The 60,652-nt window shown below is 46.3% G+C and overlaps 2 protein-coding genes across 8 annotated transcripts; both read right to left on the bottom strand.

The window, feature by feature from the left end:
* Window positions 1-10,844: 10,844 nt before the first annotated feature.
* SEC11A (SEC11 homolog A, signal peptidase complex subunit) lies at window positions 10,845-19,593 on the bottom strand. 3 transcript variants are annotated; one of them, XM_080626606.1, is made up of 6 exons: window positions 19,212-19,593; window positions 17,882-17,991; window positions 15,836-15,985; window positions 11,993-12,112; window positions 11,395-11,452; window positions 10,845-11,233 (listed from the first exon to the last, which is right to left on the bottom strand). In XM_080626606.1, exons 2-6 carry the CDS (start codon window positions 17,962-17,964, stop codon window positions 11,183-11,185), a joined length of 462 nt encoding a protein of 153 aa, XP_080482732.1. In that variant the 5' UTR covers window positions 17,965-17,991; window positions 19,212-19,593; the 3' UTR covers window positions 10,845-11,182. The 3 variants fall into 3 exon arrangements, 2 of the variants coding, with proteins under 2 accessions (XP_080482732.1, XP_080482731.1); XM_080626605.1 differs by lacking the exon at window positions 19,212-19,593 and adding an exon at window positions 18,090-18,194; XR_013957761.1 differs by lacking the exons at window positions 10,845-11,233; window positions 19,212-19,593 and adding exons at window positions 12,606-12,754; window positions 18,090-18,194 and having other exon boundaries at window positions 11,435-11,452.
* Window positions 19,594-19,729: 136 nt separating this feature from the next.
* Window positions 19,730-59,812, bottom strand: ZNF592 (zinc finger protein 592). Of its 5 annotated transcripts, none has more exons than XM_080626600.1 (10): window positions 59,714-59,812; window positions 58,645-58,756; window positions 53,365-55,688; window positions 36,749-36,927; window positions 31,924-32,100; window positions 29,917-30,076; window positions 26,760-27,038; window positions 25,239-25,351; window positions 21,586-21,721; window positions 19,730-20,263 (listed from the first exon to the last, which is right to left on the bottom strand). In XM_080626600.1, the coding sequence occupies exons 3-10, from the start codon at window positions 55,678-55,680 to the stop codon at window positions 19,745-19,747; spliced, it is 3,879 nt and encodes a 1,292-aa protein (XP_080482726.1). In that variant the 5' UTR covers window positions 55,681-55,688; window positions 58,645-58,756; window positions 59,714-59,812; the 3' UTR covers window positions 19,730-19,744. The 5 variants fall into 5 exon arrangements, with proteins under 5 accessions (XP_080482726.1, XP_080482728.1, XP_080482727.1 ...); XM_080626602.1 differs by lacking the exon at window positions 59,714-59,812 and adding an exon at window positions 59,435-59,636; XM_080626601.1 differs by lacking the exon at window positions 59,714-59,812 and adding an exon at window positions 59,284-59,419.
* Window positions 59,813-60,652: the final 840 nt, after the last annotated feature.

The following is a 60,652-nucleotide window of genomic DNA, read 5'->3' as shown; positions in this document are numbered from 1 at the left end:
CTACCTGGCTGGTTGGCATGTGCTCCCTTACTGTCTGGGGGGTGTGCCATGACGATAGGCATGGCTGACCAGGAGATACTGCTTTCTAGTTGGTCTGCCACCCACGAGGGAGGTGGTTGCCTCTGCTCACCTTGTGTCTACGTGTGCTGGAGGGCCTGGGATGCAACGTGGAATCTCACTTCACTTTCTCACCACACTCCTCCCCTGAACATGTTCAGCAGGAGTACTGCTGAGCAGGGCAGTGCTGGGCCAAGTCTTTGCTCACCTCCTAAGGAGATGGCCATTTTGGGTGCTCCCCATGTACTGCATGGGGGGTGTGAATACGATGCATGACCACGGATGTTGCATTTGCAGCACCGCAGCCCTGACCCTCCTGCTTGCATCATGTTCATCTCCTCCATCAAGTCAGCTGAGAGAGAAGCCCTGAGGCCCTATGTCCTGGTGGTGCTAGGTGGCTCTGAGCACTGCCTGGGCTCCGATGTCCCCTGTTAATGCTCACAAGCCTTGTGGGACAGTTTCACTAGTGTCTGGTTGGGCTGCCTGGGATGATGCCCATGATTCCACCTGGATCTGATGTTGAGCTAGACACGCAACCAGAACTGACATGGAATTGGTCTCTTTTTCAGCGGGCAGCTGCAGGCTGCACACATTCCTGTGCACAGGGGGTGAGAGGAGAACACAAAGGCTGATGTCTGGAGGCCCAGGGCCCAGTCTCTGCAGAAGGCTGGTGTATTTGCAGGCTGCTGCTGCGGCCAGTGCTCCAGCTGCATGCATGCCACACGCACACACATACATGTACACACACACTTCTCTGTTTTCTCATGCAGACCGTGGTCCCCCCTCCAATGTTCTGCACTGTCACTATGTACTGATAAAACATGACTTGAAATGGACTGACATGATCTCAAACTTTTTTTCCTAACCTTTTAAATTCACTTATGGTGCAAAAGTTTTGGGCATCTGGAGTGTCTGGAGAAGCCTTGGGATGTTGTCAGGGCAGGAGGAGGAGGATGTGAGGCCCATGAAGGAGGAGCCTGGTACTGCCCAGCACCAGCATAGAAGAGTGATTTCTCCTCAGGCTGGGGAAGGGGCGTTATCTGGGAAGCTGAGCTGCATTCCTCCACTGGTGCTTTGCAGCTCCTGCCTCCACTGCTCATGCAAACAACTTGTCCACTGCTTTTCTCCTCGAAATGCCAGGGCTTCACTCGGGTGGCTGCACAGGGCTGTGTCAGGCTGGGTCTGTCCTGGTGCTTGCTGTAGCCATTGCGTCCCTGCACACCAGCAGCCAGAAGCAGAAAAAAGTGAGACAATGGGTTACCTGTAGGATTATGGAGGATGGAGCCAGGGATAAAGTGATACCAATTACAGACAGGAGAGAGAAAAGAGCTCCGGGCAATTACAGCACCTACCAAAGCGTGAGAGGGGTTAAGTCCGGCTCCTGCAGGGCAGCACAGTGCTCCTTGGAGATTAACTGGTTGGGAGCAGGCAGGGACAGGGGACAGTGGCAATCAGCACAGCATTTCAAATAGGGAGAAGGCTTTTGTGCTGATCTGATTTTAATTAGATACACAACCAAACCAACACACGGCTTCCCTCTTGTTCAACTGGCAGCTGCAGGCTGCATGCCTTACCTCCGTCAGGATGGGAGAGGAGGAACAGCTATTTCTGATCCCTGTGGTACTGATGAGAGACTTCAAGGCACGTTTGGAAGAGGCTGAGAAGAGGAAATCAGGGGGCTCCTGAAAGGACACTAGATCAATTGCTGAGTATGGAGGCTTGGCCAGACAGGGCATGTGTGGGAAATCCAAGCCCATAACCCTGATTTCAAGCCTGGGAAGAGCTGCTCAGGGACTTGGTAGAGGCTGGAAGTGGGAGCACAATTCAGGGCAGCCAGTGAGGCTTCTATGCTAAAATACAACTTGTGAAAGGGACTGTGTAACAGCATTGGTGCTAAAGGAAACTGCCTGGCTGTAATGCAGGCAGGGCTTTGAGAACATTTATTGCATCCTCTGCAGAAGCCTCGTTACAAACCAGCCCCAGAAACGGACAGATCCTGAGCAGGAGGCTCAGCACAGTTCACCCTCTTCAGTGGTGTCATTATAGCTGAGCGAGTTTACCAGTGAACATGTCGTGGTGCCGAGCAGCCCCTGGGCACACATGGATGAGTGCGATCCATCCAGACAGTGTTTTCCTGCACCTGGGAATAAGGACGACATCTCAGTCATACGGGACTGGAGTGGGCTGATTGCACAGTGTCCAAATTCCTCCCTTCCTGGGAAAGCAAGAGAGCTGTCCCCTCCCTTGTCACCCTGAGTCTGAGCAAATGCAGCCTGAGAGGTGGTGGCAACACAAGTGGCCTTACTTACAGACAGAGAGCAGGTTTCCTCTGGATGTTTTAGTCTGTAAGAGGTGATGTTGTTCCTAATCTGGGAGAAGTAACTGGCACCCTTGACCCACCTGAGAGAATCACCACAACCTCAACTCCAACTCCCGGTCACCAGCCTTGTGATAGATTTTCTGCCTCTGCTTTCTCCTCAGTGCCTGCATCCTCATCAGCCACACCATGAGGGGACAGCCCTTGGTGGCAGAGGAGGCTGGAGCCTGCTGAGCTGACAGCTCTGGTCTGGAGCCCACTGAGCAATCAGCATCCAGAGCAGGAACTGTCACTGCAGAGCTCCCCCTCTGCTTGCTCTCTACAGCTCAGCAGTGGCTCACTTCCGCAACTGTTCCCAGCCACCAAAGGAATTTCCCAGCTTATCTATCAAAGCAGGCATTACAAATTCTATTGCAGAAATTGATTTTGCTGCAAAGGTCACCACTCCGTGTTCCGCAAGTGGTGCAGGAGGTCAGCCTGTTGGCCACCAGCTTCCTGTGAGGGCCTCATGATGGAGCCAGGGAAGGACAGGGATGACTCAGAAAACACCAGGCTTGTGAAAAATGGGCATGCCCTTGTGGCAGAGCATACTCCACAGAGCTGACCATCCCCTCTTCCAGTAGGATTAACCTTTTAGAGCTGGGTGAGAGCAGGCTGCAGCCAACTCTGCAGCTCTGCACAGATCCATACCCTGCAGGAACAGTCCCTTCTCACTCTAAGCAGCCTCAAAGCTCCAGGGATCCTCAATTTGTGCCATTAGTTTTCCCAGATGCCTCCAGCTGGAGGAAGCAGTGATTGGTTTGCTCTGTTTTCCCCTAGTAATTCTTGCATGCGATTTATTTTCTCGATGGCTACTGACCACTGAACTGACATTTTCATAGCACAATCTGTTCCAGCCCCAACGTTCCAGATGGTAACACTTAACTCAGAACCCGTTGTTTTATAAATAGGGTTAAAATTGTTTTTCCCCCTGTGCACCATTTTATATTTATGTACATTTGAATTTCATCTTTTTTATTGCCCGCTCTCTTTCCACAGCTGGCCTTCATCCACACAACCCTTTGTATCAGCAGCAAACTTCGGTATTTGCCTGCATTTGCTGATTATTGTTGAGTATGCTGAAGGCAGCCCCTGCACAGCTCCCTAGTGGTTTCTGCTGCACAGCTTTTTGCCTCCTACATTTTGTTCCTTAACTTTTAGCAAATGATTTCTCCCTGTAAGGGCCTCACATCCTATTCCACGGCTGCTTCCCTTCTTTAAGAGCCTTTGCTGAGAGACCTTGCCAAATACCTCTGGAAATTCAGGTGGATAATCCCAGTAGGCTCACCTTGCCCACACACCTCCTAACTCCTTCAACAAGCTTCAAGTCTACTCTTTAAAGCAGTCCTACTCCTTTCCAGTTCGCAGATCTAGTTTATAGCCCACAAATCCCTGCATCTCCACCTCAACTACCATTCTATCCCTTGGTGCTATGGTGGGCTTGACAGAATGGGTGCTCACCATGGCAAACAGCTCAACACTCTCAGGTGTGAGTCTCTTCAGAGCATGATTCCTCCACTACTGGTGTCCAGGAGCTGATGGCAGCATAGGACACATTGGGTGTCCTATTCCTAGTCAAAGTGTAACTCTTGTCCATGTAGGGCTAATATGAGTAGTAACAGATCTGTGAAACAGGCACTATTAGCAAATCCTCCAAATGTACCTAAAGATGAAGAAAGATTTCACCAGGCAAAGAAAGAACTTTCCGTAACTATGCAAAATAAACACATCTAAAACCTTGATAATGCTGAGCTAATAATGGACAAACAGAACAGACCAAGGTGGAGATACTGTCTTAAAGCAAGGTCCATATTGTTTCTTCTCTGTTCAGTTATGCTTTGACACCTTGGCATTGACTAAAGCATCTTCCAGAGACCCAGAGAGGTGACCAGTAAAGCCTTGGAGAGACTGAGCTGTATTGCTCCAGAAACACAGCTCAGGCACTCCCAGGCCCTGCAGCTACCCACTTGGGCAGGCAAATGCATGCTCAAAACTGATAGTTCTAATAAGAAACAAATACAAAGAGCAAAGCCTCAACCCCCCCCATTTGTCCCTTTACAGAGCTCCTGCTGCTAATAAACCTCTTCAGAGTGGTTAAGTTGTTCAGCCTCTTCACTGCTTCTCCAAAGCCAGGTCAAATTTAAAGTCCCGCCATATGCCTGTGGGTCTGTTTTGATGCATTTGTCTCTTGTTTACAAAGATTAAATCCCTCTGTTACATTCATTCGTCCACAGGCAACAACTGTTGTTTATAAAAGATAAAATTTGAAATCTCACACATCTTGTTTTCGACTCTTTGTCAGTGTTCATCTAAGCTGTAAATGAGCTGTGGTTTTCCCTGAGGTTTCCCACTCACTCCGCACCCACTGGACATTGTACAAATAACTTCTGCAAGAAGACTTAGCGAACAAAATCTTTCCTTGCAGGCAAATCCAGACCCAGCTCAGAAGGATCCCAGCCAGAGTTACATGGCAGAAATCTGACATCCCACTTTGAGTGTATTGAGCTGCAGAGACATTAAATTGAAGTTCATATTCTCCACATAATTTTTACTTCTGTCTCTCTGGAAATTGAAACCTTCGCAAGGTTATTTTCTACAGGGGAAGGAGAGACTGGGAAAGAAAGGTGGTACCAATCTGCTCAGCAGTGAGAGCTCCACAAAGTGGTTTTAAATTAGCAGACAGAAGGAGCAAAAGAAGCTGAGAAGTTAGGAGCTGGGCAGAGAGAGCAGGAGGCAGAGAGTCTGCTGCATCCTGGATAACAAAGGGGGCATTTCTACTCCATCCCTATTTAGACTGTTCTTGAACACATATCATAGAATCCCAGAGCAGCTTGGGTTGGAAGAGACCTTAAAGCTCATCCAGTTCCAGCCCCCTGCCACGGGCAGGGACACATTCCACTGGAGCAGCTTGCTCCAAGCCCCTGTGTCCAACCTGGCCTTGAACACTGCCAGGGATGGGGCAGCCACAGCTTCTCTGGGCACCCTGTGCCAGCGCCTCAGCACCCTCACAGGGAAGAGCTTCTGCCTAAGAGCTCATCTCAGTCTCCCCTCTGGCAGGTTCAAGCCATTCCCCTTGGCCTGTCCTTACAGGCCCTTGCCAAAGCCCCTCTCCAGGTTTCCTAGAGCCCCTTTAGGCACTGGAGCTGCTCTAAGGTCTCCCCTTAAGGAGCCTTTTCTTCTCCTGGCTGAACCAGCCCAGCTATCTGTCGTGGTTTAAGCCCAGCCAGTAACTCAGAGCCATGCAGCCACCTGCTCACTCCCCTCATTCTTCCTCCCCCTGCTCCTGGAGGGATGCGGAGGAAAATCATCAAAAGAATGTAACTCCCACGGGTTGAGATAAGAACAGTCCAGTAACTAAGGTATAACACAAACCACTGCTGCTACCACCAATAAGAATAAAGATAAGGGAAATAACAAGGGAAGAGGACACAACCGCTCACCACCTGCCGACCAATACCCAGCCGGACTGAGCAGTGACCTAGCCCTTCCGGGTAACTGCCCCCAGTTTATATAGTGGGCATGACGTGCTGCGGTATGGAATACTGCTTTGGCTAGTTTGGGTCAGGTGTCCTGTCTCTGCTTCCTCTTGGCTTCCCCTCCTCCCTGCAGACCATGAGGCTCAGAAAGTCCTCGGTCAGATTAAACATTACTGAGCAGCAACTAAAAACATCAGTGTTATCAGCGCTGTTCCCAGGCTGAAAGTCAAAAACACAGCACTGCACCAGCTACTAAGAAGGAGAAAAATGACTGCTGCTGCTGAACCCAGCCCAGCTCTCTCAGCCTGGCTCCAGAGCAGAGCTGCTCCAGCCCTCGCAGCAGCTCTGTGGCCTCCCCAGGACTCACTCCAGCAGCTCCATGTCCCTCTTTTGTTGTTGCCCCAGAACTGAATCAGGGCTGCAGGAAGTTCTCCCCAGAGCACAGCAGAGGGGGAAAATCCCCTCCCTTGACCTGCTGCTCATGCTCTGGGGATACAGCCCAGCACATGGCGGCTTCTGGGCTCAAGTGAGCACTGCTGGGTACAGATACTCTCTGTGGAGATATTTGTTTTCCCTCAAAGTTTAGCTCTAGTCGATCAAGCATTCAGAGGACCTGCTAGAATTGTGTATGAATTGCCCCATGAGCAGGAACAGATTTAACCCATGCTGTGCTCAACCAGCAAGACCCAGCACGTTGGCAGGCCCTGCTCCACAGGGAAGCAGGACTGTGTCTGAAGGAGCTGGTGTTTTTTTACAGAAGCTGAGGGGTAAGTAGGGATGAACACACAACAGCAGAAAAGCTGCTGCCATGAAGAGGAGCTCCTTATGGCTGGGCAGACTACCAACCAGCAGTGAAGACACCAACTATGGCTAAGCAGATCCAACAAGCCAGGTTTGCCAGGAACCCACTGTGCCCCTTCTGAATCCAACATACATCAGGCTGGCAGAACTATCTCTGCAGGGACCTGCAGATTCCTGATGCATGGGCAAGCAGCAACACCTGGGTGCAGATGACAAAGGGATGGAGGCATTGCAAGGGAGGGGAGAAGTTTAAAGAGGCAGGAAGCTATTCAAGTGGCTCAAAACACAGTGTAGGTGCTATTCTCCCAGCAGCCATTGATGAGATGGTCACATCAGTCATCTATTATGCATCAACTACCACCAGAAGCTGCTGACATTGACAGGAACTGCGAGGGCTGTGCCTTTGTGGCATCACCCAGGTGCATCTTGTAGCCTGAGGACTGGAACCAGGACACTCCTCATCTGATTCAGCTGCTGAGTCACTGACATCATGTGGGTCTTCAGCCTGGGATGCATAAACCTCTGCTTTGCATTCCCCCTGCTCCAGCAAAGGAGCCACCACAAGTGATGTACTTTGGCTAAGTCTCCTCTCCTCCTGCCCAGTGAGCTGAGCCCAGTCTAGGAGCTACGTTTGCATTCCTGCCTTTCTCCAGCAGGAAGTGGTCTTCTAACCATGCATGGACAAGACTTCACCTTGCAGAGTCTCCTTGAAAAAATAAGTTTGTCCTGTTCAGATTTTAGGGGCAGGAAAACCACCATGAGATTACATGGTCTCGTTGAAGAAAACATGCAACTGATCATCTTACAAACCCAAGCCCTAGAAACCCAGGTAAGCAACGTGCAGTGCCAGTCCTGGATGAAACAGTGTAATGCTTATTATTATTTAACTGACAACCATGTGTTCAAGCATCATAAATATACAAAGACAGCCTTTGTCCCAAGGAGCTTCAACTTTCAGCACATTGCTCCTCACAGCTCACCTCCCATCCACCACACTCTTCCTCATGCATTTGGCTTTGATATGAGTCACCCAACCAAATTCTAGCAACACTCAGATTGCTTTGCTGTGTGAAACAGCTCCTGCTCGTGCAGGCATCTGTGTCCTAAGCTGCGGATGTAACTGAACAGTAATTAAGCAATGAAACTGCCAACCAGAAAACCTGTTGTTTAGCTGTAACCACAACAGAGACAGCCGCAATCTTGGCCCTGGCAGAATTTTATCTTTTTTTTTTTTTTTCCTTTATAAAGCAGCTCTTTCAACACACACATACTTTACAAACAAATCTCATTCCTGTTGTGACACAAAGATCTCCATCCATCTCCAAAGCCTTAAGTCTCAAAGGCTTTGCTGGAGCTGGCCAGGCAGATTCACTTTAACAAGAAAATCCAAAAAGAATAAAACTGAAACAAAACCCAGAGATACATCAAGTTGTAAGAGCAAACCCCTGGCTCTGCAGGAGCACAGCACAGCTTGCCAAACACTTCAGCATTAGCGCCCAGCTGAACCAGATCCCACATGCTCTGTAGCTTTTCTGCTCAGCAAAGCAGAATAAGTCTGGTGGGGACAGAACCAGCAGCAACTCTTTGTCATCCTGCCTCCGTGTCCTTGGTTCCAGCTTGTGCAGGCTCATCCCTAGCACCCTCTCTTCCCACTATGGCAGAAAAGGCGTTACAGGGATGTGGTTTGGGATGCGGGAGGCAATGTGGGAGCTGGTGGGTGTTTGAGCTGTGAGTGGATTAACTGCTTATTTATCCTCACTTTAATTAGAGCCAACACCTCAGTTCACGGCTGCTGCTAACACAGAAGCACGTTCTCAGCTACACTGAGCTGAAAATAGGCTGAACATGGGCCACAGATTAATTCTCAAATCTCACACCACAGCCCCTGATTTAGGGCAGTTGTTTCTGTTCTTAAAGTGCCTGCAAACCCAGAAGAGAGCAACCGGCTGAAGCGGGGCTGTAGCTGGCTTCATCCCACCCTTAAGTCCAAGCAAGAGGCTTTTAAGCGCTTCCTGCTCAGTTCCTTCACAAAGCACCATGCAAAAGCAGGGCTGGGCAAGGTACCTTCCTTCAAATGCCCAGGCATAGGTGTGCACCCACACTGCAATGAGCATGGCCGCTCAGCCGCACTGCCCATAGCCAGTGACACTGCAGAGTAACCCTGCTGCGAGCAGGACAGGGACGTTACCATTTCCTAACATCTCAAAATGACCATTTTTTTCCTCTCCTCTCAGAGCTGGGGATTCAGCAGCTGCTCTGGAGAGAGGTTTATGGAGCTGATCCTTGCTGTGTAATCATAAATCCATTATATTTTAGACTTTTTTTGTTAAATTAACTCATTGACAGTAGCACAACTGCTTCTGCACGCTCTGATCTTTGCTAAAAGGTGTGAAAGTGAGAGGACCTGGAGAACAGCAACAGCAGCACTCACATTTTCACTGGGAGGTGTTGATTAGCAGACTTCAGAAGAGCTCAACTCAGTTCTCTATGTGAGCCCCTGTTAAAAACCAAGTTATGCACAAAAGCAGTTTAAGCTAAAGGCAAAGTAGGGAACAGAGACTTGACCTCAGTGTGACCTGCAAAGGCAGAAATGCTGCTCTAAGTCCTCAGGAAGGTGCTCCACAGTGAGAACAGCTCTCAAGAGTGGTTTTTTGTTCCCTCAGAGCTGCCCAGGTTTGGCTTTTAAAGACAAAATATTCCATCTGTGACCCAAGCATTTTGGAGAAACTGTATCCAAATTCTCTTCCCAAGAGTGCCAGCACTAGGAGAGAAGGATTTTATTACCATTTTTTATTACTGAGTTATGATTATACAAAGAGTCACAGGCCCAAAGCTAAGTGCTAGGGGCTGGACCTGTTCATTCATATACTCTCTGCAGTGTCCCAAACATAAGATGATTTTTTGCTTCCTGCTACTCAGGTTACAAACTAACTGGTTAAACTGACTCATCTTGGGATACTACAAGTCAGCCCAGATCCTGAACATCGAGCAAAACGGTCCCACGGACATAACTAATGGCACAATTCACCTCCATAGGAGGGACAGGCCTGACAAGCCTAATGGGGCACACATGCAAGAAACATAAATAGACCATAAACACCTGGCTGGGTTTTGTCCCTGCTTTTACCCTAGCTGTATGCGCGGCAGCAGTGATCATGATGATAATCCCTGTTGCTGTGGATTCTTGGAGCAGTCATGAAGAGGGAATGGAAGATGCAGTGAAATGCACCTGAAGTAACAGCAGCTGTCCTAGCAAGACAACCAGAAAGTAAACTGCAGGAAAGAGGCCAGGCAGCCTCAGAGGGAGGTTGTGCTCCCACTGCCTGCTCTTGTGAAGATCTGCCCTGGCAAAGGGGAAGCAAAATGGTTTCATGAGTCAGTGAAACACCACAGACACGAGTTATAATGGTCAATCACTCAGTGCAAGTGGCACAAGTTTAGACTGAAGCTGTTAACTGCAGACTCTCTTCCTTGGGCTTTGCTGTGACACCACATCTACACAAGCAAGATCACCATCCTGAATAAGTAGCCTAGAAAAAAGCTGTTGCACGTGGTGACAAGTGACTTCCTTCAGACCTCAGGGCAATGGGGGCACAGCCTTTCTGTGCCTGTCAGGTGAGCTCCTGAGGTGGCCAGCTGCAGGGACCATTAATGACCTCAAACATTTTTCCAAACCTAAGAAAATTTTATTATTGCATCCTATTAAATTGTCCCTGACAACAGCTATGGCTACTTCCCATCTCAATTCTTCTGTTACCTAGTGCTGCAATGCCAGCTTATGCATGAAGTAATCCTTTGCCATCTTCTGCTCAAAACACCTTGCAGCCTTCAAGCGATTATTTCAGTGTGATTTACAGAAACATAGAAATATCAATGGATCTATAGCTCAGGACTGCTTACTCTCCATAAAGAAATGAGGAGCTGCTATTGCTCTGTAAAGACAGGACAAGTTAGTTCACGAGGCTCTAGGAGTCAGCCTGCAACGGCAAAGCCCAGGTACCTCCCAGGGCAAGGAGGCTGCACTCAGCAGAGCAGTAATGAGGAATGTGGCAGGGATCATACTGGGCAAGATCCAGAATCTTTATTCCAGTTCTGAATTGGAAAGAACACCACCTCCACAGCCAGTGTTTGACAGTTCAGTCAGCACAGGGAGAGGTCATGCTTGCCCAGTGGAGGCACAGCCTTAGAAGCAGTCCTATAGGCACTTTGAGAGGAAGCTCAGCTTCAAAGTACAAACACTGACCAGTTTGGCTTCAATTTTTAATATAAAAATTCACTAAAAATGCTAAAATGTGACAAACCATTGGAAATACTGTGACAAACATTTCCCCTTATGCAGTAAAAAACAAAACAAACCCAAGAAGCTCTGAAATTCTTGGATGGATTTCTTCTTCCTCCTGGCACATCAGACCACCATCTACTTCAAACGTTCACCTTTCATTGTTCTAAAAAAAATCCATTCCACCTTCACCTCGTACTTCAGTTCAAGAGGCTACTCTCGATGGACCAGCACAAACAGACCCAGGAAAAAAAGGACTGCGTACTGTAAGAGAAAGGAGACACAAGAACGCACACTCACATCTAAAGATGCAGCAACAGCAGCAAACACACAGGGCAAATGGTTCTGCCTGTGCTTGTAAAGTTCTCATGAAGTAATTTTAGCTGGGGTGGGAGAAGCAGGCAAAAAATGAAAAGAGCTCTTACCTTAAATTTTGGATAATCGTTCATTAAGATAGTCACTATTCCAATATAGGGCACAAATCTACAAGAATAAAGGTTTTATTAAAACAAATACTATTCAAAGCTGCATATTGGAGAAGCACTGCCCTGGTACTTCAACAAATGAAGAGCCACTTAAGCATACTGAGGGCTATGGTCAACAGGCTTAACAGGCTTGGGACTTCTTCCTCCCAAGTAGGGAAGCCATGGCAGTGGGAGCCGAGTGACAATCAGCCCCAGAGTATGTTTTAGCCTCTGCCCTGTTCAGCTCCCACCTGCCTGCAAAGACTGTGCCTTGCAGACTGATATTGATGGGAATTCCAATCACGCCTGAGCATCGACCTTGCATCGGTGTCCACCCAGGATCAAAACCTCAGGATGCAGCTCAGGGCTTGATACCTTCGCTTAAGCCCAGCCAAAAACTGAACTACCTTTGTTTTTTAACTTCCCACAGTACCTTTTGAAATGCTTTCAGGCAGGTCACATAAACCCAGCAGAGAGAGTTCAAGAGGAAGAGGGGGACTAACAGATGGCACCGAGGGAGGGCAGTGTAAAAAGCAGCATCTTTTTCAACTTCACTTACCCTCTTGCTCGTCCTACTACATCCTTTTTCTCCAACCAGTGCTGCCCTCGTTTGTACAACCCTCTGTCATCAACAGCATTATTGTCTCCCTTTGTCAGAAATTTGATGTCACCATTTTGCCTAGCAAAGGAAAGGCAGCCAGGTAAGTCAGAGAATAACTCATTAAAAGCTGTTCTAGAGCAAGCGCATAGAGACTAACACGAAGGTTTTAGAAGCAATCATGTCCTACACGTCAAGCAAGATGAAAAAGGGAAACTCTGTCAAATGCAGTGGAAAGCAGACAGTTTGGAGAAACACTGCCAATGAAAGAATGAATTCTGGCCCCAGACGAGCTTTCTAGCAGAGCTGAAGAACAGAACCAGCAGGATGAGACATTTCTAGCAAAGGTGCAGCTACCGCCTCTTTGCTTTTGACCTCTCTCATGTTGATGCTTCTCTTGCTTCATATACAAATGTTGGGTGCTGGGCTCTGTACTACCACCCAAAATGAGATTTGGGGTTAAAGCACACAGTTCTACACAGTGGTGGTCAGAAGCAAGCCGAAATTTGGAAATTATTAGGAAAGGGGGATAAAACAAAGCAAACAATACCATTATGATACTGCATGAACTCACAATGTGCCTACATCTTGAATGCTCTGTGCAGTTCTGAACCCCCTACATCCTTTTTTGAAATGGAGAGAAGAACTGGCAAAGGCTCAGAAATGGATAACAAGGTCTGGACCCACTTCCATACAAGAAGCAACAGACCAGGACTCTTCAGCCTGGAAAAGACAGAACTGATGGGAGATATGACGGTAGTCCAATACGAATGACACAAACAACAATAAAACAGCTTTTCACCGCCTCTTCCAATACCAGACTGAGAGAGCATCAAATGAAACTCAGAGATAACAGGTTAAAACAAGCCAGAGAAGGTGCTATGCAGAACAACAGTGCAAACATCTCACTGGAAGGGTATTTTGGATGCCAAAAAATTGTATCAATTCAAAAAGTGACCAGATACTCCATGTGAAAAAGTGAAGGGGGCCATTAATAGCCAACTGTGACTTTGTGCCTGAAATCATAAAGTGCTAAAGCAGGGAAATTATCACTAAACACTCTCTTTAGTCTTTAATTCATCCTGAGATTAACTAGTTAACTTGCCAAAACCAGGATCCTGGAGCAGATGAACCTTTGCTTTGACCTGGAAACAGCTGCTGTTATGCTCTAGCTCTACACACCACATCGTGCATCCTTCCCAGTCATTTCCATTCACTTTGCTGGGCAGTCAGCTCTGCTGTCTTCCAAGCAGCAGCCTGTGCCACTGCTCGGGGTTCAGTGACCACTGTCATCTCCCTGTGGCATGTGGAGGCAGATGCTGAGCAGGAGCATTCTCCATGCTTGACTCTCTCAGCTTACTCACAGAAATGACAGATCAAATGCAACACAGGAAAGCATGCAGAAGGTCTTCAGAGCTCCTGCTGTTTTCGTCATGCCTGAATAGCAGCATGTGTTACTTACTCAACAGGAGAAGCTTGAAAGGAGAAAAAGGCAGGGAAAGAACAGATCTCTCTTCAAAGCACATTTGTCTCCCTGTGTAGGGACAACTAACTCTAGAACTTAAGAGATACAGTCTGGAAAAAGAAGATACCCAAATACAGAGAGAAAACACTTATCTCTGCAGACTGATGGTGTATGAGCACACCATCTTACTGAGCAGATTCAATGGTCTATCATGAACAAGCACAAGAAGCCCACAGCACAGTTGCTCTGTCTGAAAGGTGAATAAAATCTGCTTTGGCTGTCCTGCACCAAAACCACCAAGGAAGTTTTGACCACAGACTGTGTTCAGTGATAAAGAATGAACTCAATTTCAGTCTGAGCAAAGAAAAAAAGACCAGCAAGGAAAAAACATTTTCTCCCTGAAACAATACTGATGTGAACTGGAGCCCAAACTGCCAGAAGATCACAGAGAACAGGGTTTCTGTTTTCCCTCAACCTCACATTCTCATCAGCTTTTGCAGAGACTTTTCAGTTTTCATATTCAGTCCATGACTACAGGAAGAAATGGGGAACTGAATCCTTTCAGAGGATACTCCCAAACTCTAAACTGGCACCAGAAAAATATTCTTTAAATAATTAAAAAAGCAACTGATACCCGAGCCCTGCCTCCAGCTCTCCTGGCTTCTGCCTGGATTAAGGTCACTGTAGGGATTTTTCAGTTTATCTTTCCTAACATAAAGTTCAGGTTTGTATTTGGTTGTTTTATTTAAATGAAATCTAAAATACTGGAGAATGGTTTTACTTCACAGAATCAAGGACTGGCACTATAGGCCTGTTACTTAAAATAGAAAAAGCCCTGGATACCTTTATGGTGCTGAGATAGAGCCAAGCAAAAAGTGTAGGGTGGGTAATATCTGGAGATGAACTGACACATAGAATGCAAACTTCTGCTTCTCCTTCCTAGACAGTGGCTGAGAGTGCAGAAAGAAGACCTTGAACTTTGTTGCCGCCTCAATAATCAGCCCAAGCAGCACTGGAGCTCAGCTGAGCCTTTAGCATGCAGCGGGGGAGGAGGAAAGCAGCATTTCACGTAAGAGTTCCCAAGACATCTCAAAAAGTGGATGTGCAACATTAGATTACAGATTTACCAACTATACTGACCTCATTTTTTAATTACTGGTATCAAAGTGGTACTTTAAAAACTGACATTGTTAAAAGATTTGGGTACAGAATAAATCTGAACAGCAAAGACTGCTGTGTCTACTGGGAGAGGTGCCACCCTCTCATAGCCAGCATTTCAGCTGGACTATTTGTGTGCGTGAACCTGGCTGACCTTGTTGCTGGGCCAGACAAATATCTGGGTGTCTCAACAGCTGTGGCTGCCATGAATGCTTGGTGGAAGGGATCCTTCTCTATCCCCTCAACCTCTCTTGACTGGAGCAGTCATCAAATGCCACCTTTACACATGATTCAAGCGATTCCCTTAACCTAGGAACATATCTCTGAGTGCTGGTATAGCTCCCATTCATGCATCTTCCAGCAGGCATTTACTCTGTGGAAACAGATGCTGGCACCCCATCCAACTGCTGCCCTCTCCGAGCTGGCTTGAAGAACCAGGGATTCAGTGCAAGATTTAGTTTTCGCTCAAATGCCTCACGGAGAAGGCTCATTTTCCCCCCAGACTGGCCTGGACCAGTCATAGCATCCAGCAAAACAGAAAGGCTTGTGGCTGCTGAGGAAGCCTTGCTTGAAAATTACTCTCTGTTCAGCAATCAAACCAGAGTGACTGTGCTTCATTCCTTCAGACATGCAACCTGACAGATGTTCAGAGAATGAACAGGACATGGACAGCCCAATGCATAGAGACTGCAAGTGTAACACCGCCAGACTTCCTACAGAGAAGAAAAGCAACACCCTCCCTCTGCATGACAACAGAAGCCAGGGAGGGTTCTGCTTTCTTCCACAAAGACAAACTTTAAAGTAATGCACACTACACACAAAATACCCTTCTTCCATCAGTTCTACCTCCACAAACAAGAACTTCACACACGTAAGTGCAGCCGTGCCTACAGGTGACAATACGTAGTACCTTGGGATGGAAATGATGGCACAGGAGGCATTAAGTGACATGGGGAGTCCAGGTTACTCGCACAGACTCCCCACCTTGTGCATTCTGCTGGATTACCTTTACAAGTAAACCAAGGAAGGCAGATTTTGTCTGTCTGAAAATTCTGTGCTGCTTCCTGCAGCACCTGCATACCAGTTACTGACATCACACCCATTCATTTAACCAAGGAGACAAGGAAAAACATAATTTAGCTTAACATCCTGCAGTACAGCCCCCCAGATTCTTAACATACTTCTCATGAATTTTCAGGACACGATGGACTATAGGAATTTCCCTTCCTTCTATCCTAAAGACCACGATTTCTCCCACTCTGATTGGATCTTCAATTCGATTTGTGAGGAACAGGAGATCTCCTCTGTGAAATGCAGGCTCCATGCTGCCACTGAAAAAGAGAAAAGGAGCAATTGAACAATATTTAACACTCAGAATCAGGTTTTGGAGATTACAGTCCTTTAAGAAAAATCTCACAAGAACCTCAACAAAGCTCCTAAGAAAACCACCCTGGAGACCAGGCACTGTTGAACCTCTACGACAACCAGATTTTAAATCCCTATCCTACCAGCAGTTTAGATTTGCTGGGAAAAGAGCACTGCCAGCAGCCAGTGTTAATATTACACCAAACAGGAAAACTCTTCTGCTTTCTTCATAACAGCAAAGCTGATGACAAGCAGCAGCTTCTTGACTTCTGAGCTCTTCACTGGTAGAACTTCCACAGCGGTGGGAAGCTTCTTTTCATAGAATCAGCGAGGTTGGAAAAGACCCTTAACATCATCAAGTCCAATCTTTTTATTTCATTTGGTTTCATTTTTTTGCAGGCAGGTAGATCCTCCTCACTAACAAAGCTCTGAACACACAGGCTCTGTATTCCCATCTGGAACAGACAGAAGGGTGTGCTAAAAATTTGCTACCGTGATTCATGGCTTTGCTTCCCAATCTCATTTCAGGCACTGCTATTCATTTATTTTAGTCCTGTCTTCTAAATGGCAGTTGTTACAAAATACTTAACCTTCTTCATTCCAAATAAATAATGCAGTCCAAAACAAAACGATGAACTTTAAGTACCACGTATATTCATGGTTTATCTTGAGGCAGCACAGAAGCTGCTACTCGGAACAGAAGATCACACTGCTGAAGAAGCAACGTGACCTAACAGCCCCTGTCTTACTGGAGGAACAGCATGAAGTATCTCCCCTGTACTTACAGACCCTTTGGCAGGGAGTTTTGTTAAACAGCATGTGATGATTAACACCAACACAGAAACACACAGAGAGGGCAACGCAGCCACAGAACAGGCCCTGTGCAATAGCTACACCAGCAGCCGACAGCTGCCCAAGGAATCTGTCCCAGGCAGTAGGAGGGTGGGAGTAACACCGGTGGTACTGACTGCACTGCACTTCTGTGAGGGCAACATGCAATACCTAAAACATATCCAGTCACAGAGCAATAACCCTTATATAAAAAAGTACAGCTAAAGCTCCCCTTTCTCTGGCCACGCTATAGCTTACCAGAAAACTGGGGAAAACCAAGCCACTGCGAAAGATGAGTTAGTGAGTATTTTGAAGGATGAACTGTATCACGTAATAACACTCCCCAGGCATTTCAGGAAAACAGCAAATCCTTTTAATTGTAAAACTTTATTCCCTGGTGTCTCAAATCAACTCCCTTTTCACTCACCAAGACCCATTTGAGACTTCACCTACCCATGCGGCAACACCAGCCAGCACCACGGAGGTACCACTGCACTGCGGTGTTCTGCTAGCACAACTTCTGCTATGGGAAGTGCAGTTGCCCTTGATGAGAGGATAGGGTCTGCCACAAACATTGCGTTTATACAGGGATAACCCCCCCCCCCAGCTTCTCTGCTTCAAGGCCTTCCTTTTTCATGGCTCTTTCACCTGCACCAACGAGCATTTCTCCACGAGGTTTGACATGATCCAGAGCTTCGCTCTTGCTGCATTTCTTTGAAGTCCTTCCTCCCCTTCACCCATCCTCAGGACCACCCCTCTAGGGTACAACCCAGCAGCTGACAGACGCAGAAGGAAAAGATGCTGGTTCCACTGCAGGCTGCCGGCCGTGCTTACCTGCTTCCTCTTCCCTCGCCTGCTGCTCTGCGCTACACGGCAGTGCGAGCTCTCTGTGAGACAGGGGCGGGACGGGAGCCTCCCGCCGCCCCATCCCTCAGGAAAACCCCCTCGGTCGCGCTCAGCGCCGCCCGCCTGCGGCTCTCCGGCCCTCACCCCCCCTCTCCGGAGCGATACCACCGAACCCACCCGTTTACCTCAGCACCACCACGATGGGGCTCTCGCTGCCCGTCACCACCATCAGCCCCTTCCATATCATGAGGGCGGACGACACGATCATGCCGAAGTTCAGCACCTGGTAGTAGAGCTGGAGATCGGGGGGATCGGTCAGGCCCCGCGCCCGGGCAGGGCAGGGCAGACCCAATCCAGCCCCCGCCCGGCGCCCCGCCCCTCCCCGGTCCGGACCTGCCGCTTGTTCATGCGCCGGACATCGTCCAGAAAGTCCAGCGACAGCATCGCTGGCACCGAGCGCGGCGGCACCAGCCCGCCCGGCCCCGCTTCCGCGCTCGCTTCCGCCCGCCTCGCCGCCGCTTCCGGTCCCGCCCCGGATGGGGAAGAACGACGCCAGGCAGCGACCCTTGGATGCTTTTATTTGCGATATTTCGAAGTAAACATCATAGCAAGGCACGGACGCCGCTGCGGGTTAAATAGATACGTGGTGGCTTGGGGGTGCCCCCTGCTATCCTTAGTTCTACGTAGGCTACCTGGTAAAACATCCCCTAGGCTAACGTACACCGTATCAAAAAATACAAAGAGTCCAAACTGTTCGTATCAAAACACGTCGAGACGAGCGGGTGAGCGATCCGAATGCAATAAGATAAATAGTTCTTAAATTATTTAAACATCGTCATAGTAAACAATAATGAGCGGGGTTCTGGCTCAATGTAATTAAAAAAATAACGGCATAGGAGATAGTTCTACTACACAAAGCGCGTGTGATGGGGGAACAGCTGAGGGGGGAGAGTCAATATGACTGTGCGAAAGGAAACGTCTACCAAGTGGCAGTAATGCTGCGCCATGTCGGGAGAAGAGCTACGCATGGAGCACCGGCAGCCCCGGCTGCAGGCTGTGACCCCCGTCTGCCGCCACAGCTCCGCCCAAGCTGCAGGGAGCACCGGCACCGGGCGATGCTGTCAGCAGCGCTGGGGTGGTTTCGCTCCAACTGATGCCATGGACAGGGATGGGATGGGGGCGGGGGGGTGTTTTCCCCTTCTGGGATGGTGCCAGCCTGCCACCCTGCGCTGGCCAAGCTCCCCTCTGGGACAAGCTGCCAGGCACCAGGCCTTGCTGCTCCCGCCCCGGGGACAGCTTCGAGCAGCACAACTCCACTGACACGTGGCCAACGCATCCCAAGGGGACCAGGCCCTTCCTTAACACAACACGTGGCTTTGAGCTGTGCTCACCCGAGAGGATGTGGGCTACAGAATTCTCTTTCAGGATGATTCAGGTCTGAGACATTTCATTAAACTGCATTTTGGAAAATCAGGTTGTTATTCTGGCAATTAAAGAAAAAACAGCACAACTTACAGCTTGAACCCGTCCCGTGTAACACAGAAGATCCCGGATCAGCCAGCATGGTCCTGACAAGCGTGTTTTGCTGAGACGCCGTTACGAGTTAAAATGAGTAAAACAAAGGCAGGATGGGAAGAGAAAAAATAAGCCATAAATAGGAGAAAGAAAGCGATAGGGAAGGCAAGGCTCGGGCTCCGGGCAGAGGCTGAGGCAGTGCACACTTGGAGGAGAGCTCATCTTAAGGAAACTGCAGCTGCAGAAAGTGCTCCTTGATCCTCAGGAGTTGGGACAAACTCCAGCAAGGATTCTTGCCCTGCTTTCCCTTTTCACCTCTCTGCTCTGGCAGAGAGTTAGTGCTTAGGATGCAATAGCAGGGTTGGGTTTTTTCTTTTTTAAATTTCCCTTACAAATAGAGGTTAACGGAAAGCTATATCCATCCCAAGAAATCAACAGAGTATTTCAAAGATTCGCCCCATCCCCACCCTGTATTTTGAGTAAAAACCCCCCAACAAAAAAACCCCGACCAACCAAAAGGATTTTTGTTGGTTTTAAGTCTTAAGAGACTTTGAATGATTGTTCTGTGAGGTGCTGTTAGCACCCTCCACGCCACACGTCTGACTGTGTTCACAAAGAGCTGAGTCACTTTTGCACTCTTTACATTTCAGGTTTTCTTCTTCTGTTGTAGTGTTCATCTCACCATTATAGCCCTCATGTCCATTCTCACCTATCTCCCTTTCCACCTTCTGCCTTGCATCTTCCTCCTCCTCCTCTTCTTCTTCCTCCTCTTCCTCCTCCTCTTCATCTTTTACTTTATGAACAATGAAGAGGTGTCTGTTCAGAGAGATGTGAGAGGTGTAGCACAAGCCACAGAACAAGCACTGGTAGGTGGAGCTGTCTGTCTTGTGCCGAGGTATGTGTTCCTGAAACTCAGTGCTGACGTCTGTCGTGAATCCGCACTTGGCGCATTTCCAGTGCGCTCTCAGTTTTTTGGCTGGCGGCGCGCCTGAACCCGCAGCGGTCTCTGCCTGACCCAGCTCATCCATTGCCATCCTCTTTGGAGATTTTGCCTTAAAAAAAAATACAAGAGATTAAAAAGTTACTTCCTTGCTTGAGCCCCGGGAAGAGCAAGTGCTCAAATCCACACGCGTGTCTGAAGACACCTGTGGGTGAATCCACATCGGTATTTTGAAACAAACTAGACAAAGCTGTGCCACAGGACTCGTGTCGCATGGCCTTTCCTCCTTGCACCCAAACCCCTCACCCCAACATGCATGATCTCAACTGCTGTCCTGCAACGGGAGTCCTGGTAAGGGGTGCCTGGGCAGGAACATGATGGGGAAAGAGAATGTGAACTTGGTGTGGGAAGGAGGAGCCCACCAAGCAGGGACAGCTGAGGGACACGGTCATCGGCCCAGATAATGCTTCTCAGATTTAACTCCCGAGCATTCTCCTCTCCACTCAGGCTTTTTCTTTATGGCATTTCGAATGAACTCATCCCCTCATCCCACAGTGTGCTTCTCTCCCATGAGGATGGCACACTTGCATACATCCCTTCACATGATTTTCTTATCTCCTTATCCAGCAGCACTGAGCAGTCTTTGTTTAGAATACAGCTTACAGGCTTCTATTTGCAGACCTGCTGGGGCCATGGGAAGCCTCTGGCTGTCCATGGTTAGCCATGTGGCTCTGCTTGGGGAAGCAGCCACCAGCTCATGAAAGTGAATTCTTGGGTTACTCCAGGTTTCCTTACAACATAAATACAGAGGAGAGTCAGTCTTGGCTGTGATCCCTCAAGAAATCAGGTGAATGATAAATTACAGTGATATGGAAAAGGTACATCTATTTTTAAAGTAAATGGAGCAGAGAAGCCCAATCAGCCGACCCTCCACTCCAAACGGACCCCAAATCAAATCAGTTGACCAGTTACACTTGCTGAAAACAAATTACACAGTCCTACTCAGGAGGAAGCCAGTTCACGTAGGGAGTGGATCTAAGTAGTAAGTATTTTAAAAGACAAAAAAACCCTTTTGTAACTAGCAGAAAAAAACCAAGGGAGAAAGAGGAAAAATGTAGCAGACTCATGACCAGAGCGGCAGGGGCAAACAAGGGTAACAACAATCTAAATTAGATCTGGTTACAAAGCAGACTGCAAAAAGGCCATTAAAACATAAGGCCACATCTTCAGGAATATCTTGAAAAATGCAAGATATGTTATGCACGTTCAGCTGACGTGCAGCTGATCCTGACACTGCCAGAGAGAAGCAAACTGGATGGAGTTGAGAGGAGGACAAGAAAATCTGCCATGTGGATGAGAGGGCTTGATGTAACACCCCAAGGGAATAGCTACTCGTCAGGTACATTTATTTTTCAATGAAAATATATCAGTTACTTCTGCTGTGTCTCTCTCTGGAGCTTTTGCTTTGGCCATCTGGGATAAGTCTGGGTTTTTGATGCCATGCATGAGGCTGATGTGATTCTCCAGCATGAACGGCTGAGGAAATGTCTGATTTTCATCTGTGCAGTACCTTGGAAATACAAAAAGGAAGAAAATTTATTAGAGGAAATGCCCATTGAATTCAAAAAAAATGCCCAATGAATTCAAACAGCTCTTTGTTATGTGCCAAACCAAAAGGTGTCACTGGAGTGGAGATGCTGGACAGTAATGTACGATTAGATTACCGAAATATGCAGCAAATCACTTGCTTAATAATAAAACATTACCCCTGAGAGAAATCTAGAACAGTTCAGGATTTACCACAGTAAGCATGAATGGGAATGAAAGTAGAGCACATCTTATGTGCAGTCCAGTACTAAATAAATACAGGGACTAGGGGAGATCAGGCTCACTGTGATACATGCTACAGAAGATAAATAATCAAGATGGAAAACACGGGGGGGAAACAACTCTGAAACGAGAGACATAGGCATAGAGGGACCTCATGACTTGCATAGCACCAAGGAGGCTGGTAGCAGAACCAGGTTCCGCAGCCAGTGTTCCCGAGCACCACGGCAGCATCCCATCCACAAGACCATCTGTATCATGGCACACTGAAAATTCTTACATAGCTGCTGAACTTCCAACTTTAATAATAAGCTAGGCAGAAGCACTCAGGAATGCATCATGTATGTAACTATTCATGTTAAAACTTGGTAGGACTTAAGAGTTGCCATTTCAAGAGCTTCCATTTCGAAAGGAGATGTGACGTGGATGTGCCACCTCGATTCCTGGATGACCAAGGTCTACTGGAAATAAGTGCCATGTCCTGCAGACACAGTAACCCACCCCCTGCAGCACAGTGAAGTACACAGAGGTCTCTGTTAGCGATTGTGAAACCCAAGATTGACTGTACTCTTCTGCTGCCTGCAGTGTGACACAGGGAAGGTTCATCAGCTACACATCGACCCGAGCAACGAAGCAAGTTACACTGGACTTCTCTGAAATACACAAATTGCAGTTGAAATGCAGGCAGCAAAGGATGAAAAGCATCAGCAAGGAGATGAAGTGTCTCTGGGCAACAAAGATGTATTTTAAAAGGAGAGAAGAAGATTCCTCCTGAGCTTCCAGTAATTAAATGACAGTCAGTAATGATGTGAAAATGCAGACGTGCTCTCTGAATACTTCTGTTTTTTAACAGGAACTGCTGAGATGATAAATCAATATTTAATAACGATGGATTTTTTCTTCCTCATGGAGGAAAGATGAGAGGTTATTAAGTGACATTTATCAAAAATAAACATGTTGAAAATCAAGCGTTCCAGACAGTGTGTACTTAAGCCTTGGAAAATGAGAGCAAGTTCTCGTAACAATAACCAAGTGAATTATGAAAAAAAATACATAACACATCAGAATATTTTGCAATTTGTCCTAATTTAGAATTCTTTTCATGTGAGCAGAGAAAGATACTTTCTTAGCCTGAATTACTCCAGTGACAAGCTTGGCAGGAGGGTGTTCAAGCAAGTCCTCCATCACTGGTTTCTCCCTACAAATTTAACAGAAGGCAGAGCCCTAAGTAGGGCAGGGGAAGAAGGGGAAATCACAGCTTGAAATTTTAGAAGCCAGAGGGAGGTGACCTACCAGACAGCACACTGGAGTCACCAAAATACTCAATTGCTGGATCAATGACAAATTTTACTCATTTACTCACGGGAATCCAGGAGAGGAGAACAGGGTGACAAAAAGTTAAAAGCATCAAAGTCCTGAAGGGAGTAACAGGTGAGACTGATACAAACTGCCTGGTGGGAAAAAGGAAAACAGACACCAGCAACCAAGGCAAAAGAAAAGGAGCAGCAAAGATGTGATGCCTTAGAGAGAGCACAAGGGAGCTGAGGAGGAATTCAAAGAAATGGGAGGATTTGCAATCAACAGTCACAGAGGAGACTTTTAGAACAGCACTTTGGACAAACTAAGAGGGAACAAAGGCAAGACTGAACAGAACACCTCAGATCGAGACAAAGAGCAGCTGTGGGAGATGCCAGGACAAGTATTTCAAGGAAGATATTTCATTTGAAGAGTGCTGTGAATTCACTAAGTCTCCCGCTACAATGATTAAAGAGCACAACCACTCTCCAGTTAAGACTTCATCAGCAGATTCTGAGAAGGAGCAACTACAAGCTTGATAATTAAACACAACCACAATTCACTGGAGTTTCTAGCTGTGCCTTCTCTGCTGTGAATCTGTGCATTCACAACTGCGTGTTGTTCTGAAATATAATAGAGAAGCTGGACTCCAGGGCCTGTACAAGCTAATGCAGACAGCAGGTGGGCACGTCCAAGGCTATTAAACAAATCCTTCTTCCCAGCTAGACCTTAAGTTCATTTTGGTTCTGATACACTGCACTTTGAAAACAACTGATCCAGAGAGAATACACAGATGCAAATCAGGTGCACGCAACTCCAAAGATCATCAGCCACATAATCAAACATACTGGGAGCCAACATTTCACCTTCTCCAGAGGTTCCAAGTCAAAGCACAGTTACAAGAAATGGAAAGTTTAGAAGTCCTGTCTGAAAAATGCATCAGGAATATATTCTTATCAGGCCCCAGTGGTGATGCCAATACTTTATCCATTTACTGAAAGCTATTGTGGCTCACTGGGCAGTCCGAAGAAATAAAACACATGAGGATGTACTCTTCAAGACAGGCTTTTAGTAACTTAAGTGCAGTAAAGTGACAGGACACACTTCAGAAACACTTGCGTTAAGCCAAAATCTTAGTTACATAAAGAAAATCCTCCACTCTCAATTTCTGCAAACCTCCCTTCAACACAAATGTGGGATTTTAATTCTTTTTTCAGAAGGATGTGTCAGAATGAGACAGGAAGCAAGTCTGCACAGTCGCTCAGATACGACTTATTCTGCAACAGCAGATGAGAACGCAGCTGTTTTAGAGGCAGTTTTGTAAGCACTGGGCTTTGTCCTGAACTGAGACTGTATCCACAGCTAAAAAATGTTCCCCAGCAATGATTTTCATTCACTGCTGATTCACATAGCTCATCTCAAGTCTCCAAATCCATTATTCAACTTTGAGGTGCGTCTTCTCAAGCAAATCCAGCAGGCTTAGTTCTCCATTGCCCTGCAGCTTGTGCAGTCAGTTCGGCCTGTATATAGTGGTGGCAAGATCTAGCACCCATGCCCATGTTCATTAAGCCTTTACATACCTTTTGTACCACTTTCTCATGGGAAGAAAGGCACAAGAGTGATGAACGACCACATCAACCACAAAGTAGCAAAAGAGTGGTCCAATATTATATTGGCTGTTTCACAAGGGTGTCCAATATAATTCGAATTTTGCACTTGCAGATCTCAAATCAAACCTTACCCTAAGTTTCCAAAGGGCATTTTGCAGTCAAAAGCAAGGACTTATTTTAGCCAAGTCTCTCATGTTTAACATACTCTTCTTCTCACTCTCCCTCAGTAACTTACAGCCTGGAGCAGAGAGGAGCAGACACAAGGCTGACACAAGGCAGACACAAAGGGCTTCCAAGCCCGAAGGCTTAGCCTGGTGTTGAAAACAAACGTCAAGAGGGGTGTTCAATACATACCAGCAAGTATAAACTTTCTTTGCTGTGTCGTGATTATTGCGGATGTGTCTGCGCAGACTGTTGGAGGCGTTAAATGAGCGTTCACACTGTCGGCAGGGATATCTCTTCACAGACTAGCAGAAGAACAGAAATACCTTTTAATAACAGGGAGCGGAAGGCACTGGCTGGATTCTAACATTCCCATGATCTTCAGCTTGACCTTACCTCTTGGGTGCAAAAAATCCCTCTTCCATTGATAAACATCACTGAGATTCTGGGGTCCCACTTATACTCAGCCCAGCCACTGGCTAATGCTAGCACTGATTTTACGAAAACCAGGACTAGTTAAAGCACATGTTTGATTTTTATTTATTATTTTTAATAGGAATTGCATTAGCTGCTTCTCCTGGGCCTCATTTCACTGCAGGACCCTCTGCAGAATTAGTTCAGTGGAAACACCTTTCTGCCCCAGAAGAAGGCACAACCCCAGTGTGAAGTACAAGTTCACTTACCCTTCTCTCTCCTCATAATTCAGCACAATAGAAGCGCAAGATGTTAAAGAGCATCACATAGTCCTACTTGTTAACCGTGTATGCTACCCTCATCCCCCTACACAACTCTGCCCCGTAACTAGCCTCCTCCTTTCCCTCCAGTCCTTCATATAATCTGCATTCATTCCATTTAATATCTTCTTAGACTCGACGAATACATATATGCATTCAACTTCCATATTTGGCAAATTTCCTGCTTCTAGTGAATTCAAATAGGAAAATACAGCATTCTCACCCTGTCCCCATAGTCTTGATACTTATCAAGTGGAACAATCCACCACTCCTCAAGTCAAGCTAAAAGGAATCAAAGTCCATGATCCACATTCCGACAGCCTCAAGAAGGGTGAGTCAGTGTACAGAACAAGAAGTCCTGATGCCAAAGTACTAAGAAATCTGGCTGCACACAACATCTTGGCCTATGTTCTGTCAGGAACATTAGCTTGACAGATGCAGGTCAAGGCAACACAAGGCCTGAGCTGGATGAAACCAACAAATTGAGATTTACAGTTCTTGTAACAAAGGGCTCTGCACACTGTATGAGTCTGTAACTCTTCCCCAGTTAGGTGTAGTGATGTCTACCAAACAACACGGCATGTGGGGAAACTGTGTGTCCTTCTGTAACTTTGAATGTAGACGGTTTAGATCAGACTGTTGAACCAGCAGATACGACGAAGAAGGATGGAGAAGATGGAGAAGATATGACGTTCTATCCACTTACCCAGATGAGACGAAGACAAAGCCTGACATGAAATGCAGTGGGAGGGGAGCAGCAAAGAGGATTACGTATGCAGGTTGTAAAGTATACCATCAAGGACAGAAAATGTACTTACAACAGGCTACAGAATTTTTCTTTGTTCTGACCCTGAGCTTACTCCTCAGTGAGCTGCAAACAGACTCACAGTTTCTTTCTGCTCCAAATATTAACAATTACCAGACTCCTTTACTCAAAATATCTTGTTCCCTAGTTGAAGCGTTTCATCTGAGTCCTTACCCTTCCATGACTTCTCTTCATGTGGGACACATAAGTTTCCCGATCGGGGATCCACTGTGAACATTCCTTGCAAGTCCAACCAGTTCTTCTCAGCCTGGACTTGGATTTGGGATTGTATCCTTCCACCCTCATGTCCCTCCTCATCAGAGGGGAGTGGGAAGTCCCGTTGGCCACTGACAGCTCCTTTGCTGGGGCATGAACCTGGTTCCTTGATGCCTTCTCAGATTTCTGTCGGAAGTTTGAGAGCTCCTCAGGATTTTGGGGGACTCCATGAACACCCTAGATGACAATATTACGGAATCATGTGTAACATTTATATGCAATTCATATTATACATCTTTATTTATAAATAAATAACATTTACTATTTAAATTAATGACTTAACCCCACCCATCCCCCAAGACAATATCCTGATGTCTTGCTCCCATACATCTTCCCATTTCCCCTTGAACCTGGCCACAGTGCTTTCCCCAGCAAGAGATTTTCCGGAGAAACATGAAGCTTCTATTTATGTTCCCTGCATGACAACAGCAGCTCCTTGGTGCTGCCTGTTTAATATTTTGGATGAGCTCTAGGAACTCTGGTTAAACAGGGAAGATGTAATGGAAGAGAAATGGTAATTGTCACTATTGCAAGAGCCTAAGCTCTAAAACCACACAGCTTTGGTAAGACCTGAATGAAACATCTGCTTTTATCTTGGGGCTCCAAAGCTGCTTCATCTTTGCTCAAGGGACAGGAAGAGACAATTTCTCAGTTTCTCTAACCCCCCCTTCTTCAATTCCACACCATCTATTGCTATGTACATTTTCACGGTTCAATCTTGGTTCCTGACAAATAAAAGCAAGCCTAAAGCCAGAAACCAGCCTTACAAGGCACATGTCTCCAGGCTCTTTGGTTGTTCAACAGGCCAAGATTCCCCCAGAAGTTATTTCAACAAAGAAAATTGAACATAAGGAAAATAATCCAGAAGCAAAGAGCTGTGGGAAAGCAAAAGCAAGTAAAATAGCAACATACCAAAGAAACCTCAAGACACTCCCCTAGGAACAAGAACAGTTCATTCACACAAAAGGATAATTTAGAGGTTTAATTGTGCACTGTAATTAGTAACGGGTAAAGTTTCAACACAGGAAGGCCCCAGGCCTTTGGAAGTCTTTCTTGGGGTTAGACACCAAACAAATGTCAAAACACAGTGTCTCATCTGAGAAGCCCGTGTGCTTTGCACCTGATCCAGCTGATGTTCACAGAAGCTCTGTCATGCAATGGCAAGGCAACAACAGCAGCTCCACAGCACTGCCAGGGTAACAGGAACAGTTCACCTTTCTCCCCATCTGGAAATCTCAAGAGCGATTTCAGAGCAGAGTACATTAGTGCCCATTACTCCACTTCTCCTGTTATTACACCGTGGGGAGGTGGTGGAAAGGAGCACAGAAAACTGAACTGTCTTCTCTGCAGAATCAATAACAGGAACCAGACCTTCTAACTCCTACTCTTACGCACCAACAATGGAAAGCCAGGAAGGATGAGGAGGCACACGCTTCTTTATTTTGCATCTAGGCACACATTAGACTATAAACTCTCTATTGCATAAAGGAGCAGGATCCGACAGGAGAGGAGATGGATAGGAGAGATGGGTTAGTGCAATAACTGTCCTGACACAGCCAAAAAGCTGTCTGTAAGGACCACCTCAAAGACATGTTGATGGCCAAATACAGCCTCTCAGTTAAAAGACAAAAGTTTTGTATAGAGATGTCAGGGTGCTGGTGCACAAACTGCTGCAGACAGGTTCCTACGGTGGGATTTGGAAATGAGCCACAGCAAGTTGTGTACCTCATCTCAAGCTTGCATTTTAGCATTGGGGTTGAATGCCTCTTTGAAGGTTCCAGCCTTAATCTCAACTCTATTTTCCTAGCTATAATACAAGAAGATTAGGTATCATCAACTTCATAGGAGGGCTTCAAAATTTAATTCATTACTGCATGCAAAGCAGTTCCAGATTTGCAAGTTAAAGGCATGGAGGAGAGAGCAAAGAAGTAGTTTTGAATGGTTTTTGCTTTTAGCAGCAAACTAATAAATCTTCTGGCTTTTCAAGTGCAAGTATAAACAAAGTCAAGTTACTGATTAAAAAAAATACGTCACTTTTTTTTTTTCTAAGCAAGGGGCAATAAGACTTTGTGAGCTCTTGCTTCAGAATGGCACCAAGAAATCTTCTGAAAGGATTTCCACAATGGCGTTGTTGGACACCGTACACAGAAACACATTCACCAAGACAACAGAAAAATGTGGCATAGCACATTTGTGGGATCAGCAGATCTGCAAGTCCTCACACGCATCCTGCTAGAAACACCACTAAATGGATAATAACTGATTTTTCATATGTGTAAGAGCAATGAATGACAGCGAGGCAATTGCTGTGCTTACTGCAATATGAGCCATTACTGAGGGAGAGCAGGTCCAAAGCACTCTCCAGACCATCTCATTTCCACCCGGGTTTTGGGGTTGCACACAACTATCCATTTCAGACCATCTTCTTGGAGCAGCCTGACTGGTGCCAACACAGACAAAGTGGGGATCCCACCTCCCGAGGGCTGGTACACCTCCAGGGCAGTCACTTCTGCCTCTGTCGCACTCCCCTTTTGCAATCTGGTGCACTTCTCAGGTGAGTGGAGCAGCCAGGGAAGCGGGATATTAAATGCCATGCAGCCTCCCTGAGGCAGCTGCAAGGGGTCAAAACTCTCTAGTGAGCACCTAGAAGAGGGAGACTCAGCTCTCGTTCTATAAATTGAGTAACACTGTGGGCAGACAATACTTGTCCCTGTCTCCCAACCAATGATAAAGCTTCCACTCTGGCTTAATCACTTCCTTGGGTTTAATACAGAACAGTTAAAGATCGAATGAATGTATTCACAGAAAATAAGCCTTTGTCATAAGGTTAAATTACATATAGATGAAAGTAACTGCCTGCATTATTAACAACTAACACAAAATGCTCCACTGATGTTTCCAGATAATACTGTAAATCATTGTAGTCTATTTTTCCACTAATATATTCCTCAAGAACCTTCCACTTCCTTAACCTATTTCCTCACGCAACTGATATAAACTCTCTGTGGAGTCAAATAAGAGGATCTGCTATCAGCAAATGGTGGGCATTACCTACCTTAACGTGCTGCATTAACTGCTGTTTCTGCATATACACCAGCTGACACTGTGGGCACTTGAACACTCCCACCAACAGCTTGTTGGTGTTCTGCTGGAAGTGCTCTTGTAGCAGCTTCTTCTTGTTAAAGACCGTCTCACAAGAGCATTTGTAGATCACCCTGGAACAATTAAAATGTAAACTCAGTCTCTCTTTGTTAGTCATTTTAAGAAGACAGTGCAGAAAGTTATCTCAGCAACTTCAGAAAGGGATGGGTTTCTGAGAAGAGCTGTGCTCTCAGTGGATTGTCAACACACACCCACGTGGACAACCTTACCATTAACTCAACTAGGAAGAACAACAAAATGCCTCAGGCACATACCACAGCTTTCTAAAAATAGGTTTACTTCTATGCATATGCATAACTGTGTGTAAGTGCAGACAGATGGGAGCAAACTCAAAGTATACCAGCTAGCTACATATTACTTTCAATCCCTCCTTTCCATAGTTCCTCCCTTAAAGCATACAATCTCGGCACTAGCTCAAGCCTTGGAGGGGAGAGCTACAGAGTGGAAAACACAGGAGGTTTCTCTCTAGTGATTTTTGGGTCAATGATGCATGGCGTAACTCTCTTTCTTTCGAGTGCCAGATGCAGCAGTTACTCTGGAGCCCTCTACCAAGAAATGCCACTGTGGGTCCTGCTGCACAGTGAGGTGACAGTTAAGTTCCTTTTACAGATATCTTTGTCTCTAAACTGGAGAGACATAAATTTGATGGATAGACCACACGGTGCATAAGGAATTGGCTGAATGGCCACACACACAGAGTCGCAGTTAACAGCTCAATGTCCAGCTGGAGATGGGTGTCCCTTAGGGTTGGTGTTCGGACCAATCCTGTTCAACATCTTTACTGGCGACATGGACAGTGGGATTGATGCACGCTCAGCAAGTCTGTGATGACACCAAGCTATGCGGTTCAGTGGATACGCTGGAGGGAAGGGATGGGATCCAGAGGGACCTGGACATGCTGGAGAGGTGGCCAATGCCAACCTCATGAAGTTCAATCAAGCCAAGCGCAATGGGGCAATCCCACACATAGCTGTAAGTTGGGCAGAGAACTGATTCAGAGCAACCCTGAAGAGAACGACTTGGGGGTGTTGGTAGATTAGAAACTGAACGTGAGCTGGCTTCAGTGTGCTCTTGAGTCCAGAAATCAACTGTGTCCCAGGCAGGTCAAAGGAGGGGATCCTGCCTCTCTACTCTGACCTCCTGAGACCCCACTTGCAGCACTGTATGCAGGGCTGGTGTCTTCAACATAAGGATGACATGGAGCTGTTGGAGCAAGTCCAGAGGAGGCCACAGGGATGATCAGGGGCTGAAGCACCTTCTGGATGGAGACAGATTGAGAACATTGGGGCTGTTCAGCCTGGAGAAGAAAAGCTGTGTGGTTACCTCAGAGCAGCTTCCAGTGTCTAAAGGGGACTACAAGGATGCTGGAGAGGGGCTCTTCATCAGGGACTGTAGCTATAGGACAAGGGGTGATGGGTTCAAACTGAAACAGGGGAAGTTTGGGTTAGAAGTTCAGAAGAAGTTCTTTCCTGTGAGAATGGTGAGGCACTGGAACAGCCTGTCCAGAAAAGTGGTAAATGCCCCATGCCTGGCAGTGTTCAAAATCTGGCTGGACAGAGCCTTGGGTGACATGGTCTAGTGGAAAGTGTTCCTGCGCATGGCAGGGGAGTTGGAACTGGATGATCTTAAAGTCCTTTCCAACACAAACATTCTATGATTCTATAATTCTGTGATATTCAGCTCTTTCTTGCCCCAGTTCCTCTTCTCCTACCCAGGGGACCACGTTTGTACGAAGAAGAGCACACTGTCCTTAGGAACAGACCCGCACCAGCAGACAAAGCAGCAGTTCTTCTCATATGAGGACAGAAACCAGAAATAGGGAAAAAAAAGGGAGGTAAAGGAGGAATCCTGGAGCTACCCAGCAAGGGAGAAGAGGAAATGATAAATCTGAAATATTTACTGAGTAGTCTTGTGAGGCTCTGCTGGGTGCTGGCTGGTCATGTGAGTCGTGGTGCTGTCGGCTGACTTGAAGGCCATCGGGCAAAAAGAACACTTGTGGAAGACTTCGCAGTGTTTCTCGTGGATGTGCACTTTGAGCATGGCGAGGGTCATGAAGACAACTCCACAATGGATGCACCTAGGGGACACACAAAGAAAGAGCCAAGTTACAGCCACAGTGCTGCCTCCAAGATACACACAAAGTGGCACAGGTAGAGGCAAGCACCAGGCTATGGTGGGTCCTTGTTTTGTACCTTCAATAGCAACATGGAAGAGTCAAGGAGGAATAGAATACAGGTGTGCTGGTTTTGTCTGGGATAGAGTAATTTTCCTTGTACTAGCTAGTATGGGGCTATGTTTTGGATTTGTGCTGAAAACAGTGTAGACAATTCAGGGATGTGTGTTACATGCGACGGAGCCCAAATTTCCTGGGGATGGCTGAACACCTGCCTGCAATGGGAAGCAGGGAATAAATTCCTTGGTTTGCTTTGCTTTGCTTCTGTGTTAGCTTTTATTTATCTAATAACCAGTCTTTAACCCATGAGTTTCCTCACTTTTACCCTTCTGATTCTTTTCCCCATCTCACTGGGCAGGGGTGAGTGAGCAGCTGCATAGGGCTGAGCTGCTGGCTGGGGTTAAGCCACAGCACAGGAATTCACAGGCTGGGCAGATGTCACTATCAGATGTTAGTGACAAGATCTATAAAATTAGCCTTCAGAAACTAAAACAACCCAGAAAGAATAAAGGAAAATGTGGCTCAGCAAAACGCCAGCCCTGTATCTGTGAAAGCCAGCTCTGCCACAGATGAAAGTGAAGAACTAAAGTAAAAGTATCTGATGAGATCTCAGCATAAATACCAGTCAGTCTCCAGAACAAAACAAAAAGGATATTCAGCTACAAAATCCTCAGTAACCCTGTACAATTGGTTCTCATTCCCTACTAAGCACCAGAAAATAATGACAAAAGCAAAGATACTGAAAACAGCAACAGAAACACCGAAGGAACTGATTAAACTCATTAAAATCATTAACACACAGGTGTTTGCCTGGAAAGTGCTTGCCTGGGAGCTGGGTGGATGCTCCGGGAGGAGCAGAGGTTGCACGTGGAGCCAAAGGATTCTTCTTGGCAGCTAAAAACATGGCCAGACAGAGCACCAGGGTCACGCCACTGGTCCCAGCCTGCCTCTCCTCCCAGTGCACTCCGTGACAGACCTTGCCTGGTACTTCCCCAGGATGGAAACCACCAGCAGCCTTACTGTATTTAACTAATATTCCTCTCAAGAACCCACCCACCTGCTGTACTCTGAGAGCAGCCACACACCACTGCAAGGGCTCATGAAGATGCAGACTGTCCTCGCCTGCCTTGGCCACACCAGCGACGGGGTTCACCATGCCCACAGGAGCACCTATGCTAATCAAAGACTAGAACAGCCTCTCCTAAGAGTCATCACTCAAAATGACTAGTGGCAGACCTCTGCTTGAGCCAGCACTGCACATACAGACCATTACAGTGGGGCTCAGCCGGGCAATCCATGGGGCCAATGCTTGTGCTTGTAGGATGTGAGAGGCACCCAAGGGATAACTTCCTCCAGTAAACCTGGAACTAAGTCACCTTAGAAATATCTTTTTTGCCTTGTTCGGAGGTCTGCCGTTTGTGTGCTCGGCAGTGCCGCAGCACAGATGCTGCCGTCGCAGATGGACCCCAGCTACCGAGCAACTGGAAGAGCTCCAAGCCTGTATCAAAACCAAACAAGCTGCTAGATTATCCTTCCATCCAAACGAGCCTCCCAACAGTGTTTAGGAATCAAGCCCATGCTTTGAAGCTATACTTCAAAAGATTGTTAGGCAGAAGCCAGCCCGAAGGAGCCGAACCCTCTCCCCCCAAAATCTACACACAAATGTAGTGTTCTTCAGTTTAGAGAGGGAAGCGATGACAACAGCTGGTGTCATCTTTGGGGAAGTATGAAAACATCCTGCCAAGGTAGCTCTGCCTTCAAGCCTGATCCTCATGTGACACAAAGAGAGACTGTCTAGGATAGTAACATTGGGAACCATGTTATTATGGAAGAATAAATTCCCCAAGTATAAATGGAAGAACAAGTGCTAATCCTGACAGTAAGGTCTGGCTGGTACATCCAGGAATATCCAACAGGTTTCTTCCACAAGCGCTCCCTGAACTAACAATAGATGGTTCTGCATTCTGCTTAGTTTTGGTAAGTACTTCAATTAGAATTAGGGATGAAATAAGTACTAGCTCAAGGTCAAATGATTACAAGTTGATTTAATTTACAGTAACTGGAAGTTTAAACAACAGGCACTTTGTAATCAAGAATTCCAGTGCCAGCAGGATGAAGTTTGATAAAGTAAAGCAATTAACAGAACAAAGTGGATGGAGGATGTCAGAGGCTTGCCATGTAATTTCTACAAATTGCAAATTCCGCTATCATCTCCCCAGGAAGGAGGGGAGGGAGAATAATTTGCCAGAGAAGACTCTTGGATAGCCCCAGGGCAAGGAGCGGTGGTGTAAAAGTCTTGGAAAGCAGCCTGCAAGAGAAGATAAAGCTACAAGATGTTGTCTTAACCCTCTGAACATTTCCTGTGCTGTCACCTTCCAGCCTCTCTACTCTCCAGATGGCACCAAGCAGGAAAATGAGCCCAAGATCAGTGGAGACAGCCACAAAGTGCTTGGAAAAGGTGGGGAGGTGACACTTGGAGCCAAGAGGAAGAAGCATTTAGGACAGACTTGGTGATTTTAATTTTTAACTGCAGAAGGCCTTTCTCATTTTCAATGCAATCACTTGCCATGACTAAAACCCAAATAAAACAGTCTTACTCCAAACTTCACTGAACGCATTGGGGTATTAGGAGAAAAGGAGACAGAATAAGGACTGACCACAAAAAAAAAACAAAAACAAAAACCCCAAACTTATGCATCAGAAAATCAATGAAAACAAGGATATAGTGAGAAGCAGCAAAATAGAGCTGATCCTGGGAAGGATTTAAAAGAACCTCTCAGCTTTTCATCTCTTCAAGTAAGAAAAGTGAAAGAAACAAAGTCCTTACATGACCACAGGGCAGATGCCAAAGACTATCAACATATGGTTCTGCAACTAGAGTTTATTTCTTCCTTTTCCAAAACAGCAGAGACAGGCAGGATAACAAGCATGGCAGAGCCAGAAGTTTACCTGTCTGGTAAACGCAGTTTTCACAAATGAGCTTGAGCAGATGCAAACTAGAGAAGTTAAAGAAATTTAGCTTGTAGAGAAGCTGGGTAAAGCTAAAAACCCTGCAAGCATCATTCTTGAGCTCTGTCTTGGTTTAAATCTTCTTTAATGTCCTTGACATAGAAAGAAGGCATTTGCTAATGACATCTGTAGAAGCTCTCGCTGCTGACAGCATCATAAAGATATTACTGTAACACATCTGGAATGAATAATGTTTTTAAAAAATGCCAGGTCATACACTTAAAGAGTCAGGATCAAGCTCTGCTCCACACTGCAAGCCCATCACTTAGAGGCAAAAGGACTTGCTGCTAAAAGACTGAGTTTCCTATATAGTGCAGCTCGGGCCAACGTAACTCTGTGACATGTTATTGATCGAGGCATCAACAAGGATGGGGATGCTGCACAAGCAGCTCGGCATGCCGAAGTTATGCCTGCATTTGGGATTCTCAGGTGCCAGTAGAGTCCAAAGAACTGCACCAAACCCATGGTTAGTTTTCTGACATCTCCATTCCAATTTTTCCATTTCAGGGAAAACATTTTTTTTTTCCAGCTTTCCTCCCTCTGTCAGATTAACTCATTTTCAAACAGCACAAGTATCACAGCCATTTAATTTGCTATGGAATTAATCCTTTGTTGTAGGCTGTGCCCCCTCCAATCAGATCCCACATAAAAAAACCCTTCTCTGTATATAATTAAATTCAGAATCAGTTTGTTATGTGTTTCTTGTCTTCACAGTTGAAAGAAAAAGCCCTTGAAAAACTAAGTGCGATTTCAGAACAAACCACAGAGGCTTCCTGAATTTGCAGCCATCTTAAAAGAACAGCTCCATGAGCAAAAATTGCCCTATTTATTTTAAATCTCAAAGTATTCAATGGCAATAAGAGAAAAAACAGAACTTAAAAGGTCACTAGTCTCATCTCCCAAGTAAATTGTCTCTGTTTTAAGAGCTGTGCTGCAGTTGAGGTGATCCAAACATGCCAAGGAGGAAAGCCTTGTAGGGAAAAGTCTTTTATTAAAATGTCTTTTATTAAAGCAATCAATTTGGTTGGAGAAGAGACAACACATGCACGCACATACACACAACCACATCCAGAGTCTTGGGAGCCTTCCTCCATTTGTCTCAGTTCATGAGAAGTGTTTGGAGAGTTGTAGGCACATATAAGAAAATAATCTATGCCCTTCTCTTGTGCAGGCACACGTCCCTCAGATCGTTATAACTTACATAAATTTAAGTTCAAACCTTAGAGAGACTTAGAGGATTAAGATCTGTAATCTTTTTGCTGGAAACATCAATCCTGAGACGCTTGTCTGCAACTTCAATTCAACACAAGGTTCCTTCAGCTTAAAGCTGCCTCCAAATAATTTCTGCTCTCAGAAACCTCTCTTAAATCCATTTAGTAATTCCCCATTTTGAAATATGTTTTATCATGTAGCAAACCACACCAACTCCTGGCTACATCCTTTTTTGTTTCTGTTGCAAGGAAAACACATTTCCAAAGATCTACATCCCAGTTTCTCATTCCCTCTTGCCATCTCAGCACAGACCCTCTGGACCTGCACAAACCTGAATCCCACTTTGCGGGAGTAATGCAGGCAGTTCTCCTTGACGTGAGTCTGGAAGTAGGCGGAGCGGCAGACGGCGCCGCACTCTGGGCAGCAGTACGGAGACTTGTGAGCGTGGATCCTCTGGTGAGCGCAGTAACTGCACTGGTTGGGCAGCATCATCTGGCACACTTGACACGTCTGATAAGAGGAAGGTTACATTAGTTAGTTATCCTCTATTTGTTTCTTTGTCCCCCCAGGTCACCCTAGAAAACTTTCATGTTTAGAGGAAGCGCCAGCACATTCCTCTAGTAGAAACATAAACTCTATGAAGCTCTTTGGCTAGCCTCCTCAGCACCTTTTTCCACACCAACCCTAACAACTTCCACATTAGCCATTCCCGATGGCAGTATCCATTCTTAAGCCATGCTCTCTGTGGCTTATTTCCTTTTTTTCTCTTAAAAAAGGAAAACAAAATATTTCACCCTTAGCTCTGCCGGTATTCTGCTTGGTCACTGCTTTCATTTCTGCATTAAGGCATTTGAGAAGGAAAGCACATTTCTCAACAAGTCCCCACCCTGCACCAAGGTCACGCCAAAATAGCAGGAAAATTCCATTATACCCCCTCTCCAAATCCTCACTGCTGAACACAATGCAGCCCTGACACGCAGCAGCCTTCACCACCAAACCCACGCTTGTGTCTCTTGAAAGATTTCTCTGGACCACTGAAATCTGAACTTTCAAAGACCACAAACTACGTGTGCTACGATACCTTCATAGAAACATGACAACTAGAAATGATGAAAGGACTATTTCTCTCCCTATTTCTGCACTCCTTATGAAATCCACCTTTTTCCCTACCCTTCCAAGAGCCACACTTACTATCAATACCACTTTGCAGAAGCAGCATCATTTACTTGACGTGTAAAGTGTTTTATGTGGACATATCACTCCAGTTTCAACAGCTGTCAAACCTCTGCTCCCTTTCACAGGTGCCTCAACTCCTCTGTATTCATTCAAAGCCCAGAAGCAGCTACTTATCCTCTCTAGGGTGCATATTACTTGATGCCTAAGCAGGAGCAAAGCTGGAGCAGGAGTAAAGCTGGAACAGACACCAGCCCTCCAGTCTTGAGCCTTCTAGGAGCTCAAACACTATTCTGTCATTAAATCCCATGCAATTCCTCTGCTCCTAACTCCTGTTTAAGAATGAACTACAGCAAGCAGCTAATCATGGATTATCACATCAGGTAATTTAACTACATCATTTCTTCTGCTATCGTTAAAAAGGTTACAGGGCTCATTAGCTCAGATATGGTGACAAGTTGTACCAGAGGGTATGCCTACATGATCAAGCAAAACTTTTAATGTAGCATGTGCCTACACAGCTGGACCAAACCAAGTCCTGCAGGCTTCACTGCTGGCAACCAGGGCTCAGAAACCCAGGAGAGAAGCACCTAAATCTGACAAAATTTATAAAGATTAAAAGCCAGCTCCATTTTCTGTATCATTGCTGTTCTATGCAGCATCTCTGTGATGCTCATCTATACAACATCCACCAGTGAACTGTCAAAAACACTGCAAGTAACAGAAAGCATCATTTATAATAAAAGCTATGACAAACCTGAAAAAGGTTCATGAGGGAGGGAGGAGAGGGCTTAAAGAACGAGGCTCTTGAAGGAGGAAACTGCAGAAATTGCCAAACAGATCAGAAGCCTCAGACACGTGATCTGAGACATGCTGCAACTGAAGTTTAGAGAAAACGTTTCCCCCAAGAAAGAGAGAAATGGTTAGAAGAAACCACATTATAGGACCCCCATGCCTGCACCCACATGCAATTCAAACAAACTAAAGAGTGTTTCAGCCCTTCCCCAAATGCTTGGAGAAGCCCCTTAATTTCAGCAGAGAAAACCAGCACTACTGAACCATGGTCTGAGCTGTGAAATATAAGCAGAAATGGGAACATGGGAAATAGAAAAGCCCCCAGGATATATCTCAGAGTTGCTGAATGGGATCTTAAATTTTCCAGAGCTCTCTCAAATCTCCAAATAAGAGCTGCAAGAAGAAAATAATATTCAGGGCAGTTTTATTGTGGTTTATAGCATTGGTTTTTCTAATCGAGTTTTGATTTGCAATGGGAAATTTAACTTCTTGGCCTTATCAAAACAGCACTCCTCTTGCTTTGATCCTGCCTAGCATTTAAGGCAGACTCAGCACAAGCACAAGTTGAAAGCACCTTCTCCCTTGTAGCTTAGTGAGATACATTTCCTCTCCAGATCCTGCCTTGTCAAAGCCAATTTAGTTTTGATTTTAAGTCTGTAAAGAGACAGTCTGGGGCTCATCTCTTCCTCCCCAGCATGGCCCCAAAGGCTCCCTGGCAATCAACGCACAGTAAAGACCTGAATTTTCACTGTTGTGCGTGCTTGTGCTGGGTCTGAAGCATGCCAAAATCACCCCATATTTAATGGGCTCCAGGACTGGGCACTGCTGCCTGGGGATGTGCAGAGCAGCAGCAAGCTCACAGACCTGAGCTTCAGCACTGCTCTGTGATTTATGTTTGGATGCAGCAGACCTGGTGGTCCTGACATTGTGAACAACTCCCCCATTTTCTGAGGTGTCTCTGTGAGACCATTACATCTGAAGAGTAACTAATGCCATGTGTGAGTCAGCATAGAGCACGCTTCAGCTGGGGAAGCAAAATCATCGCACGGTGTTTGGTCCTTTTAGCTGATGGGCTGCTGGGGTGGAAAAGATGAATCCTGTACTCTTTGCATTGCATTTGTGCTCCTGCTGTTACTTTGCACCCACCCACCTGAAGTGAAGGGGTGACTTAAGACACCAGCTGACCCTGCCACAAACCAAGGTACAAGCGGGCAATAGACTCCAAATACCACTCTGTTATGGGTAATATTCTTCTGTAAACTACTTTTAATTAAAGGTTTAATACGCCAGCTCTGCTGATGGAACACAAAGCTGATCGTTTAGTTGTGTTTGGTGCCTAGGCTTAGAAACACGGCATTTCAGCAGCACCACCCAGTAGACCCAGGATGATTAAACACAGCAGCCAAGGCTGATGTGAAAAAGACCCACTAGAATTTACTTCCAAATGGCATTTATAACAACAAACAAACAAAGACACAATGAAGGATGCAGGAATACATGGCCCACGGGACACAGCACAGCCAGGTCCATGCCATCAGCCACCTGCACAGCAAGTACAGAAGTAAAGGAGGCAGCTTCAGCTCCCTTTTGCTGGCCAGGTCCAGCAAAAGGGAGCTCACTATTCCTTCCTCGTTACATGAAAGGCTTGTCAGGTACCAAACCCATGCCAGTGTAGGGCAGAAAAGTTTGGGGGACAGCTAGCAAGAGGCTTCAAAACTAGTGGTTATCTTCTTCAGGCTCCACTAGAGCAGGAACCCTGCCAGAGAGTGTGTACACACAACATGGGGATAAAAAGCAAAACTCAGCGAGGATAAAAAAAATGAATTTCTTGTGTGTGCAGATGCTGGGGAAGAAGCTGGAAGGATTCCCACGCTGAGCCCACGCTCTGCAGGGGGGACTAAAACTAGCCCAAGCCTCTGAGTTCAGATCATCTTGTGGAAGCGTCAAGAAGTTGGGGAGTAAACAGACAAAACGAAGAGCGATGAGTCACAGGACACATTAGTAAGAATAAGGAAAACCATCATCTTTAACAAGCACTACCTCTGTACTTAGGAAAAGTCAATGCAAGCTTCTCTCCCCCTGCTTCACAAACCTATCCAAGCTCTCCAGAGGAGTCAACAACCATGTGGGTAAGGAAGATCTGACCTGCAGGTGGGTCAGGCTACCTGGATTTCCAAAATCGTCTTGCAACACCCCTCACGGAAGGATTTTAAGGAAACTAAGCTGCCACAGTATGAGGAAGGCTTGTGCTTGAATAAATAAGTGGCAACAAGAAAGGAATAAACAGTCAGTTCTTTGATGGAGGAGGGTCCCCAGGAAGTTCTGCTGGAATTTGGGCTCTTTAAAATAGTCTCAAAGTATCTGGGAAAGGGAAGTGAGAAGTGAAATGGCAAAGACTGATGATCATAACCCACTAACTCAGGAGGTTACAGATAAAGGCTGACCACAAAGAACTGCAAAAAGACCATACAGGACTGAGCGACCGGGTAAAGAAACAGCAGGTTGGATTTTCCTATTGAATCAACCAAGGAATACAGAAGAGCTGGAGAAGGTGCAGTAGAGATAAAAAATTATAACCAGCATTTTTATGCTCACACTTATAATTTTCTTAACACCTGCAGAAGATGTGAGGCCAGAAATCCTGCCCAGGGGTATGACAGGGGGGTCCAGTTGTCCACTCCATGCCAAGAGCTGCTGCATTTGTCAGGGCAAACGTGCAGCTGCCTGGCTTCACCGCTGAAGGCTTCATCTTGGAGCTGGAGCAGCTTTTTCTTTTGCAATTCTTCTGCTTTTTATGAGAAATTGTAACTTGGTTCCAGATGTCACATTTTTATCTCTCTCCTAGTTTTCCATGACTTCTCAAAGAAGTCTGGCAGCAATTTGAGACATCCATTAGCCAGTTATTTCTAAAGCATGTTACCAGGATATGATTTTGAGTTGTGTAATGTCTGTGTTTTTCATATACTCCCATAATCTACACTTTAATCAAGAGTTATTTATTATAAGTTTTCTTTAATTCCGGTTTGCCTGCCACATCTCATTTGGGCTTTTCTTCCAGAAGACACATCCACACACAGAGAAATGCTCAGATGTTCAGCCGAGGCAGAATACTTGATTTTATTCCCATTTTTACTTGCAAGCTTCTTCAGAAGGGGGAAAAAATTAAAATATTCACTGAAGTAGAATGAAGGTTGAAAAAACCCACGGCTCCAAAAAGGTTCATCTGTTAAACCCAACCCTGTGGCCACAGATGTGTTTGTAAATCAAGAAATTTACCGTTAACACAGTTTTGCTCTGCAAAGTGCCTGTGTAGAGGTGGCACCACTAACCTTTCTGTTTCATTGACAGGACTGACCACACAACTTGGTATCAAATTTGATCCATTCATGAGCATGTTTTCTTTTAACCGCCACCAGATCAGAGAGACAGAGCAACTCCCATCTTCTCCCATGCAGGGATCACCACAGAATTCTTGAGGCCACTCTTTTCACTCAGATAAAGCCTGTGAGCAGTGAGAGCATGATCCCTATCAACGCACCACTGAAAAATTAACTCGAGGCATGAAACTCTTTGCTTTCACTTACACGCAATGCACAAGAGGAAAGGGAATGGCTTCAGCACAAGCACAGAAACTTTACTTTGGGTTTAGAGTGGTTTTGCTGTTATAGAGTCAAGTGATGATGAATTTCATGCCTATTAAAGAGATTATTCCAGACTACAAAGATCCTCCTTGATATGATCATAATGCAGTGCAGCTTCAGCTAAAAACACAGGGCTGCACCAACCCTAAGGCATAGGATCAAGGCTATGAAAGACAAAAAAGATTCATAAGCATTACCATCTCTGAATTAAAAGGAAAAAAAATTGCTAAGGACTCAAAGTGAAACAGTCAGAGGGGAACAGAAATTATATTTTTGGAATGTAAATGTTTTAAAGAACGCTTGCCCTTTACATATTCAAACCAAAAATCCCCTGCTAGCACTGCCCCACAGCCCCAGTTCTTCCCAAATCCAGCCTTTTGTGAGCTTTGATTTTTCTACTGTAGGCAGAGCTGCAGGAACAGCTAATACTTCTGCAACCAAGGGGTCACAGGCAGTTGGAGATTAGGAGGATGCTGCAGCTGTTAAAAAAACAGCAGTGAAATACTACTTAAAGTTACCTTTAACTTCGTATTAGCCTTCACTCACTGGGATAAATGCCACGAACCTGCATCCTTCACTGTAGATGCTCCAGATCTCCAGCATGCAGCAGCGTGATGTGCTGGCTCTGGCAGCACAGCTGGTCTCAACACCTTCATCTCTGCAACTCCGTGCTCTCCTTCGCTACCTTCCACCAGTATGACTGTTGCTGGGCCATGCTACAGCCAAGATCCAGATGCTTGGAAGATTGTTTTTGACTTGGTTTAGTTCAACCATCCAGGTTACAATGCTGCTACGTAAAATTTTACCAATGTGAGAAGTGGTGAGCAGAGAATTTCTCTTGCTGTCATTGTAATAACTGAACCATACCCCTCCCCAGGCTCTCTTTAAATGAACAGGCATCACCGCATTAGCATGTTGAATTTATAGATGAAAAAAATCTGCAACAGAAACTCGATACTATTAATTTGAGGAAGAAAAATCCAGAACCCAGCTGACAAGCTAAAACCAGTGGGTCCAAGTTTCAGTGACAGAATGCATGACAAGTCCAGTCCTTAACTCCTATACACTCTTATGCTGTCATACCCAAGCACAGCAAAGATAGTTTATTTCCTTGGTTATAGTTGCCTATTTTAAGATTGATGTCAGCCTGTGGAGCCAATGCCCCTGAGGGAGTCTGCTTGGCCTTCAGCCTGAAGGACATGACCACAAGACAATCCAATACAAAACTTCTCCCATTCGTCCTTTCTTTTGCTACCTCCAGCTTACTCCCCCTTTCATCTGTTCATTCTCTGCCTCATCAGTGCATCCCATCTCCTCTTGTCAACCTTGTTCACCCTCATTTGTATTCCTCCATCTCACTCACTGCCCAACACACTCCCAAACTTTGTGTCCTCCTTAGACCTTCACCAAGACCGACTCCTACACACACACATTTAAATCATCCCAGGACACCAGGGTGCTTAAGCCTCAGTAAAATAAGACATTCAATTAAAACCTTATTTGCTGGAAAATAAGGCTGTTCAATAAACACAAAATATGTTTTTGTGCATGTAAAAAAATCCCTGGTTAACGTGTCAGTGTAGACGTAGAAACTTGACAGTTTTAGGAGACAAAGTAGAACTGCAATGGAAAAAAGCCACCACCCTCACAGATCTTAGGCAATTTCACATCAAATAAGCTTAATTCAGAATTTTCTCAGTCCATAGTGAGAAGACACCAAAAGCTGCCCCCATGTTGGACAGTGCAAGCTCCAAGATAGACCTGTCACTGGCCAAAGCTGAGCCCATCACCGATGAGGGCAGTGCCTCTGTGGTAACATATTCAAGAAAGGGTAAAAAATGATGTGCAACTCCTGGGAGAGATGAGTGAGAAGAAGTGAGACAGCCCAGCAGCCAGCAGCCACCATGGTGGGTGAAGAAGGAGGAAGTGCTCCAGGCACTAGATGAGAGATTCTCCTGCAGACCATCATGAATGCCATGGTGATGCAGGCTGTTCCCCTGTAACCCATGAAGGACCACAGTGGAAGTGCTCTGAAGGAGGCTGTGACCCCACGGGAAGCCTGAACTGGAGCAGGCTCTTGATTTGGCAGAACCTGTGGCTCCACGGAGAGAGGAGCCCACAATGGAGTAGGTTTGCTACTAGGACTTGTGACCTCACAGGGGACCCATGCTGGAGCAGCCTGTTCCTGAAGGATGCACCCCATGGGAGGGACACACACTGGAGCAGCCTGCTCCTGAGGGATGCACCCATGGAAGGGAACCACACTGGAGCAGTCCGTGATGAACTGCAGCCTGTGGGAAGGACACACACTGGAGAAGTCTGTGGACGACTGTCTCTGCGTGAGGGACTTCGCGCTAGAACAGGGGAAGAATGTGAGGAGGATGGAGTAGCAGAGATAAAGTGTTATAAACTGACCACAACCCCCATTTTCCTGTGTCACTCAGGGGATGCAGTGCCCCAGCAAGAAGGTGGCTCAGCTTCACTCCTGACTCTTTCTTCACTCTTCAAAGGCGGGGGGGAAAGGTGTTTATAGCTTGCTTTCTATGTCTCACTATCCTACCCTGCTACAGTTCATTGGCAATAAATTCATTTCCCCAACACAAGCCTGTTGTGACTGTGATGGTGGTCGGTAAGCGATCCCCCTGTCCTTTACTCAACCTATAAGGCTTTGGTCACATTTTCTCCCCTGGGCCTACTGAGAAGGGGGTGACCAAGCCACCTGGCATGCACCCATCCAACACTGACCCACCACACCCAACAGTGAACTGCTCTGCCTCTTGTATGGAGCCCTGGTTTGGGCTGGGATAGAGTTAATTCTCTTCCCAGTAGCTGGTGCTGTGCTGTGGTTTGGCTTCAGTCTGAGAACAATGCTGGTAACATAATGATGGCTTAGCTGTTGCTGAGCAGTGCTTACCCAAGTCAAGGACCTTTCAGTATCCCATGCTCTGCCAGTGAGGAAGGGCCCAAAAAGCTATGAGGAAGCAGAGACAGGACACCTGACCCTAACTAGCCAAAGGCGTATTCCATACCGTGGAACATCATGCCCAGTATAGAAACTGGGGGGAAGTTGGCTGCAAGATGCCAATCACTGCTTGGGGTCAGGCTGGGCATGTTTTGCCAAAAGCTCCTTGCTCATCCATGCAGGCATCATGGCATTTTTGCATGACTTGCTGTTTGCTGGGATGGACTGCTCTAGAGCCTGAAGGAGGTGGCCCTTTAATATCAACCTCCTTTCCTGGACTTCTCTTCCCTCCAGGACCTTATCACATAGGACTGCTTCAAGCAGATGCCTAAAGAGGCCAAAGTCTGATCTTCTGTAAACCACTGTTGTGACCTTGAGTTTTGTCCTCAGGACCCTGAACTCCGCCATCTCATGGTCACTGCAGCCAAGGCTGGTTTTGATCTTCACATCCGCAGTAGGTCTTCCTCACTGGTGAGCAGGACATCCAGCAAAGAACCTCTCCTTGTTGGCTTCGCTATCACATGGCTCCGGAATTTGTTATCGATGCTGTCCAGGAACCTCCCAAACTGTTTACGCCCTGCTGGGCTCTCGCACTAGCACGTATCAGGGTGGCTGAAGATCCCCATTAGGAACAGGGTCTATGAATGTGAGACTGCTTCCAACTGTCCACTTTTTCACCTGGTCAGGTGACATCTATATGTCTATATATGTGTATATATATAGACATATATATATGCATATGTCTATAGCAGAGAGTCACTACAATGTCATCCATACTGGTCTGCTCTAATTCCAACCCATAAGCTCCTCACCCACTCCCAGGCAAGAGCTCCACATACTCCAGATACTGCCTCACATGAAGGACAACTCCTCCTCCCCATCTTCCTAGCCTGTATCCTGAAGAGCCTGGGTGCCTCCATCACAACACTTCAGTCATCTAAGCTGTCCCACCATGTCTGTGCTGCCAACGTCAAAACCCTGCAACTGCACACAGATCTCCAGTTCCTCATGTTTATTGCCCATGCTGTGTGCATTAGCATAAGAGACTTCAGAGGACCATCTCCACTTTGCATCCTTTTCCCTCTCCCACAGCATTGAGCAGACCTGCACCTGGGCTCTCATCCCCTGTGCATCTCTCCCAGAGCTCTGTGATCAGCTGTGATATTCTCCAGGCTGCTTTTGGCAGCATCATTGATGCCCACATGGAAGAAGAACAAGGGAGCAGGAGCTTTCGTCTCAGTGCCAGAAGACACCTGCTTCCAACATCAGCTTCCATCCTACCCGAGACAGACCCTGCTTTTGTCTTCAGTTGTCCTCTCCTCCTTGCTCTTGGCCATGTCTTGGACCCCAGTTTGCATCCATGCTCATTTTCTTCCCCCAAGCTGGTCTCTCTCCTCCAAAGGCTGCAGGACCACCAGGGCCAGGCCAGCAAGCCTGGGCAGGGAAGAAGAGGGTGGGACTGTTGTCTTGTGTGGCAGCCATCACACACTGATTTAAGCAGACCATTGAGCCGCACACAAGTTTTCTTCCTCACTGTCCACTCCTCCACCTCATCCTGATGTTCTATTTTGGCCTCAGTGCAAGCTCTGGCTCCTATCCTGCCACTCATCTCTTTGTGCTCCCAGCAATCCCTGCCTGGAGCTCCATTCCCTCAACATGCTTTCATCGCAACACCCTCCATCCCTTTCCTTCTGCAAAATCCAGAGGGAAAATTTCCATATAAAACAAAATCTGTCCTCGCTTGTACCCAGCAACTGCACTGACCACCCTTGCTTTGGGAGAGGGAGAAGGCAGTGCTTGATAGGGCCAAATGAACTTTTGTTGATATTCAATTCTCTAGTTTTCTAAATTAAAACATGAAGATGAGGAAGGGAGAGTTACAGGTGGGGAAGGGTATGGCTGCTGTCTTTCTCCCACTACTTTGCTGCTGGGAAATTACCAGTGCAGCATGTGGTCCTACTAGCTTCTGGCAAGTTTTAGCCAATAAATTATAAAACATTGATTTAAGAGGGAGAAGGAAGAAGAAAAACAAAAGGCAGCAATAAAATTGCTTTTAAATAACTCCAGTGTAGGTGGTACATAAACAGGATATGTCACAACCCATTGAATTGTTCTTATTGGACAAATAAAGGGTGACAGAAGAAGAAAGGGGGGCAGGGAGAACAAAAGCACAAAAATGCAAGAAAATTCAGAGGTCCTTCAGAGGTTTGCGTTTTGTACTTTATTCAAGTTCCTACCTACTTTGGTGGATTTTGGGTGGTCAAGTCAAAAAAGACACACAAAAAAGTACGAAACATCTCTGGTTACCAGTAGATGGACAATTATGCCCAAGAGGGTTAGGAAGTACTTTGAATTCTTGTACGTTATTGTGCACTTGTCTGTCCTTGCCAAAAAACCAAACAAGCTCTGTCTCAAAACCAGTTTGTGGCTTTTGTTCGTTACTTCTGCTGCAAACCTCTTCCAGACTTCACTCCTCCGATGACTGTCGACCATCCTCTGATTTTCAGTGAAAATCTATTTCAGTCTCTTGTTATATCATTCTTGCCCCCAAGTTTAAAAAAGCTCTTTTATATAAACATCATACTAGATACAGTGTCCTCTGTACCCACTCTCACTCCATCAGGAAAAGCACATCTAAGATGAACGCACCAGGAGCTACAGGGGTTTTGTTCATCTCCTGTAATTTGAGTCCACCCCTGAGAAAGCTACAAAAAGCTGCTGGATGCAAAGGAACTACCCAGGGCGATCCCTGCAAGCACAGGAAGCTCTTACTTACAGATATAGTTTCTGGTGGAGGAAAAGTGCCACAATCCTCACCTAAAGACTGTGTCCACCTCAGTACTGAAGGAAACTCACCCTAAGTTACCAGGTCTCTGCCAAGCTAAACTCAAAGGTTTTTTTAATTTCCTCTCCAGAGATCCTGTTTCCAGCTCTCTGGTCATTCTTCCCTCACTTATTCCAGGTTATCCCTAACAAACAAAACAATACACTTTTCTCCAGCTAGGTTATTTCTAGCGGTGACAGTGAGTATTAATGCAGCCTGGACTAGTACTGCAGGTTGACATAAATCCCCTGCATCAGTATCATCCAGGTCAGAGTTATTTCATACCAAACAAAAGCACCCTGCTTTTCAGTTCCTTCATCCCAATTCCTACTTGGTTATCAGGATCACCTAGGTCCTCCTGTAAAATATTCCAATTTTCCATGATTTCTTACTCTGTTGGTTCGGCAAATTTTATCTACATGTTCATGCTCCAAGGTCCTTAACACAAACATTCACTGCAGAGGTATCCTATAAGCATCACTCAAGAAGTCTCACAAGCAACCCATCCCCAGCTGCAGTTACCTCCCTTTTACCCGACTCTGCTCCAACCCCTCATAGAATCAACCAGGTTGGAAAAGACCTTAAGATTGTCAAGTTCAACCATTCCCCAGCACTGCCAAGGCCACCCCTAACCCATGGCACTGAGGCCTCGTCTCCACGGTGTGTGAACAACTTCCACGGACACTGACTGCAGCCCTGCCCTGGGCGGCCTGTTCCAATACCTGAGCACCCTCTGGGGAAGGAATTGTTCCTAATCTTCATTTAAACCTTCTCAGGTGCAGCTTGAGGCCATTTCCTCTGGTCCTATCACTCGCCCCTTGGGGGAAGAGATCAGCCACCTCCTGGCTCCTCATGATTCAACTTCTTAACTTCTTCAGCATGGCTGTTCCCCATATGGCACTCTAACAACTACCTCACTGAACATCAAGGAGATTACTATCTACTCACCTCTCTACTCCAAAAATAAATTAGAAGATGTGTATCAGATTGATTTGGCATTAACTACACCTATTTAATAATCCTTCCCCCCCCAAAAAAAAAAAAATAAATCTTGCTCTAGAATGTAACACTGCTGTAGTCAGACCAAACAGACCTGAAGTTACACCAAACATCTGCTACCACCTTTAGAACATCTGAGAAAGCATAATGTCTGCATAAATCACAGCTTCTAGTTTGAACAAAATCCAACTCGAATTCACATACGGCTTTCTTCTTGCTGTTCTACGATCGAAAAACAGTAAACCCATCGAGCAATTCGATTCACAAGCTTGCAAGAACTGCAAAATTGCCCTCAGCAGTCTCCAAAAAAAGGCAAAGTAACCATGAGCCCTTGAGATGATCCACTCGAAACATACATCCACTAAATCCAGTTCTTTGTACTTCTGAAGTGGATTAGCTCACAGTCCTCAAAGCCTGTATCCTCATTGTAAGCCACAGAGATCCCACTGTGGTATTCGGCTGAGAAGAACTGCCTTAATCTTATACATATTTGATATAATAATTAGCCAGGTAGGATTCCCTTGCCATACTTTGAACAACTTCAATCATGTAGCCACCACAAGTCTAAAACACAGTATTAAGGCCAAGCTCTCAATCATTTTTCTGAACATCTTTCCACTCCACCTTCTTAATAACAGCATCATCCTCCTTTCTTCCTATTCATTTTTTCCAAATCTCCTCCTTTCCCTGCTGTCCAAACCACATACATATCTTTGCTTTCCTCCAAAGTAACTGTGACACAGCCACGTCATTCTCATTTTGCACACACCTGGAAAAGTCATTTACCCCTTATCTATCCTATTAATATGGGCTTTACTCAAGTTCCTTCAAAAATGTAATACCAAGTATTTCCCAAGCCATCAACTAGAACAAACAGACAGAAAACCCAACAACCACCTTTAAAACAGCTACAGGGAAGTGTAAAGATGTCAAAGTAATTCACAAAGTCATGGTAAGAAATGCCAGCTGAAGTGAGAAGCCTTAAGTATCAACACAGGATAAGTCTTCTCATGGAGCAGAGCCAGCTTAGGCTGCTCCCCCTCTCCAGTCCAATCACAGCTGCCGCTGACCGCGGCTTGCTTGTCCTTCAACTTCTGGATAACTGAAGACATCATACTGAAAAAGAAGTCTTTTTCCTGCTATTTCTTTTCTTCATCAAGCCCGCTGGATCAACCCTTCCTTCTTAACAAGGTGACGTACTCATTCATATCACGTCTTAAAAGGTTTTTGAGCTGAAAGCACTGTAACTGATCACTTCAAAGTCTGCTCAGTTTCTCAAGTTACGGTCACGTTAGATATGCCTGTCATGGTTAATAATCCAGATTTGGGATCATTTAACAGAAATGCTTCTAAGAACATCAATCAAAAATCCACCTAGTTTATTTTCCATAGGTCAGGGGCCTCCATCTTCTAATACAAATCCAGGTGCTGCAGGTAAATCAATTTCACCCTTCATCTTCAGCCAAAGATGCTCCTTCCCTTACACATCCACCTAGCCTTCCCAAGACTCCTCTTTTTTCGTATAGTCTGGTACCAGGCATCTGAATAGTCACAGATAAGCTTTAGGCCATAATACAGTGGAGACCTGGCTGCTACCTCTTGAAGCTCTTTAAAAGGCGTTAATCAAGCCATAACTTTGTATAGAAAATATCAAGATACTCCATACTTTCTCAAGGAGAAGAAGGCTTGGCAAAGAGCTTGTGTCTAAATTCTGGACAATTCTTACAATTGAGTAAGAAATTAAAATTTTTTTAAAAACCAAAATATTACAGTGCAATTTTTTGTTAGCTTTAAGAAATTATTGTAATCTCTCCCTCAAATCCCATACAGTTGCTTCTAAACCAGTGTTTGAATATAGTGAGAAAAACATCAGGCGTGAAGGAAGAAATACACACTAGTTTTTGCTCAAATGTGCAAAATCATGATGAATACTAAATAGTCTCCTGAGATCTATGGATGCAGTTCACATCTGAGCTTGCCCGCAACTGTTAACACCATTGCAGATTGTCCTGAAACAGCAGCGTGCTCCAAATCACACCTGGGTACACAACAACCACTGCTGTACCTTATTTTTTAATTACAAGTACCAATATAGAAATCAAGACCTTCTGCCATGCAGACATAATGGTCTGATCCACTACAGGGGGCACAAAGGACGTGTTAAGTTGAATACAGATGTTACAGTAATGCCTTCCTCAGCAACACAGTTTCATTGCCACTCTAGAGATGGAAACCAGAGCTTTCAGCCACTTCCACCACAAAAAAGTGTTCCGTAAACACTCACTGATAACATCCAGCTCCTACCAATATTCCTCCTTTTTCTGACCAAATTAAACACAGCAACCCAAGAAATCAGCTTCATTAATGCAGAGTTACGGATGTCCACAGCATCTGCTTGGAATGGGTTCAGCCAGTTCATGTTTTCCTGTTTCAGGAGCTTGCGATGCATACTCCAACAGCCCATATGTCTATGTCCTTCTAAAACCATGTCTAGTATCAGACTGAAGTTCATTAACACCCCTAATTTGCAACACCTTTGGCTTCTCATGCCTTGTTATGCAGTGTGCTACCTAAGTAAGACACTTGGCAATCCACACCTTCTCCCTTGAGCCACTCAGAGAAGCTGAGCATGGCACCCATCTACTGCAGACCACTGAATTTTACCCGTCCTTTTACCTCTTAGTCCAGTGACACCAAATACCCTGGGTACTGCTAGAAGGCAGAGGGATGGTTTCCATTAGCTACTGCTAAATCTGGAGGCACACAATTACAGGCATATGGGTACAAACTCTTATTTCCTTTAGAAATGAAATAGCTTTGCTGAAACAGATGTTCTGGGAACAGCATGGAGACCACCGGGCATCCTGGAGGACAGCAGATACAGTGGAGAAGGATTCCCAGAGCAATGCATGCATCCCGTTGAGTATAAGCATGGGAAGATCAAACAGGGAGGAGGAGATGGTTTTACAACATCTAACATTGCCTCTTTTCCCAGTTTGTCAGTGCTTCTACTCAGAAAAATACTACAAAAACAATTCCCATCTAGCAGAGCTAACTTGAAGTGAGGCTTAAACTCTTTTATTAAGTTACAGAATAAATTATTTGATTACAAGCTAAAAATACTAGCAGACATTCCTTCTCTCTTTAAAATGCTCTTGAATTGATAATCCCACAACAAAAATAGGAAATACATTTTTAATGTGACCGATTAACATTTTAGCTCACTTTGGAGCATTCATTATATCCCATCACCTGAAGGTTTTCATTCCAGACTGCTGACATTTCCTAAAACTGTATTAAAGTTGAAGAGTAAGTTTGGGTGTTGGCTTGCTGCTCTACCTCGGGCACAGAGCACGACTCTGGCCACGCTGGTGCCTTCTGGCCTCACCATCTTTTACAACATAAAAACCATCCAGCCATAAAATTTCTTTTCTTTTTTTGGTGCTGCTGAATTTAAAAGGAAGATAACAAAAAATCTCAACGTGACCACAGCAACCTCAACACTCCTGCAAGCCACTGAACAAGCAAAGGGAAGCTCTGGAGTATGCAAGTACTACAATGGTCATGGCAGGGATTGGTGGTCATCTCAAACGTCTCATGCTGCCATAGAGTTCTTGTTTGTGGAGCTTGTGGAGGAGACTGCACTGGGAGCCTGCCAGCTCTGCTGGCAGCCACAGCAAGATGGAAAGCTTTCACCTCATCTGAAGAGATAAGGAGAAAGGATTCCTCCTCCTGGTCAACTTGAAGTTGGCTTACATTTACACAGGATTGACCCCATCTTCCAGAGCAGAAAACATAAACAATGTGTATGGTCTTGGTACAGAACAAAGAGCATCTCCTCCTCTTCATCAGCAGAAACTTAGGAGTTTCCAAGAGGATTCAGACCCTGCATCTGCACACATGAGAGAGGTCCGCAAAGGTGATGGAGACCCAAGCAGGGCAGCACTGGAGCAAGGCAGGAAAACACCACAAGGCTCTTGAGCCCTCCTTTAGAAACATGACTCGTCCCTCTATCACCCAAAGTTGCAAAAATAACCAAAACCAACCATCTACTCTACATACGGCACCTCTTGCCTCTCAGCCAGTTCTGTCCCAATATACACTTTACCACACTAACCTGGGAAACAGCTCTCAGTGTTCAAAGTGTAACACAGAAGATTCTGGCACAAGTTCTAGAAAAGGTAATATTAAATTGTGTCAGAACTCCCCCAGCCACGCTTGGAGCACAAAAACCTGTTTCAGGTAACTCTTTGCTGGTCCTCCCCTACAGCACTTTTGCACACCTCATCCATCTCCAACACCTTCCTTTGATGCTCAAGGATCTCCATTGCCTCCTTACTACCCTCTTTTCGCGGGCAAAGGGTAAAAAGAGGACAAGCAAGCAAGCAACACTGAACGCTCTTCATGCGCACACGCCTGGGCTCGTGTGTATCCCAAATCTTCTCCACAAGCACTTTTTTAGACAAACCCACTACGATGCCTATTTTTCCCTGAGAGGACAATCTCTTTAAACTCAGAGAGATTTAACTAATAACATTAAAATGATGACTTACCAGTCTCTCATTATCTTCTGAGGTTCTCTGGTAATGAGCTGCTAAAGCAACATAATCCTGCGCCTGCTTGTTACACTCTAAACACTTAAGTCCATGACGGATTAGTCTCAATGGGTCCGTATAGAGAGGCAAGGCTGGCTGAGTGTTGGCAGAAATTCCTACCCCACCTCCTGAGGCAGCACCAGGCTTACGTGAAGGAGAGAGCGAGTGCAAAGTCTGAGGAGCCAGAGAGGCTGAAGAGCTCACAGGAGAAGGTGAAAACATTTGGTCTAAAGAAATCGGTTTCATTAGCAGCTGAGAACACTGCATGATAAATCCTTTGCTCTTATGATCTCTGGCATGTTTAAGCAAGCTACACTTATTAAAGAAAAGTAGCATAGTTGAACACTGAGTGCACATGACTTCGATATGAACACTTCGTCTACTATAGTGTTGAGTCAGGCTTTTCTCTAAGGCAAATGAGTCCCCACATTCCAGGCAACAGTACCCAGAGGCAGGTAAATTAATACTGGTGTCAGGCGGAGGACTAAGGTTTGGAGTATATATCGGCACTGGATTGGCACTGTGTAGTACTTTATTAAAAGCTTCCACGACGATGGGAGCAGCTTTCTTGACTTGATGCACCAGGGGCACAGACATCTGCGTCACCTGAGGCTGACTTCGCCTCTGTGCGGATGACTTTGCCGTAACAGAAGCAGCAACACTATGTGGGACCAAGTTGAGATTTGCCAAGTGCACAGCTTTGGGAAGAAGGCTAGAGGTGGTGACACTGGATGGCTGCATCACGATACCCTGCTGCTGCCTCTTAACACCTACTTTTATGGCACCACTGCCACAGTTTGGCAGTGGAGATAAAGACACCGTACACATGCTGTTTGCAGCAATATCTGTTTTCATGCTATCTGCGTAAGGACTTGTTACACTTGACAGCTGGATAGCCACAGTAGCCCCATTTTTGGCTGAATTCTTGCTGGCCTCACTTTCTATAACTACACTAGCTTCAGGGGATGGAAAAGATTTGATGAACTCTTCGGCAGATGAGGTTTCCACAGGCGACTCTTCTGAAGATTTGCCCAACTCATCATTTTCTGGCAAAATTCTAGTTACAGTTCTTTTAATTTCACCAGAAGATGTCTTGATAGTCTTTATTCTAACCTTGGGAATAGCTGGCGGAGAGCCGGCTGCCAAGGAAGGAGAGCCTTTCCCACTGCTGTCGCTGCACACGCTTTGAGGACTCTCGGGCTGCTTGCTGGCCTTTCTTACCACCTCTAAAGGGCTTCGGGGACTCTTTGGCGACTTAGGCATTTTTGGACTTCCCTTCATCCCGTCTTTAAAAGGACCAGGTTCCTTGGTAAGATTAGGTTGCTCGCCTTTTGGAATACATGCAACCTTTTTGGCCTGAAGAGCTACTAACGCTGCCACGCAGGATGACAACTTTGAATGAGTTGGCTTTAACCTCTGGCGAGGTGGTACCGATGAAGACATGGTCAGCTCGGGCACAGACCCCTTATTTTCTCCTAAATTATTGTGAGGGAGGTCTCCAAACACCAAGCCTTCTCCAAGAAAGCTATTGGTATCTACCAAGTCCTTGCCTGACTCCAAAAACCTCTCTGCTGCTTTGTCTTGTTCTCTCCTGCTCATTTCCAGCCTATTTGCCGGCTGGCAGTGGATTTCCATTTTTTGTTCCTTTTTACAGTATTGATCAAACATGCTTAATTCAGGCTCTGGTACCTTTCTAAGATGATCTAGTACTGAAGCTCCTGTTGGTATATACATTGACGGTGGTGGAAAATATGGTGTTTGGGCATGTTTGGGTTTATCACCAATGCTGTTCTCTTTGAATGCATCCTCTGGTTCAGGGCTGGAAATTGGGCTAAACTGACTAAATGTTGGCAAAGGCTCTGACTTGGACTGTTCCAGTTTATCAGAGTAACTTCTTGAGCTGTCGCCATTAATAAAAGTTGACTCAAACTTGCCATAATTATGGACTAAAGCATGAGCCTCTGATGGCAGATCGGACCCACGAAACCCATTGTGTAGCAGACCAGTACTAAGGTGATTCCCCTCCTTTTCTGCTTCAAAGGACTCCTGGCGACTCGTGTTCTTCACTATCACACTCACAACAGGAGCATCAGAGGGAGGCAAAGAGTGGGATAAGGACACATTCTCATCGATGCAGATTCCTGATGACTTCAGGTGATTCTCATTGTCCTCCCCAGCTGGTGGGATGGTCTCCTTGGCATCAAGGCTCGTCGGATCAGGGATGTCAAAAGCAGCCAAGAGGTCATCAAAATCTGGGGTTTTCATGTCCCCCATTATGAAAGCTACAATTAAAATGCAAAAAAATTCTTAGTCAGGTACATCTTCCCCAAAGACAGACTTTGTAAGACTAATTTGCATAAATATCTTGTGTGACAAAACACAGAACTGCCCAAAACGCTAACACAGCAGGTACAAAAACTAGAAACATCTGCAGCAGACACTCCAGTTTCCATTTTAACTATTCCAAGATTGACTGTTTATACACAAAAATATTAGCCCAGCTTTTTCAACACAGCTTTCAAAACAAAAGTGCCATTTATAGGGCACTGCAGGGAAGGAACCTCTCTTGCCCTTGCTGCACATGGAGGATCTGCAAAAGCTGAGGTCTCATCCTGCTCAAGCTGGCAGGGGCAGGTGACGAGTGGCAGTAGCTGTTCAATCCTGTCCTGCAACCCCCTCTGGACTGCGAGCAAAGCTGCTCCTGGTGCTTCAAGCAACATGCTGAGTCCCCAGAAACAGAGCTTGTTCAAACATGACCTTTTAAATGACACCAAGCTCGTGCAGGGGACATCTTTTCAACCTGTCAGATGCAACTCTACTCCAAAACAGCCACTGTCATGAGCCTCCACAGAAAAGATCCATAAGTACATCAGTGTTGGGTTTCTTTTTTGTTTGGCTGGGGTTTTTTTGGAGCTAATGGCAACAATCACTGCTGATTTCTCAACAGATTCTCTGAAGAATTCAGTCCTGCTTCAAGGAAAAAAGGCAGCGGTAAACAGGTGGCCCAAGAGAAATAGGCCAGAAAAGTGAGATGACTCCCACCCAGAGCAATTTGTACAATAGAAGTCTTCAGTAAATATGTCAATACAGCAGCTTAAAGCATGGTAAACGAAGCAGGGTTTATCTGAAACACAAGCAATCCTTAATTAAGGAAGGATGTGAGGCAAAACTGCCCAAAGACAGAATAAAGGATCATATTCAAATCGTAACAAGAAATGGTGTTCCCAGCCAGCTCATTCTTTATAAGCCCTGCAGAAGGTTAGTGGGGACTTAGATGCTCACCACAGAGACCTATGACAGCAATAATGAAGTTCTGATGAGATGCATAATGAAAACTGACAGCACAGAATTACTTGAACGTTTGTGTTTGCTACTGTCAGGGATAGTGGGTTTCCCCTGTTTAATCACAGTATTTTCAAGTTGTGGCAATATACAGACTTCCCAAATATTTAATACATGTTCCATTTAAACCCCAAATTTATGTGAACTGATGCATGCTGTACGCACAGGAGGTAAAAAAACGACCAAAAACCAACAAAGACGGTCAACTGAGCTGGCAGAGCACCAATTCCTGCTTGGCAAAGAGCACCCACAGGCAAGGTAAGTCCTGCCACGCTCACTTGACCTGGGCTGCATCAGAGCTGCCAATGCCAGTGGCAAGTGAGGGAGGCAGAGGATGGCAAGAGCCCAGGAGGAGACAGAGCTGGGAGGAGAGGCACAGATAGAAACAACGAAGGACCCTGGGACAAAGTGGAGGGAGAGAAAGGAGCTGTCTGATAGAGGCCACTGATTTAAGGCTGCTTTCATTATTTACAATTGGGTTTAAATGTTTGTGAAGTGTCACATTAAAACTGCAGGTATGGGGAACACTTTACAGAGCTGGACCAGGAAAAATCACTTCAGCTTTGAACAAGAGGGCATAATGGTCTTTGAGTTTTAGTTTAGCCGTGCCTCCAGGCAAGCCCCATAGGTGCTGCTTTGGTTAATCTACAGCAAAACATTCTGTGGAGATTTACTTGGCTTAAGAGTGGCTCACTGTAGTTTAGCTTAAACTTGTTCTCATTCTTAAATTAAATCACAAATATGAATGTCCACAGAGAGCTGTGCAGTACTTTACAATCGCATCCCTAAGCAAGGTAGCTTGGCTGTGCATTATACCCCTAGAAGCTCAGAAGATTATCCATATGCTTCACATCACTAGCACTTGATAAAGACTTCTGAAACACCACAGATTACTGCAGTTGGCAAAGAATGTTGACCTAAAACTTCTCCTTCCTTTGGTGAGAAAACTTTTGCCAGCTGGGAGAGAGCAAGGCACCACTGAGCTCCCAAAATTTCTGGCACACAAACCCTTCCACAAGGAAGACATTTCATCCATAACCTGTAATGCTCAAGTTTTATATAGAGAAAAAGGAGTTTGCCAATTGCTCTTGACTTTTCCACCTATCCACATCTTTGGACGCAGCACTACTTTAAAATACCAGACAAAATAAACCCGAGGTATCTGCAACATTACAAAATATGCTTTTCTTGGAAGAAATGGTGCATTTTCAGAAGCTTTCATGTACATCTTTGAGTCCTATGAAAGACTAGCTTACACTCTGCTATTATGAGAGCACAAGTTTCTACTCAAGTATTTCTCCTCAAAACTGCATCTTAAACGTGTCATACATGAAGCTAAAATTCTCAAAGCAAAACTCGACTCAGATTCTAGAGAAGACAAAGTAGGTACCTTGCTGACAAAATTGACTTTTAACTGAAACAAATTTAAAATTTTGACTAAGCACCATTTATTTCTGTTCTCAGATAACAAACAGAAGCATATTAAAGGAAATTATGTCAAAGCCTCCTGCAAACTATTTTGTGAGGAAAGATGAAACCTCCATCTTTCTTGTGCAAAGGACTTGCCTTCAAACCGAAGCCTGAAATCCAGTTTTCCTTCTCTGCTTGCCTATGAAAACATGGAAGTTGAGATTTGCAAAGCAACAGAAGAGGTGAATAAAATGAGCAAAGGAGTTACAGAGTAGAACCCATCTATTTCCATGTGCAAAGCCAACCTCGCTACAGCACGTTTCTCCAAGGAGCATGGAACCTAGAAGCCTCCAAGCCATCAAAACCACCCCCTGTGAACTTGCTTGAGGCTGTTTGTACAATCCCAGGGCTGTGGCTAAGCCTCAAGATGTTGCAGCCAGGCAGAGGCACCATAGGACCAGCATGCCACACACGCACCATACAAACCTTTCGCTAGCGGTGCTATTCCCGGGGCTTCTCAGAGCTCTGCAGTAGCTCCTCTGGAGCTTTCAAACCAGTGCGTACCATGCTGCTCAAGAAGGAGGTTCAAGATTGCCACCTAAAAGGAAAGCATAAAAATGTCATTACACCAAGGTTAAATAATATAGGAAAATGATGTTAACAGTAAATATTGATAAATCTGCAAAACAGCAGTGAGGTACATTGGAAAACATCGGCCAAGGGCTCCTCTCACCAGCCCAGAAGAGAGCTTCCTCCTGGAGGGATAGCACCTCCTGGACGGATGCAGAAGGGATGTGGAGAGGGCTTGCCTGCCAGGGAATCATCTGGGAAGGCAGGGATGGCAGGAGCAGCGCCTGAGGAAGCGCGAGCAGCACATGCCAACTGGCAGCAGCCAAAGCAGACCAAGGCAGAGGCCGCCCCAGGGGCTGTCAGGGCCACGGGGAAAGCACAGGAACAGGGAAGGGCAGCTGGTGGGAGATTAAACCGGAGGCTCCAAACGGGCCCCGGTGCTGCAACACCCACTGAAGTGCAGGAGCCCCGTTCGGGATCACTGGTACGAGCGGGTCCGGGGGCTCGGGGTCACCGCCCGTGACAGCGCCGCCGCCGTCCCCACGCGCGACCCACCCAAGACAAAGGCCCGGGGCCTCCCCGGCCGCCGCCCGCTCCCCCCGGCGCTGACACACGGCGCAGCCCCGCGGCCCCGGCCGCACGTGGGCGAACCCCGCCGAAGTTAGTTTGTCCCAGCACCGCCGGACCGGGCCGCGCCGCGCCGCACCGCCGTGGGGTCCGGGGCCGGCAGTCGGAGCCGTGACCGGAGCTGCCGGCGGAGCTGGGGGTCAGGAGGTTCGGAGAAGGCGGCGGGCGCCCTGCGGGCCGGAAGAGCCGGTGCGGCGAGCAGGCGGGCGCGCAGGGCTCGGTCTGCCAGCGGCGGGGCCGCCCGCCCTGCCCGCGGGGCGGCAGCACCCGCCCGGCCGGCGGGAGGGCGCAGGGAAGGCGGAGGGCGAGCGGGAGGGGCGGGCCCCGGCGCGGCCAAGCCCGAGCGGGCGGCACTCACCCACGCTGACGGCTCCTCTGAGGGCCCCGCCACCGCCAGAACCCCGCACAGGCCTCACCCCGCACCCGGCACCAACGGCCGCAACATGGCGGCGAACGCGGCGGGCGGGGCCGAGAGCGGGGCGGGGCCGGGCCGGGGCACGGCGGACCGCCCCCCGCGCCGGGCCCGGGGCGCCGCCGGCTCGGCCTACCCGCCCCGCAGGGCGCGACCGCGGCCTCTGTCACCTGGGGCGGGAGCGCGGCGCAGCCTCGCTAGCAAACGGTGTCCCGGTGCTCAGCTCCCCTCAGGAAGGCCCTTCCGGGGGCCGCCCCGGGGGCCCCTCACGCCTCTGAGGGCCCGCGCTTCTCCGTTCTCGACGTTTTCTCACCCAAACCTGTCTTGTAGAAAGGCGTCCACGGTAGTCACCTCCCCTCGTCTTTTATCTCCTTCCTCACTGTACCTGCATCGATACCGATGTGATTTTGCTTACAATTAGGCAAACTGACCTAGAATTCATAGCATCATAGAATCCCAGACTGGTTTAGGTTGGAAGGGAGCTTAAAGCTCATACAGTTCCAAGCCCTGCCACGGGCAGGGACACCTTCCACTAGAGCAGCTTGCTCCAAGCCCCTGTGTCCAACCTGGCCTTGAACACTGCCAGGGATGGGGCAGCCACAGCTTCTCTGGGCACCCTGGGCCAGTGCCTCAGCACCCTCACAGGGAAGAGCTTCTGCCTAAGAGCTCATCTCAGTCTCCCCTCTGGCAGGTTAAAGCCATTCCCCTCATCCTGTCCCTACAGGCCCTTGTCCAAAGCCCCTCTCCATGTTTCTTGTAGCCCCCTCTACCTATTGGAAGACTCTTACAAGGTCTCCTGGATTAATCACTTCCTGTTAACAAATGTGCAACAGGGTTGGATTTTCGCCCCCTGCCTTACAACCTGGCATAGGCTGTTAGTATTGA

The sequence above is a fragment of the Psittacula echo genome (genome assembly GCF_963264785.1).
Source record: "Psittacula echo genome assembly, chromosome: 10".
NCBI classification, from domain to species: Eukaryota; Metazoa; Chordata; class Aves; order Psittaciformes; family Psittacidae; genus Psittacula; species Psittacula echo.
The sequence above is the reverse complement of the archived record's forward strand: the minus strand, read 5'-3'. Positions and strand labels throughout refer to the sequence as shown.

What these genes read in the sequence shown, in the direction of transcription:
- SEC11A (XM_080626605.1), bottom strand. Translation starts at nt 18,140, where the DNA reads ATGCTGTCGCTGGACTTTCTGGACGATGTCCGGCGCATGAACAAGCGG. An exon ending in GTCCTGAAAATTCATGAGAA is followed by an intron (nt 12,113 to 15,835) that starts GTATGTTAAGAA and finishes TTCCTTTGCTAG; the next exon opens with GCAAAATGGTGACATCAAAT. An exon ending in ACGATTATCCAAAATTTAAG is followed by an intron (nt 11,234 to 11,394) that starts GTAAGAGCTCTT and finishes TTTCTCTTACAG; the next exon opens with TACGCAGTCCTTTTTTTCCT.
- ZNF592 (XM_080626600.1), bottom strand. Translation starts at nt 55,680, where the DNA reads ATGGGGGACATGAAAACCCCAGATTTTGATGACCTCTTGGCTGCTTTT. An exon ending in TCCCGCAAAGTGGGATTCAG is followed by an intron (nt 32,101 to 36,748) that starts GTTTGTGCAGGT and finishes TGTGTCCCCTAG; the next exon opens with GTGCATCCATTGTGGAGTTG. An exon ending in AAGAAAGTTTATACTTGCTG is followed by an intron (nt 21,722 to 25,238) that starts GTATGTATTGAA and finishes TGTATTTCCAAG; the next exon opens with GTACTGCACAGATGAAAATC.